General features: G+C 50.0%; 1 protein-coding gene across 2 annotated transcripts; it reads left to right on the plus strand.

The window, feature by feature from the left end:
- Positions 1 to 3,732: 3,732 nt before the first annotated feature.
- Positions 3,733 to 50,285, plus strand: IGF2BP1 (insulin like growth factor 2 mRNA binding protein 1). Of its 2 annotated transcripts, XM_047757785.1 has the most exons (15): positions 3,733 to 3,907; positions 5,100 to 5,158; positions 32,436 to 32,486; positions 32,992 to 33,043; positions 38,085 to 38,148; positions 39,496 to 39,777; positions 40,881 to 41,015; positions 42,532 to 42,654; positions 43,329 to 43,464; positions 44,763 to 44,885; positions 45,224 to 45,343; positions 46,123 to 46,197; positions 47,016 to 47,147; positions 47,369 to 47,482; positions 49,838 to 50,285. In XM_047757785.1, the coding sequence occupies exons 1-15, from the start codon at positions 3,733 to 3,735 to the stop codon at positions 49,928 to 49,930; spliced, it is 1,734 nt and encodes a 577-aa protein (XP_047613741.1). In that variant the 3' UTR covers positions 49,931 to 50,285. The 2 variants fall into 2 exon arrangements, with proteins under 2 accessions (XP_047613741.1, XP_047613742.1); XM_047757786.1 differs by lacking the exons at positions 39,496 to 39,777; positions 40,881 to 41,015 and having other exon boundaries at positions 49,838 to 49,930.
- The last annotated feature ends 19,971 nt before the right edge of the window (positions 50,286 to 70,256 follow it).

A 70,256-nucleotide genomic window follows, 5' to 3' on the forward strand; every position in this document is an offset into this window, starting at 1 on the left:
AGAATGATGATAAATTATGGCATTCCCAAGTCATCCCATTCCTACCCCTAACCTGGCAATGTAAGTTTTGACAAGAAATAAATAAAATAAATTCTCTAGATTAATTTTAGAGCTGGGCTCACTGGGGAGGGGGGGGAGATGAAGCACCCATCCACATCAGCTGGTCCCCCCAGCCTCAGCCTAAAACAGCCAGGTCATTGAGGCAAAACTGATTTGGGGGCTAAAACATGCCTGCATCTCTCCCCAGCTGTCTCCTCTGTCTTGTATTTCCTGCAGCCTCTGACCATACACAGAAGCTCTAGGTGGTGGGGTGGGGGTTGGGGGGAGGATTAGAATTCAGTGAAACAGCTGATTTTTAAAAAGGACTAATCAGTTTCAACTTATCAGTAGTTGGTAAATTTTTTTATTTAATACATTTAGATTTTTCTCCTGTCATTTTAAAACATTTAAAACCAATTTCAACTAAATATTTAGACTTTGATTATATTTTTTAATGGAAGAAGGCAACCTAAAAGTGAACTGAATTCAATTATCAATTTAAAAAAAACGTTTCCTTTTGAATTTATGATAGGAAAAGATGGTCTGCATTTTGCAGGCATTTAGAGCTCTGAATACAGATTTCTGTGGGGTGTAACTTGCTTTTGTTTTAGGAATAAAGATAGAGTAGTGGATAAGATCCCCAGGGAGAAAACCTGAGAGGTGCTCCTATTAATTCCTAAAGATTTAAATTAAATGAGGGAAATGGCACTTTAAGTTTCTAGGAACAAGAATGCCCTGCTTGGTACCTTCTTCCTCTGTCCCAGGATAACAAAACCTGATAAAGTTTTCAGGAGATTGAGACTCCTATTTAGGAAAAGCCCAAGGAATACAACAGCCTGAGACCATCTTTTAGCCCTTTTGAAAGTACACACACATCACGAAGAGTCCCCAGGCAAGAGATCCACACATTCTGGCCAAGATAAAATTTTTTTTCCCCTTGGACTCTTAATTTTCCTCTAAATTTCCTTTGCTCCACCGTTTGTATTAGGTTGCTTTTCATTAAAAAAAAAAATGTTTATTGGATGCCTACTATGTGGCAAGCAGTTTCCAGCTCGTTGGCTTGTTTAAAATTGTTTATGGTCAAGAGCTGACTAAACATTAAGAGTCAGAAAGAGGGGGGAGGGTCGGAGGAGGTGTGGGAGTGGAATACAGATATTGGCCCACCTTCTGGGATAGAAAACATTTTTTTTCCCCCTACTCAGCAACTAAAGGTTTATAGTATTTTAATTTCTCCGGACCCAAGGAAAGAAAAAAAAAAAATCACAAAAGTAAAAATCCGACAAACACGTGGCTGACAAGAACAAAACAGGGATTTGGAGGGTGGGCTGTAAAGGTGGTGGAGATGGAGAAACCGAGTTGGAAGCCCTCCCCCACCCCCACGCCCAAGCCCCATTTCTTTTTCAGCGCGCGGGGAAAGCGGGGAGGGGGACAAAGGTGCAGCGTGCCGTCCTTTAACTCCCGACTTTTGAACGGTAGAAAATCGTCTGCCAGAGGGACGGTGCGCCAAAGTCGGAGTCGGCTCAGTGACTCTGCAAACGCAAAATAATAACAAGAAAAAAAAAAATCCAAGGCATTCATATCGGTGCAGCCAACACGTGTTGCGGAGTCGGCCCGGGCCGCAGGCGACTGAGACAATGGGGTCGGGGACCAGGAAAGGGAGAGTGACCCTCTTCCTCACCTGCCCTCGCAGCACGCGTGCCCCCGACAGAATTATTTCTCCCTCTAGCAGAACCCGAAGCAAACCCCCAGCTTCCGCCCAGTTCGGGGAGATCCTGGCATTACTTGGGGTCCACCACCCTCTTTCCCCGGCTCGCTGGGTAAGGGGGCTCCAAGGTCCCCGGGCCGCGCTCTCCACCACCCGCTGGTGTCGTCCCAGACCCCGCCGCTAGAAACTCGTTGGCCTCGCTCGTCCCTCGGCCTGGGATCCCGGGTGCGCGTGGACCGCACGCAGGCTCTGAACCGCGTATGTGGGACTCCGAAACGCGCGGCCAATTGCCCCCTCCCCCACCGTCGAGACGGGGTGCGACCCGCCCACGTGTCGCCCCTTGCCCAGTCGGGTCCGTCCCTCGGGCTCCCGGGGCCAGAGGATCCGGAACGAGTTGGTCAAAGGCGAGGGAAGGGACCGGGGCGGATCCGCTTCCCCCTCCCCAGGCGGGCGGGGGAGGGGCCGCCGCCCCCTCCTCCGAGCAGAGCTCCCGCCCCTCGCTTCCCAGAGCGCCGAGCGGAAATTACCCCCTCCCCCCCGCGGGTTTGACCTGGGGACGTGGGCGGGGCTTCGCTCTCGGCCCCCAGCCCCCGGCCCCTCTCCCGCCTTCCCGCCCGGATCCAAATCCTGCACCCCAAACAAAGTTCCGAGACCCGAACCCATCGCTGGGAAAGCTGCTGTCGCTGTCGTGGGTGGGACTGGCGGAGAGGACTCCACCTGTCTGCCCCCGCGTCAGGGAGGGAGAAGGGGATCATTTGGATCTCCACCCTGTCACTCCCTCCCAGAGACCTCCCCCTTCGGTTAGCCCGGGTCTGCTCACGCGACCACTCCTCTTCCTTCTCTCCACCCCTCCCTCTCTCCCGGGGTCATCTTGGGCCGGAGCCGCGCTTTCCCCCAGGACCCCGAGACGTTATAGTTCAACTGCCGAATCCCGGGTGTGAGCCACCCTTTCTCCCGGGGGAATCCCGAGACATGATGATCCCCAGTTCCCAACCGCGATCCCCCGTATTCCTAGCTTCCCAGTCCCACGCTCGCAGGGCCCCTCGATCCACGATTCCTCGAGGCGAGGGAGTCTCTTAGCGCTGGGGCAGGGAAGGCCGAGACCCCCTTCTTAAAGATCTACGGAAAAACCGCCTTTCTTTTGAAATCACCGGCTCGCGCGACCCCCTCTTGAAGACCCCAGAGTCCTCGGCTTCTCTTTGTCTATCTCAGCCGTCCCCCGCCTGTCAGTCGCTAGCAGTGAGCTGGGGTAGGGTGGGCAAACAGCCCCCATTCCCGACCACTCGAATAAAAAAATAACCGTACATTTTTACTCATTAAGAGGTGGGAGATTCTAGGCTGGACCACCCTCCCCCAGCTAGAGCCGGGGTTGGGGGATGGGTGGGGGCGGGGCTCCTCCCTAGGGGCCAGATTCTTGCAAGGGGGAGGGGGCAAGTAGAGCTTGGGGGTAGCAGCCCCCACCCACCCAGTTTACCCCGGGGGTGAGCTGAGAGCCCCCTAACCCCCGGGGGGAGTTTGCTGGGCTGGGCCGGGTTGGAGGGCCGAAGGGCCCTGAGGCGTCGGGGGGTCTTCCCCCTGCAGGGTGGGTGGGGGCTTTCACCACGTGGCTTCGTCTTTTTTTTTTTTTTTTTTTCCGCTCCATTTTTTTTCAAGTCGATTTTATTTAGAGGCGGCGCCAGGGCGGCCGCGGAGAAACGTGACACACCAGCCCGCTCGGAGGGGTTTCGGACAGAAGGGAACGAGCTGCGCCGCGTCGTCCGCCTCCCAGCGCGCCGCGGGCACTTCTCCCGGGCCTCCCCGAACTCTCCCGCGACCTCTGCGCGCCCTCCGGCCGCCCTCCCCGCCCCGGCTCCGGACAACTTCAGGGGTGGGGTGCAAAGAAAGTTTGCGTCTGCTGCCGCCGCCTCCTGCCTCGGCCTAGGAGGCTCGCCGCCCGCGCCCGCCCGCTCGGCCTTGCCCGGGACCGCGTCCTGCCCGAGACCGCCACCATGAACAAGCTGTACATTGGCAACCTCAACGAGAGCGTGACCCCCGCGGACTTGGAGAAAGTGTTTGCGGAGCACAAGATCTCCTACAGCGGCCAGTTCTTGGTCAAATCCGGCTATGCCTTCGTGGACTGCCCCGACGAGCACTGGGCGATGAAGGCCATCGAAACTTTCTCCGGTAAGAGTGCACCCGGAAAAAGCACCGCGAAATCCCAGGACAACGGAGACCTGCTTCTCCTCTTTCCTTGCCCGCCAACTCCTCTCTGTCCCCGGCCTGCGGGGCTTGGCCTCGGTACCGACCCCCACCCACCTCCTCCGACGCCCCCTCCGTCCCCTCGCTGGCTCCTAGCGAGGAAATATTCGGCTTTCCTCGCCCCTTCCTCCAGCCCGAGGTGAGGAGCTGGAGGCTTTGGGGCGGTGATCCCCTCACCCCCCCACCGACGGGGCGGGAGCCCCCCGTTGGCAGGAGGGGGGGCGCCACCTAAGCGAACTCCGTCTGGGCGTCCTTCTAGGCCGGCCCCTAGGTGTCCAAGGCTGGACACCCCCGCCCCCGCCACCGCGTGAGCACCCCTTCCCCTTCCTCCGCCCTAGGCCTTTCCAGGCGGGGAAGGGGGTCCCCGCTCTGCTCCGGGTCTCCCGGCTTCCGTGGGGACTGTAGCCTTCGGGCCCGACCCGAGAGGAGCGGGGGTCCCGCCTCCCGCCTAGGGCCCGGGGCTTGAGCCATTTTGATTTGAAAGTGGGGCGTGAGCGGGGTGGCGCGGCGGCGGCGGCGGCGGCGGCGGGTCGCCATGCTGCTTCCCGAGACGCCCAGGCCGGGCCGAGAGGCGCGCGCCGCGGCCGCCGGGGACCCTCCCCGCGGGGCCCCGCTCCGCTCCCCCCGGCCTCGCCTCCCGGCCGGCCCCGACAGGTGACCGCCCCGCCGCCCGAAGCCTTTCTCCCGGGCTGGACAGAGAAATAAAGTTTCTTTCTGCACCCCCACCCCACCCCTCGCCATAGACTTTGGTAGAAACGGGGAGCCCTTTCTCTCTCGGCTCCTTCTCCCCACATCTGGGAGCTGAAGAGGCCGCCGGCCCACACGGACGCCTTCGCACCTCTACCAAATCCGGCTCCCGGTGCCGTCCACTACTCCACCAGCCCCAGTGAGAGAACAAAACAAAAATTCAGAAAACGATCATGGATTTATAGAGTCCACCATTCCCCGAGCGACCTTCTCGCATCCGGCTGCGGAACCCACTACCAGGATTCCTAGGACGATCTCAAATCCCAGGAACTCCTGAATTACCCAAATGTCTTTCTCCTTCCTTTCCCGCTCCCCCCCCTCCCAGCCCCTGTGCAAGCTCTCATGTTGTCTTTTTCAATTTCATCTTTAGGGAAAGTGGAACTGCAAGGAAAACGCCTAGAGATTGAACACTCCGTTCCCAAAAACAAAGGTAGGAAAGAGCTCTTCTCGGGGGGGGGGGGGGTCAGCCTGGGGGCGCAGAGAGGCAGTGTTCAGGGGTCCTTGGTGTCTCCTGTGGAAGAAACCCATTACTGGCCTTCCCACCCCCAACTCCGGATGTTGGGGGCAGGGAGGGAAGACTGGCTAAGATCTTGTTATGGGTGGTTTACAGCTTGTAAAAAAATAAGCTGGGGCTGGGGTGGGCTAGGGGGTGTTACTCGGAAAAGTAAAAGGGAGCAAAAATAGGGGAGAAGCCTTGTGGAGTTTGTTCAGGGTGTTGGGGGGCCATGTTTGTGGGGAACCTAAAAATCTTAGACTCAGACATTTTCAGCAACTTTCTAGCGGGCCTGGTTTTTCCACCCTTCCGGCACCATCATTTTTAAGAGGGTTGGGGGGTGTCCCCTTTGACTCTCTAGGGGAAGTGGAGTGAGTTCCTGCCCCAAAGAATTCTGTGCTTGTGCTTTATTTCTGCAACAGGCAAGGACATTATTATTTTCTTTAACAGCCCTCCACCTCGAGTCCCTCCCATCACGTCCTCCCCTCCCAATTGGATTTTGCAAATATGCTTTGGCTGTACTATCCTTTCCGAGCCCCCCACCCCCACTCCTTCAGTCCATTGTTACAAGGGGACCATCTGGGGTGAGAGCTTTGTGTTCAGGCTGTGAGCTGGGGCTCTTTGGAGGGTCTAGAACTCCCTGGATGAATGGGTGTGGGTGTGTGTGTGTGTGTGTGTGTGTGTGTGTGTGTGTGTGTGTAAGGGAGACAGACAGACAGAGACTGTTCCAATACTTTCCTCTTCCTATCCTCACTTTAGCAAAGTGGGGTACCTCTATCATGTTATCCCCAAAGCTGATTCATGGTTCAGATCTTTCATTGAACTCTGGCTGGGAAGTGTAAGGGCAGAGTCTGCTTTCTCAAACCTGACTTTAAACATGTTGACAGTGCAGAGTTTTTTCTCTCCTGTTGCAGCCCCCAGTAAATAATCTTTTAACCTCTCCTTCCTTTCTCCGTTCATTTCAACTGGAAACTTGCTGCATTTCAGAATAGTCCTCATCTTTTCTGGGTGGAAGGTGGAGGAGGGTGGCTATGCTTTTTTTGACGGCAGGGGTCTAGAAAGTTTACTGTGAGAGAAAAATCTGTTCAGTGGTTTAGCTTGAGATATTTAAGTAACTTGGAACTATTGTATCTATAGATGATCAATAGGGCTTGTAACCTATGTTTATAGAGCTTGTGATTTAACCTCAAGTGCTTGAAATACTCTGTTATTGGAAAGGCAATTAGAGTTAGGAGTAAAGAGGCAATAAAATCAGGAGAAAGAAAAAAACGTTCTTATTTATTTGGAAGCATTTCCTGGAGATGGGAATAAGAAATATGTATACTGACAACAGTAGATTTATTGAGATAAATTGTGGATATTTGAACTGAAAGCTGAGTATCTGAAACATGTTGATGGGAATAACCAGAATAACTGGAATTCTGAAATATGTGGATTTTTTTTTCTTTTGCTTTAAAGGATGGTTTAAACTTTAAAGGGAATGAAGTAAAAAAGCAAGAAAGTAGCAAAGTGTGACAAAATGGCACCCAAAACATTTATATTTTAAATTTCATGATGCTCTGTATTTATAGATCCTTTTCCTTAAGCCATCTGCTTGCTTTAAAGCCATTTGTAGGCTCCTTCTTTTTCCCTCCAAAATGTTTTGCTGAGGGCTTCTTTGAGCTGGGAAGGAGTGGGGTTTGTGAGGCGTGGGTACACAATCTTCCCTTCTATCCCCATATTCAATCTTTTGTGTATTCGTCCCCTTCCTGAAATGATTTTGGAGCACAAACATTGAGTCAGTTGTGTTTTATTTTTTTCTCTGGGTGGTGGTAAGGCACGTCATTTTTCTAGAATGAATCAATTTTTGCAGTTTTAGAATTTAAAAAAAAGAAAGTTTGTTTTCGTGAAGTCAGTTGGCTCTATCATTTGGTGTTCTCTGAGGAAGCATGTTGTGTATGTGTTTTTAGCCTGTCTGAAAAGTGTTTCTTCAGTTGGTTTGTTCCTGGCTTTTTCAGTCTCATGGATGTTTAGAACAGGAACTAGTTAATTAACTATGACTAATGTATTTTAAGCAAAATGAACAATGGTGCATATATATTTGTGTGTGTGCGTGTGTATAGATATATGTGTGTGTGTGTATGTATTGTTTCCACTGTTTTAAACAGAACTAACTCTTCTTGATGTACTCAGTTCCAAATGAATTGTGACTTTAAACATTTCTAAGGGATTCATAATAACTGAGCGATCTGAATGTTCCTGGGTTTTTGTGTTTGTTTGCTTGCTTTTTTAGAGGATGGATATCAAACAAACAAAAGATAATATTTTATCAATTGCCTCTGAGCAGCTCTGATTTTGAAGTATTAGTGTTTTGCTTTAACTTTATATCTATCTGATAAATATAATTTGTTCCTTTTTAACAACTCGAGACTGAGCACTATATATTTAAACTGAAAACATTAATTTTAATTTTTTAAGTGAGTGATATGAAATTTCTCGGAGATCACTTTCCCAAATCCCCTCTTAGCCAGTGTTGGAATTTTGGTCAAGAGTTTCGGCTTACTGTTGAAAATTTGTATATATTCACTGTTAAATAGTAAGACAAAGGAAGACCAAAAGCAACTTTAAAAACAGTTGTGGAAAGGGTTTGTGTGTTGTTGTTTTTTAATTTTGAGACCCGAGTAGTTAAGGTAAAGGGGTACCGTCTTAGTGAGATTTAGGTATTTGGGGAGAAAATACTTTAAATTCCTTAAAATTCCTTAAAAGGGAATTAACCTTTTGTTTCACTTGCCACTGTGAGTGCCTTTTTCTAGAGGAATGTGGCCTAAAGATAGCATACCTCCTGTCAACTGGTGTCATCACAATAAAGGTGTTGCTTTTAAGGAAGAAAATGAAGAGATTATTGCATTTCTCTAGGTGAAATGTGTTAAAGACTTTGATTTCCTTAGGCAGGCCTGTTTTCTCTGACTCAAAATGAGGTGGGCTAACACTTTCTCTTAAATTTCTAACTATCAAAAAGCACACAGAAATTGGTCTCCTAGCCTGCAATAAGTGTGAGAACTTTCAGAAGAGAGAGTGTTCAAACTTTATTCTGATTTTATGGTTTAATTTTCTAAAGTTAGTTGCTTTAAAAATCTCTGTGATGGGATGTCTTGTAAATGGCAAAAATATTTAAGTGATTTGCAAAGACTGAAGAAATAATTGGATCAATAGATGTTTTCAAAACAGACAAAAAACTTTACCTTCAGCAATGGGTTTGCCTTTAAGGAAGATTGTTTTCAGGGGCTGAAAGTGAATTATAAGGGGGTTAAGAAACAAGGGGGAATGTCTTTTAAACACAACAACAAAAGAGAAAAAGTGCTGGAGTGGGAGGATTTTCAGGCACTTTAGCTTTAGTAGTTATAGTTGAAAGATACATCTCACTAGGTATTCAACAAATAAGTTTAAAGTAGAAACAGTTTATGACACTTTGGCAAAAGGGTTTTCTTATTGCTATTACATTTTTTTGAGCTTTAATAAGTCGAAGAAGCCCAGTTCATTCTTCATGTTTCTGCACTGTTTGGAGGAAAAGCGGAAATCAATTCACTTTCTCCATTTTAATTTTCTCCTAGGAAGTAAATTTACAAATTCATAAATTAAGTTTTCTTCACTGCTGAAGAAGTACTCAGTATTTCAAGATGACTTTGCTAAGAACAGTGGTATTTGACCATCCTTTGGAAGAGTTGTAGGTTCCAGAACCATTTACTTTCTGACCTAAAGTAGAAAGATGAAATTTTACCTCAGGGGTTTCCCAGATGTTTGAGTAAAGAGGGAAAAGAATTGTAATTCCCATCATTAATTTATTCAAAGTGTAGTTACTATTCCAAATGTAAAGTTTTAATGGCACAGATTTTGCTGGAACAAGAGCAAAACATTCTTTCTTATAATTATGTTTTAGAGACAAAATACATGACATTAGCCATTGGAACAATCTTGATTCAAAGGTTCAGAGCTTCTGATCTTTTAAAATTACCTTAATATATGTTTTTTGAATCATATTTTATGTGTTGGGTACTTTTAAGGCTTATTTTTGAGTTTATTTATTCTGTGCTTTAATGTGTAACAGCCAGTTGACAAGATACCTACCATTGAGATAGGCTAGAGAGTAGAGAATTTTAAAACATTACAAAATTGTTCCAGATCTGGGTTAGTTTAAGTGAAAAGAGGGAGACCAGTAAGTGCTGTTTGTAGAAGTTTAAGGAATTTTGTGTTGAAGAGAGATGTTATACCTGTGTTGATTTTCGTGTGTGTGTGTGTGTGTGTGTGTGTGTGTGTGTGTGTGGTGTGGAGGGGGGTGGGGGGGGAGGGTGTGGGTGGTGGTGATGTTGTCATTAGAATAAAAGGCTTTTGAAGAACAGACATTTTGCCAGCTGTTAGAATTTAAATTCAGTCTTGTTCGCTCCCCATCCTCTTAAAAGATTCTCAAAATGTGGCTAATGCCTTCCAGAAAGTGCAGCTTAGATTTTGGGATGGGAGTGGTTAGGGAGAGAAAAGGGGAGGAAAAAAGCAGCAGGGGAGACTGGAAAAATCAGACGAGTTAGTCCTGGGTTGGAAATTCCAGACGGGGAAAAAAAGAGAGAGAGAGAGCGATGGGGGTTGGGGTGGATTGCCCGCTTCCCTTTTAAAGAGGAGCGGCTGAAGGCGCACAGCGACCCACGGGAGAGAGGGACGCAGACACCGGGTTTAGAAGACGGGGTGGTGGATTGAGCTCAGGGCGAGGCGATCGTTGCTTTCGAGTTGTCTGCCTTCCCTTGGCTTTTTCAAAAAGCAAAGAAAGTCGCGGCGGCGCTGGAGGCGCTTCCTGGAGAGCCCGCGCCGGCCCCGCTGCCCTAACCCTTCCCGCCCGCCGCAGCCCCAGCCCAACCCGGGCCTCGCAGGCTCTGCCCGCTCCGCGCAGGGGCCCCCCGCCTGCCTTTGAACCAGCCCCTGCCCGGGAACTGCAGGCCTGGGTCTCCGAGGAGGGCTTCCTTTCCCAGGGTCCCCGAGAAGCCGGGCTGCGGAGCGCTGGCCAGCAGCCTCGTCTTCATCCTGGGAGCCCCCAGATCCCCAACCCTCGCCGTGGCGTCCCCGGCCTTCCGCACTGGGGAGAGGTCCCAGGCCTTGGGTGCAGACCTCTCTAGCGCCGGCGCTGTCTTCAGCCCTTTACATTGGAAGGCAAAAGCTAAAGCCTGGTGGGTAAATGTGGAGTGAAGAGGCAGAGGAGCCAGGAATTGGGGTGGGTCAGGGGAAAGTGAGAGGATGAGAGAGGTGGAGAGAAAATGGAGGTGCTCAGGCCCCTTGGCCAGGGGGCAGTAGAACCTTGGGAGAGTTAAGCAGCCTTGTAATCTATAATCTTTAGAAGGTGGACTGTGTGTCCCCACATCCTGAAACATAACAAAGGGAGTAGTAGTAACCAGAGGTTCTGTGATGGGCTTTAATTCACCTTGAAAAAGATTGATAGCAGGTCTTCCAGTTGGTCACATGGCAAGGCTTTGAAGAGCTGTCTCAGAGTCTCAGCCTGTGTTCGAAGCCACCTTTATGTCAGATTTGCATACCATTTCCTCCTGTGCCCAGTGCGCACCTTTCTAAATGCCTGTCAAAACAAATAGAAAGTCTCTTCTTAAAAAAAAACTCGAAGTGGCCTCAAAGTGCGTGCTTATTTGGTTATTACTAAAAGTTTGATTTGGCTAGAAAATGGTCATCCAGAAGAGCACCTGTGATAACACAAACCATTTCAAGGGCGCGTTGCCAGCAAGGAGATGTCCAGCCCCCAGTTTATTAACTGCATTCTAGTAGAAGAACTTGGGTTTTGTACAAAGTGGGTACAGGGGTGGGGGGGTCATCCTAGTATTGAACAAGCTGAGCCAGTTTAGTAAGACCTGCTTCTCCTTCGCAGCCAGTAGGCTTGCAATAAATAGTTTGTGATAGGAGTTCCCCTCGTGGCTTAGCGGTTAATGAACCTGACTAGTATCCGTGAGGATGTGGGTTTGATCCCTGGCCTAGCTCCGTGGGTTAAGGATCCGGTGTTGCCGTGAGCTATAGTGTAGGTCATAGGTGCTGCTGGGATCCCAAGTTTCTGTGGCTGTGGCGTAGGCTGGCAGCTGCAGCTCTGATTCATCCCCTAGCCTGGGAACCTCCATATGCCTCGGGTACAGACCTAAAAAGAAAAAAAAAAAGTTTGCAATAAATAGTGGAATGAAGGAACAACAGGCTTGAACAAGCTTTCACCCTAAACTCAAAACTGCTGAAATAAAATGTGTGTTGATTATGGGTAAATCAGAGGAGAAAAATAGGACTGGACCCCGTCATTTTAATGTAGTTGGAGAAAACGTGATTTTCAAACACTGAAATGTAACTGTGTACAGAACAAACAGCACCAGTGACCAGCGATGCAGTCCCAGTGCAGAAGTCCAGGCTTTCTGGGTTTGATGCTCTGGTCTTGTGGCACAGGGCAGAGAGCGTAGTGAATCGTCAGTAAACTGCTTTTGTATGAAATACAGAGCAAACAGCTGGGTGAGCAAAAAGATTTTTGTTTGACTAGATTGTCTAGATATTTTCAAGACTCCTGAGGACAAGTCTGATTATTCGGCAGGCGATGGCATTTTGGAGGCTCAAGGCTCACAAGTGACCCGTCGGGAAGGGTGGCTATTTTGTTCGTAGTTTAGGAGGAGGGTTGTGCAGAAAATCTGTCATAGAGAAGACAGGAGAAGTGCAAGCGTTCTCTTCGTTTTCTCTTTCATTTTGCGGCATATCTGTTTTGTGGATTCTAGACAATTCGTTCAACATTTCTTTAGGAAAGTGAGTTCAGGAAGGCTTCAATTTTGATTCGAGTGAGTTTTCAGTTAAAAAACTCGTCCTTCATGTCGATGTTTTGGCCATGGAAATGTTTGAAATGGAAAATGTTAAGTCTGAGTCAAGTTGGGTTGCATAGTTTAATTTCGTTGATTGGGTATAGTTAGAATCGTTAAGAGGAGAAATCAGAGAATTTAGAAATTTAAAAAGTTGCTTTGTGTAAAGATTGCGGAGTCTGGGTTCTTTGGCGTAGGTGCAGGGAGGACAGGAGTCATTTTCAGAATTCTTGAGGCTCCAGGAGGGAGGGAGGAAGCTCTATTAGGTCAGAGTCTCATGACCTACCTGAGGTCCCTCACTCCGTCCTACAGGAGTGTGGAGGAAAGGTCCCTCCAGCAGAGCTCCGTGCAGTGACTGGGAAACTGGACAAGTTACTTCACCTCCTTAAGCCGCAGCTGCCTTTACTGTAGACCGGTGCTACTCCACGTTACTATTATTATTTGTTTTAGATACGGACCTGTGCCTCCTGTCTTTGGACTGTGTGTAGCAGCTTGGCCGTATATCTATCTAAGGCAATAGGTAGGCTATTCACGTATCCTTCTGTGTATTTCAGGTGGAGTATTGATGGATAGGCATGTTGAAGGGGATTTGTATGAGGGATGCTTTTGATAACCTGTATATGGAGAGGAAGGGCCGCCTTGTGGGAGAGCGAGTTGAGGCTCATCAGGCTCTTCCCGAAGACCCCTAGATGTGGACCCCACCACTCTGTCTCTTAACCATCGTCTTGCGGAATGGGCCATCTAGCCCCTTGCTGATGCCCTCAACCTGGGCCAGGTTCCTAGCTGAAATTTCACAGCTCGGTGCCACTGTCAAAGGTGCATGTAGGGTAGGTAAGGACATTGGTGAGAGGGGAACTGCCCTCCTTCCGCAGGTGAGGTAGGTGTTGTAAGAATTCAGGCTGATGGAGCCTCTTAGAAGTCTGAGGAAGGAAGGAACAGCAGCTTCCCTGACTTGGTAGGAGAGAGGCATGTTTGTCTTGAAGCAAAAGCAGGCATTCAGGAGTTGGGGGACCCGTGGATGCGGAGGAAAGTGACTGCATATGTGGCTGTCCCTCTGTGCCCTCTTGCATGACAAAACCATTGTGGTCTCAGTTTCTCGCCCTCGTCTGCAAACAGTCCCTCCCCAAAGGTGTGCTCCGAACCCAGCCTTGTGTCCACTCCCTTTCTTCAGCCCTCTCTACTCAAAGGGTGCAGACACGCACCCACAGACCTATAGCCCCTTGGCACATCTCAGTTCAGGGAATGAGGATTGAACCTTCTCTTGGGGTCGGGAGGGGAAGGGCTTCAGTCCGGATGTGGTTTTTGGCCACTTAACTGGCTTGTGACTTTAATCAGTTACAGTGAAGGGTTCTACAATTAGTTTATGCAGGATGATGTGTGTTGCCGCTTTTCTGGAGTGGCATTTGGGATTGCTTGGGGCTTGTCAACTTTCTATTAGGTACTCTGAGGAGGAGAAAATGAGAGGAGACAGGAACTGAAGTGGGGGCTGCTGGGTGGAGTAAACTTGGTGAGGATATCTATTCAGAGTTAGACATGTTTATGCCACTTCCTCCTCCAGGTCTCTAAGTTGCTCGGGAGGAGAAGTCCAACTGTAATAGAGAGCAGTTGCCTTGGCAGGGTTTGGAGACCGAACCCTAAATTAAAGGGCAAAGATGATCCTACAGACGTGGCTGTTGGTGGCTGCAGCCAGTATGTTCTGAGCAAGGGCTCAATGAAATAGGATGTTGGCTGGGGAGGCTGCAGAGTTCAGAAGAGTAATTTAATGGGGAAGAAGGGAAAAATCTAGCTGACTGAAGTTATTTTATCTAGAGGGTTTCCCTCCCAATGTTTATTACCATTTGATTCAACGCTGCTTCTGCAGACTGTTTTAGAAGGAAGTGGCATGCTGTCTGTCCAGAATAAGCGGTGGGGGACAAGAAGGGGGATAAAATGATCTTCACAGACCTTCCAGCCTCACAGACCTCTGAGATGATCCCTCTTTCACTTTCCTGCCCTTGCCCCCGACCACCCTGGATGAGTAGTGTCCTTTACACAGAACTAGAAGAGGAGCGATGCCTGTCTTGGCCTAAGCTTCTTTTGTGCTCCTTTTCAGAACCTCACACGGTGACCCCTTCAGCCTGCATGTGTGGAGGTCTTGTCGCTCAGTCACTAGGCGTTTTGAAGGGGGTGGAGGAGGTGTGATTTTAAAAAACATATTTTAGGGGCGTTCCCGTTGTGGTTCAGTGGGTAACACACCCGACTAGTATCCTGAGGATGTGGGGTCCATCCCTGGCCTCGCTCAGTGGGTTAAGGATCTGGTGTTGCTGTGGCTGTGGTGTAGGCCGGCAGCTGCAGCTCCAGTTCAGTCCCTAGCCTGGGAGCTTCCATATGCCACCGGTGTGGCCCTAAAAAGCAAAAGAATTTTTAAAAAGTTTAAAAATACCTATTCACAGCTGAATTCTGTGAGAAAATATTTAACATGGTATAAACAAGCTTGCATATTGCTGCAAAGCTTGGCCCCTCTAATCTTGCATTCTATTCTTGCATGAACCCCCCTTATTTTTATCTATTCGGAGTCTACTATTGACCTGCCTTCAGCCAAGTACTAAAAATACAGTGAAGAACAAGTGAAAGATTTTGGTCTTAGAGTGGAGATAGCAAGGAAATAAAATTTATCAGTTCATTTTTACTAGGAGCTTTTAGATTCCCCCCAATCCTTAGTATTTTAAAAAAATATTTAAAAATTTTTATTTTAAAATTGAAATCTAATTTTTATATTAAAAAATAAAAATAGCATGAAATAATTAAAATAATTTATAAAATGTACCTTTTTTTTTTTGGCCACACTCTCAGCATGTCGAAATTCCTAGGCCAGGGATCGAACCTGAGCCACAGTAGTGGCGATACTGTTGTCTTTAACATGCTGAGCCACCAGGGAACTCCCAAAACTTACCATTTTAACTGTACAGTTCAGTTATATTAAGAATATTCACGTTGGTGTGCAACCATTCTCTCCATTCATCTCCTACACTCTTTTTTTTTTTTTTTCCCTTTGCCTTTTAGGGCTGCACCCTCAGCATATGGGGGTTTCCAGGTGAAGGGTCAAATCAGAGCTGCGTCTGCAACCTACACCACAGCTCATGGCAAAGATGGATCCTTAACCCCCTGAACAAGGCCAGGGAGCAAACCGGTGTCCTCATGGATACTAGCTGGGTTTGTTACCGCTGAGCCACGACGGGAACTCCTCTTGGACTCTTTTCATCTTGCGAGACTGAAACTGTACCTAGTAAACAGTAACACCCCCTTCCTGCCTCCCTCTGGCCATATTTAAAGCATTGCCAGTTTTGCTTTTCCTTAAATAGTGGTTACCTCCTCATCCTATGGGATGGAGTCTTTGCCTGATCCTTCTCCTGAATTAAACATTTGACTGACTGGGTTTTATTTAGCATTATTGAGTCTTTCAGGGCAGAGAAGGGAGACAGGGAGAGGGAGCTGCACAGAAGAGGTGCAAGATAAAGTTCCTGCCCTCTAGCTTTGTCACTTTAGAGCCCGGAAAAGCTTTGGGACAGCAGAGGCCAAGAGTCTGGAGGCCAAGAGACTGGAGCCCGGAAAAGCTTTGGGGCAGCAGAGGCTGGAGACTGAGAGGCACCCAAGATCGGGAAGGAACAGAGGAGGGAGGCTTTGCGTGAGCGAAGCTGTCTTTCTGGAGGATAAGTGGAAAACAATAGGAGTGGATTCAGGAGAGTAATGTGGACAGGCAGGGAGATGTTTGTGGGAACACAACTCTTCTGGAAGAGAGGGGTGGCATCCTAGCAGAGAGAGGCCTCAAGAAAGGTATGGCAGATGTCCCTGTCTCTTTGCTTGCTGAGGCGCATCTTTGCTCCAGAGCTCTGTATGGGTCAAAAGATGAGCTCCTTCTGCAATTACAGGGAGCATTAATTGAGTATCTCCTCCAAGCTCGGCAGTGTTTCTTTCATTGAGTCCTAAAAACCCTGTAGGCATTAGTCTTCCTTCTACAGAAGTAGCTGAGCTCGAGGTTGTTACAGTAACTTAGCCAAGGTCCTATCTTGAGCAAGTGGTAGTGCTGGGGTTCAAACCTAGGCTTTCCTACTACCTTCAAGGCTGGGCTCTCTGAAAGGGTAGAAACAACTGATCCCCTAACTCTCAAGGGAAATTGAGTGTTTGGGGGAGAAGAGCATAAGGTTAGCAAATAAAAACACATCCAACATTCATTTCTCCCTGCTCTGAGGCTCTTTCCTCCGTAGGTGTTTCATAGCTGCTTCGCATTGTATTTTCCTCTCACCTTTGGTATTTTCAGGCGATCTTGAGTGATTGAAGAAAACTAAGAACATTCTTCCCTTGCTGGGCAGCCATGGTGGGAAATGTGAATTCTCCTCTTAATGAAAAACACTCAGAGGGAGCTGAACCAAGTGCAGAAGGACTTGAGTGGTTTAGGACTCAGGTGTCAGTCTCAGCTTACTCTTCCCCCAGATGTGTGTACACTGTGGGGTCTGGGGTCTTCCTGGGCCACATCTCCTCACCCCGAAACCTCCCCATTTCCATGGACCCCATAAAATAAGCAGGTAGGTATTTTGAGTTCTAAGAGCTTCATCCTTTGGCATTCTTGTAGGTACCAGGGCTGGAGTCTTCTGCTGATTCCACCCCCCCCTTCCTTTAGTTTGGGTTCAAACCTGGGGAAAATGGGAGGTTAGGGGAAAGGGGAGGGATCTAATGGCTTCCCCTGCCATCCCCCCTTCTCCTAGCAGGAAAGGACAAAGAGTTGACCTTTGTTACAAGCCTACAGAATCATAATTCAGAACTCATATGTGTTTTTGAGGAGCAAGAACACAATTACCTTTTCCTGAGAAGCAGGAGCAGGTTTCATGGTGTAGTGACACTTGCTAGCGAGTGTCAACCTGGGACTAGGCACTTAACCTCTCTGAGCCCCTTTTTGAACTGCAGAATGGAAATAAAAATATTCTCAGTCTTCTGTGGTTTAGGGGATCAAATGAACCTCTTGTGCTCTAGGTTCATAGTAGAGTGTGGACTGTACACCCTAAAGTACTGAGTAAACAGGAGTTATTAATCAGATTATCATTAACTGATGACACCTCAAGAGGGCAGACAAAGAAAGTCCTTGGCACCCCCCCCCCCACACACAAATGCCCTACGCTGCATGGAGGTGTGATTCTTCGATTATAAATTTTCTGCAACCGTTCCCAGAAAGCCCTGGGAGGAGGGTCTTTTTTCTCCAGGCCCAGAAGGCCCCTTGGTTCGACGCCCCCCCCCCCCCAGCCCACCCCACTCCCAGGCCTCAGTTCCTGCCTTCTCAGTGGGAGGCCTCCCGGCCCGGGTCCTGCCTCCTCCCACAGCCCAGCCGAGGTCTCGAAGGAATGCCGCCTCCCGGGCCATTTTCTCCCCTCCAGCTTCTGCGGCCCCACTTCCAGCCCCCTCCCGGCCCCTACCCCCAGCCGGTTCCCACTTAAATGCTTGCAGGCCTGTTTTGCAGGCGGGAAGCCCCCTCCCCCACAGGACCACCTCAGTCACAGCCCTGACCACAGGGAGGTCGGGTCTGGATTTACTAAAGGACCCCGGAGGGGGAGCCTGCCCCTCGCTGGCTGCCTGGCTCGCTGATGGGGTCGGGTTTCGGCCGGTGGCTCTGGAGAGAGAGAGAGAGAGACAAAGGGCAAAGTCCCGGTCCCCCACCCCCACCCAGCAGCCCCCGGCGCGTGTCCCCTCCCCCTTCGGGCCCCGCGCGCGCGGAGCCTAAGGGCCCCCCCGGGCCGGGTGGGACCGGCTGGGGCGAGACGGGATGCTGAGGGGTTCTGGTTCTGGCGGCAGAACGTTCTAGACCGCCGGCCCCGCAGCAGAAGAGGGGGGGCCCCGGTGCATCCTCTGTCCCGCTCCTTATGCTCTGCCAACTCGGCCCACCCAGCGGCTGGGGTGGGAGGGTGAGCGCTCGGCTTTCCCTGGGCGAGGTGAGGGGCTGGGGGAAGGGGCCGGCCCACGTGGGGCACAGGACCGGCGACGCCAGCCCGGCCGCTCAGCTGCTCGGCCCTTCTCAATTGCCCGTTCATGAGGGCGCCCCTCCTCCCCCCAGCTGCTGCCAGCCCTCCCCCATCCTCAGCTGCTGCCGCCCTTCCCAGGCACCTCTCTTTCTCAGTTGCCCTGCCCGCGCCTGCTTGCCACTGTCCTCTTGAAAGGCAGGTTTCGCCGCCCCGGGTCCCCTGGGCTGTGAGAGCCGCTCTCCCTGTTGCGGGCGAAAGATGGCTGAGAACCACCTGGGATGGCGCTCTTAGAACGCCGGGCGGAATCTTGGGGCTGGGGAGAAGCCTTCAGAGAGGGCATTTGGTGCCGGCACAAGCCAGGGCAGACGGGTATCCCTGTCAGAGGAGCGTTCTGACGAAGAACCACCCGCTAGAAAGAAACACCAGCTTCTCCCAAGTTTTCCGCCACCAACAGGTCTGTGTTGGCACTTGGAGGGGAGACAGAAATTCCTTGAGGTTGTTAACCTCCTGTTGGAGGGACTCAGCCAGGGCACCTTTCCACGCATTGGGTAAATTATTCTTTTTCGATCAATACTGGCATACATTCTCATCCTTTCGCAGGGGTGGAGAATTACACATTCCAAGAATTACCCTAACTCTACTAGAGTCTTTCTCAGTACAAATTCCGAGTTGCCCAAGACTGATTTCTCTTGAGGCCGGTCTAGTTTTCCTTTGCTCTGCTTCTGAGGGCTCTGCCTCAAAGCCCTAGCCTTGAGCTGTGTTCTCCAGCTTGCAGCTCCCTCCTGAGGAGAGACTCGGGGCCTTGCTCCATTTTCGAGGCATGTCCCATGATGCTTTCCATTGAGTGTCAGCTCCATCCTCAGCCAGGTCTCCGGGCCCCAGAGTGTCAGACCTTTTTAGCTCTTAAGCTTTCTGGAGAGATGCCGACATCTCCACTGGGGTGGGGGGTGGGGGGGAGGTGAGAGCTAAACCAACCTCTGGGGAGGCTGGGGCAGGAAATGGTCTTTCTATCCCCCATTCACCTTTCCCTCTGTCAGAGGATATTAACCTCTTTCACCCCCCAGGGAAGAGCCTGAAAACGCCTCCTGCTCCAGCAGAAGGATGGCGAGCCCTGTTAATTTCTCACCCCCTGGAGTTCCTGTCAAGACACGGCCAAAAGGAATCTGACTAGTATCCATGAGGACTTGGGGTTCCAAGGGGTTCTGGATCCCTGGCCTCCCTCAGTGGGTTAAGGATCTGGCCTTGCCGTGAGCTGTGGTGTAGATCAGACGTGGTTTGGATCCCATGTTGCCGTGGTGTAGGCCGGCGGCTACAGCTCTGATCTGATTTGACCCCTAGCCTGGGAACCTCCGTAAGCTGCGGGTGTGGCCCTAAAAAGAAAAAAAAAAAAAATCTCACCCTCACCATCGCTGCCTCTACCAGCAGGGCGGCACTGCTCACACTGGGTCACCTCTCCCATTTGTCTCCGCATGTTCGGTTTATTCTGATGGTTTCTTCCCGCCTCCCGCTTCTCTGTAGAGCTCAGGAGGCCAGCTCAGGCTGGAGGAGCCCCTCAGGTGAAAGAGCACAATTCTAGGCAGAGAGCACAGTGGGGGGAGCGAGTGGCAGTTGGCGCAGGCCCACTTGGAATTTGTCTGGAAAGAGCTCCACTGTCTCAGCTTCTGTTTTGGCTTCCTCTGGCACTGCCCAGATGGGCAAGGAAAAAAAAATGTGGGCTCCCTAGTCAAACCATTTATTTCCGAGATGAGCGAATTGAGCAAAGTCTTCCTCTTTTGCTTGCTCTCTAGTGTAGCGCCTTCCCACCCGGCCTCGCACCTTTGCGCCCCTGCCTATCCCAAACTGAGATGAAATTTTGCAAGACAGAATTTTTGGTGACTACACTTTTTCCCTGCTAACAAATCTCTCTGACAGTCATCCAGCCGTATTATAGTGTAGTTAGCTCTTCTGCAAGTTAAATCCTGTGCCCAAATTGGAGCCGCATGCAGTAAAAGCCAGTTGGCACGCACTTAGCCATACAGAATATGGGCATTTTTCCTGCTGCTGACATTGGGGCTCTACAAGCTTCTGCTGTGTTAACACTTCTTGTCAGAGAGAAAGAAGTGAGGTTGATGAGATGAACATAAAACAGCCTGGGAGGAGAGCTGAGTTCTAGTCCTACCTCAAAAATTGCCAAGTCTCTTTCCTTCTCCTGAGGCTCAGTTTCTCCATCTATAAAATGAAGATGACTCCTTGGGACCCTCTCAGACCTCAGTGTACAAACCTGATTTCCTTCCTCCGTGTAGGACTCTGATTTACTCTGATTTTCGACTGGAACTCTTCCTCTTGCCAGGTGTGCGTGCGTTTTTGGTCATGTAGGAAGCCTAATGAATCCCCCTCTTCTGCCCTGACTCTAGGGAGGCTGGGAGCCTTCCAAAGGAGAGGCTGTAGGGTTCACTCCAGAGTCTCTCCCTGAGAATTGCTTTTCCTTTCTGTCCTCAGCATTAGTTCGGGTGTCAGAGCACGTGTGGGACAGTGCATATGTGCCACCTACATTTTTAAAAGACCACGTCCACGGGACCACAGTGGTGTCCCTGCCTTCCAGTGTCCCTTTATAGAGACGTTCTCCTCAGTGGCAGCATCTGCTTTGCCTGGTCCTACACCTTCCAGTAGATGAGTGTTTTCCTTTCCAGCCTTTACCCTGCGCATCAGCCCGCCTGTCTGGCTGCCCTGCCTCTGGATCCGCCTGGCACAGAGCCCTGGGCATTGAGCCAGTTCCTCCTCCCCTCCCCGGCCCCGCCCCCTTTCTCAGCTACTACCATGCTTGGAGCGTGCCAGGTCCGCCCCCTTCAGAAGCTTTCCTAGACAATTATTTTTTTTCCACCTCTCCACCCTACAGGCACAAGGGGAGGAAGGACTAGGTCAGTGGTGATCTCGTGGAAAGGACAGAGGTTGGCACGTTAGGACATCTTTTATGTGTGATTTCCAGCTGGGAAAACCAACTGGGATGGGAGCCAGCTCTGGGGGGCGGTGCTTCTTCTCTGGTGTCAGCGGCATGGGAGTTTGGTTGAGGAGTCCACAGGCTCAGTCACTTCTGAAGGGATGTGGTGGCCAACCTACCTTCCTGACAACCTTGTCCTTTCCCTTCTCCTGTCCAAAGCCCAAACTGGGGTCCCCTGCTGGACTGTAAACTCCTGAAAACAGGGGGCTTGTCTGGCTTCTTCACCCCTCCCTGCTCTGTACTGCAGCACAGGCCCTTGCACTGTTCAATAGAAATGTGTTGCAAGCCACATATATGAGTGTAACTTTTGTAATAGCCAGAGTAAAAAAAGAAAAGAGGGGAGTTCCTGTTGTGGCACAGCGGAAACAAATCCGACTAGGAACCACGAGGTTGCAGGTTCGATCCCTGGCCTCGCTCAGTGGGTTCAGGATCTGGCATTGCCATGAGCTGTGGTATAGGTCGAAGATGCAGCCCAGATCCCATGTTGCTGTGGCTGTGGCGTAGGCCGGCAGCTGCAGCTCCGATTAGTCCCCTAGCCTGGGAACCTCCATATGCTGCGGGTGCGGCCCTAAAAATACAACAACAAAAAGAAAGTGAGATTAATGTAAAAGGTTAATTGAAACATTCTTTTAAAAGTTGATTCAAAAGATTATTAGTTCAGGGAGTTCCTGTTGTGGCTCAGCGGTAATGAACCTGACTAATATCCATGAAGATGCCGATCCCAAGTTGCTGTGGCTGTGGTGTAGGCTGGCAGCTGCAGCTCCGATTCAACCTCTAGCCAGGGGAACTTCTATATGTCGCAGGTGCGGCCACCAAAAAGCAGAACAAGCAAACGAAAAAAACCCACAAAAAGATTATTAGTGCAAGAGTTCTTTTTGTGGCTCAGCAGGTTAAGGACCCAACGTTGTTTTTGTGAGGGTATGGGTTCTATCCCTGGCCTCGCTCAGTGGGTTAAGGATCCAGCATTGGCTGCAAACTGTGTCATAGGCTGCCAATGCAGCTCCAATTCGACCCCTGGCCCAAGGACTTCTTTATGCTGCAGGTGCAGCTGCAAAAAGAAAAAGAAAAAAATTATTAGTTTGCAATTCCCTGGTGGTCGCCTGTGTTGTCATTGCTGTGCTTGGTCTCTGCTGTGGCACCAGTTCAATCCTGGGCCTGGGAACGTCTGCATGCTGCCAGCACCACCAAAAAAAGATTATTAGTTTAATATGCAGTCAGTGTATGGGAGTTCCTGATGTGGCTCAGGGGCTAACAAATCCAACTAGGAACCATGAGGTTGTGGGTTCAGTCTCTGGCCTTGCTCAGTGGCTTAAGATGATCCGGTATTGCCCTGAGCTGTGGTGTAGGCTGCAGATGCGGCTTGGATCCCAAGTTGCTGTGGCTCTGGCATAGGCTGGTGGCTACAGCTCCGATTAGACCCCTAGCCTGGGAACCTTCCTCCATATGCCTCGGGTGGGGCCCTAGAAAAAAAAAATGCAGTCAGTGTAAACAATGAGGCATAGTTTATTTTTAAGGGAGTACTAAGTCTTAGGAACCCAGTGTGTATTTTATTCTGCTGTTGAGTTGCGCCTGTCCCAATTCATATACTAGATTTTCCTTGGAAACATTTGATCTGTATTTATGGAGCTTCCGTCGTGGCGCAGTGGTTAACGAATCCGACTAGGAACCATGAACTTGCTGGTTGAATCCCTGGCCTTGCTCAGTGGATTAACGATCCAGCATTGCTGTGAGCTGTGGTGTAGGTCACAGACGTGGCTCGGATCCTGCATTGCTGTGGCTCTGGCATAGGCTGGCAGCTACAGCTCTGATTAGACCCCTAGCCTGGGAATCTCCATATGCCCTGGGAGCGGCCCTAGCAAAGGCAAATTGCCCAAAAAAAGACAAAAAAAACCCCACATTTGATCTGTATTTAGAGTTTATAAGATTTACAGGAAAAAAAAAATGGAGTTCCCGTCGTGGCGCAGTGGTTAACGAATCCGACTAGGAACCATGAGATTGCGGGTTCGATCCCTGCCCTTGCTCAGTGGGTTAGCGATCCGGCGTTGCCGTGAGCTGTGGTGTATGTAGGTCGCAGACGCGGCTCGGATCCCGCGTTGCTGTGGTTCTGGCGTAGGCCGGCAGCTACAGCTCCAATTGGACACCTAGCCTGGGAATCTCCATATGCCGTGGGAGCGGCCCAAGAAATAGCAAAAAGACCAAAAAAAAAAAGATTTACAGGAGTTCCCATCGTGGCGCAGTGGTTAGCAAATCCGACTAGGAACCATGAGGTTGCGGGTTCGGTCCCTGCCCTTGCTCAGTGGTTTGACGATCCGGCGTTGCGGTGAGCTGTAGTGTCGGTTGCAGATGCGGCTCGGATCCCACGTTGCTGTGGCTGTGGCGTAGGCCGGCGGCTATAGCTCTGATTCGACCCCTAGCCTGGGAACCTCCATATGCTGCGGAAGCGGTCCAAGAAATAGCAAAAAAAAAAAAAAATAAGATTTACAGTCGCAAAAGTTATATAAACACTTAAATAAAAAATTCAGTGGCTGTAGCCACATTTGAACTGCTCAGTAGCCACCTGTGATTAGACTAGTGGCTACTGTAGTGTGGACACACAATAGGCCCAGGGCATAGTAGGTGCCAAGAAAACGTAGAATGACTCAGGGCTGGACACCAGAAACCTTGAAGTGGTAGTGACCTTATTAACTGCTGATTAGAATTAAAAGGGCGGGTGTTAGCCGTAGAGAACAGACCTGTGGTTGACAAGGGGGGGAGGGGCGGGAGTGGGGTGGACTGGAAGTCGGGGGTAAACCAATACATTTAGAATGGATAAGCGGAGTTCCCATCATGGCTCAGTAGTTAACGAATCTGACTAGGAACCATGTGCTTTCGGGTTCAATCCCTGGCCTTACTCAGTGGGTTAAGGATCCGGCATTGCCGTGAGCTGTGGTGTGGGTCGAAGACGTGGCTCGGATCCCGCATTGCTATGGCTCTGACGTAGGCTGGTGGCTACAGCTCCGATGAGACCCTTAGCCAGGGAACCTCCATATGCCTTGGGAGCGGCCCAAGAAATAGCAAAAAGACCAATAAATAAATAAATAAATAAATAAATAAAATGGGCAAATAATAACCCCAAACTTGGTTTACTAATTGCCTTGGGCTAGTTTCTTGCCACATTTTTAGGGAGATGCTGGAGTGGACCTGGCCATGATTGGAGATAAATATTTGGATATACAGGAAGGTGTCCTAACTTTGGGCTATGGATGGATTCCAAAGCTTTAATTAACCCCTAAAATCTTGAAATTGTGTGCAAAATGTTTGCATTTTTTTCCAATGGGAAGTGTTCTTACCTTTTATCATGTTTCCTAATGGGAACCAAGTCTTTTAAAAAGAAGGGTTAGGAATTTCCATTGTGGAGCAGTGGAAACGAATCCGACTACTAACAATGAAGTTGAGGGTTCAATCCCTGGCCTTGCTCAGTGGGTTAAGGATCTGGCTTTGCCCTGAGGTGTGGTGTAGGTCACAGACGCGGCTCGGATCCCGAGTTGCTGTGGCTGTGGTGTAGGCCGGCAGCTACAGCTCTGATTGGACCCCTAGCCTGGGAGCCTCCATAATGCCGTGGGTGCGACCCTAAAAAAACAAAAGACAAAAAAAAAGTGTCACGGAGTTCCCGCCATGGCACAGCGGGTTAAGAGTCTGACTGGAAGCAGTTGAGGTTGCTGTGGAGGCATGGGTTTGATCCCAGCCCGTCTCTGGGTTAGAGGTTCTGGTATTGCCACAGCTGTGGCTTGGATTCAGTCTCTGGCCCCAGAACTTCCATATGCCGTGGTTGTGGCCACTGTAGATGGACAGGGTTGATCTCTGTCTGAGGACACAAGATCCAGTCAAATGGACTAATCCTAATAATCCTCATTTCACTGATGTGACGATCAGAGAGCCGCAGGCCTGATTTTCGCAAGACCTCTGAGCCTGCTCGGCAGAGAATCACCGCCTGGGGGAGGGGTGGAGGTGAAGGGTCTACTCTGGAGATCCTGGCTTAATCCTAGTTTTCTGGAGAGATGAAAGTCCAGGTTTGACTCTGATAGGGGCCTCTGGGAGTTGGGGCACCAAGCCTGAAAAGACTTCCAAAACCTAGTGCTGCCTCCTTCCTCCGCACCACTGGCTTGCTCCACCTGTTTTAAAGGAACTCTTTTCTCTAGGGCAGGGTGAGGCTGCCTGCATGATCGGAGATGGCGCCCTGCCCTCTGGGAATGGGGGTGGAAAGAGGAAGGAGCTGGTTTGCAAAGGGTTAGAGAAAGAATGTTCCCTGGGGCACTTTTTAGCTGTCCTCCTGAAGACCTGGAGACTGTGCCCAGAGTGCATTCTGCCCTCTTGGGAGCGGCCCCCCTCTTGACGCCAACAGCCAGATCCTTAACCTCTAGGCCACCAGGGAACTCCTGGAGAGGCCCTTTTCTGAGAAGGGTCCCATTTGTGCATCTGCTTCTCTCTCTCCTCCTGGACCTCAGTCCATCCTCCCTATGCTCAGCAGGCTGCTCACCAGGGCCTGGATTTTTGCTTATAAAAATAATAAAACAGGAAAACCTTAGACCCATTAATTTTGAACCTGAAGTGACTTTAAAATTGGGTGCATTTTAATTATCTTTTTTTCTCTCTCTCTCTTTCTATGGCCGTAACTGCAGCATATGAAAGTTCTCAGGCCAGGGATCAAACCCACACCTCTGCAGTGACCTGGGCTGTCACATTCAGATTCTTAACCCACTGATCCTTAACCCATCACCTTGCTTTAAAAATTGCTAAATCATGTCCAATCTGTATTCATTTCCCTCCTGATTACTTTTTTTATTTTGCTTTTTGCTTTTGGGGGGCCACACTTGTGGCATGTGGAATTTCTCCGGCTAGGGGTTGAATTGATACTGTAGCTGTTGGCCTGCACCACAGCCACAGCAATGCCAGATCCGAGCTGAATCTGTGACCTAGGCCACATCTCACCCACTGAGCAAGGCCAGGTGTAGAACCTGCATCCTCATGGATACTAGGCGGGTTTATAACCCAATGAGCCACAACAGGAACTCCCCTGATTACTTGAAAGCAAATCCTATATATGTCATTTTATCTGTAATTATCTCAGCATGTAGTTCTAAAAATCAGTATGGGGAGTTCTCCTCGCTGTTCAGCGGTAACAAACCTGACTGGCATTCGTGAGGATGAGGGTTTGATCCCTGGCCCCGCTCAGCAGTTAAAGGATCTGGCATTGCTGTGAGCTCTGGAGTAGGTCGCAGACATGGTTCAGAATTGGCATTGTTGTGGCTGTGGCCTTGGTCGACAGCTGTAGCTCCAATTTGATCCCTAGCCTGGGAACTTCCATATGCTGCAGGTGCAGCCCTAAAAAGACAAAAAAGGAAAATCGATATGACTTTTTTTTTGGGTCTTTTCTAGGGTCGCTCCCATGGCATGTGGAGGTTCCCAGGCTAGGGGTACAATCGGAGCTGTAGCTGCCAACCTGTGCCAGAGCCACAGCAACGTGGGATCCGAGCCGCAGCAATGTGGGATCTGAGCCGCATCTGCAACCTACACCACAGCTCATGGCAACGCTGGATCCTTAACCCACTGAGCGAGGCCAGGGATTGAACCCTCAACCTCATGGTTTCTAGTCAGATTCATTAACCACTGAGCCATGACGGGAACTCCAATATGACTTTTAAGTATTAACAATTCATGTGTGTGTGTGTGTGTGTGTGTGTGTGTAGTCTTTTGTCTTTTTAGGGCCGCGCCTGTGGCATATGGAGGTTCTCAGGTTAGGGGTCATGTTGGAGCTACAGCTGCTGACCTACACTACAGCACATGGCAATGTTGGATCCTTAACCCATGGAGTGAGGCCAGGGATCGAACCCGTAACCTCAGGGTTCCTAGTTCGGATTTGTTTCCACCGCACCATGACGGGAACTCCTTAACAACATTATTAAATATTTAATCAGTGTTCAATAACCACAGAATCACTTTTTCAGCTATGGAAACATGCATCTTAAGGAACTATAGGTGGGATGTTTTGACTCACTGGAGAGCAGCACCCAGGTGCACTGTTCACTAGGTTCTGTGAACTTTGAATATTTTAAATTTATACTCAAGACAAAAGCTTTTTTTTTTTTCTCACCACTTGTGCAAGTTTACGGACGAGGGACCAAACCTGCCCCACAGCAGCAACCTGAGCCACAGCAGTGACAACACAAAGGAACTCCCTCATGCCAAAGTTTGACTGTGTTTTGGCAAAGCTTTTGTCTCCTTTCTGCCATCAAAAAGGCAGCACATGAATTCCCGTTGTGGCTCAGTGGTTAACGAACCTGGTTAGTATCCGTGAGGATGTTGGTTTGATCGCTGGCCTTGCTCAGTGGCTTAAGGATCTGGCGTTGCCCTGAGCTGTGGTGTAGGTTGAAGATGTGACTCGGATCTGGCGTCGCTGTGGCTGTGGCGTAGGCCACCAGGTGTAGCTCTGATTTGACCCCTAGCCTGAGAGCCTCCTTATGCCTCGGGTGCGCCCCTTAAAAGGACAAAAGACTCCCCCGCCCACACACACACAAAAGGCAGCACAAGGGACAGTGCGAAGAGCCTGGAACCAGACAGACTTCAGGTTCAACTACTGGTTCTGGCTCTTAGAACCTTTGTGACTTGGTAGGTCCCAACCCCTCCCTCTCAGGGCCCTTGTTACAGCAGAGCCAAGGTTACTGTGGTCATGGGTAATGGGAGGCTTATAGGAGTGATGAATCTGAGCCTGGCATCTGGTGAGCTCTCCGCAAATGTTAGGTTCCTTTTTTTTTTTTTGTCTTTTGTCTTTGTTGTTGTTGTTGTTGTTGCTATTTCTTGGGCCGCTCCCGCGGCATATGGAGGTTCCCAGGCTAGGGGTCGAATCAGAGCTGTAGCCACCGGCCCACGCCAGAGCCACAGCAACGCGGGATCCGAGCCACGTCTGCAACCTACACCACAGCTCCCGGCAACACCAGATCATTAACCCACTGAGCAAGGCCAGGGACCGAACCCGCAACCTCATGGTTCCTAGTCGGATTCGTTAACCACTGAGCCACGACGGGAACTCCAGGTTCCTTTTTTTTTTTAAGTTTTTCCTTAATCGAACTGTTTCCTTCCCACCCAGTCTAAGTCAATGACAGTCTTTGAAAAGATGAAAAGAGTGTTCCCTGTCATGGCACAGTGGAAACGAATCTGACTAGGAACCATGAGGTTTCAGGTCTGATCCCTGGCTTCGCTCAGTGGGTTAAGGATCCGGCGTTGCTGTGAGCCGTGATGTAGGTCACAGATGTGGCTCGGATCTGGCGTTGCTGTGGCTCTGGCGTAGGCCAGCAGGTGTAGCTCTGATTTGACCCCTAGCCTGGGAACCTCCATATGCCTTGGGAGCAGCTGTAGAAAAAGCAAAAATAAAAAATAAAAGGGTGAAAAGGACGAGAGCTTCCTGTCCAGGGATAACTCCCAGCCATACTTCCGGGTGTCCAGCTCCTGTGCTTCCTGAGTCTCTTACTGTCCCACTTAACTCCTTAAGCTGTTGCTCGGATGCTGTCTCCCTGTGGTCTCTCCTGGAATCTCCCCCTGGGCCTGAAGAATGGTCACGTGGTCCCTGTGGCCCTCGTCCTCTGCTTGTCCCCAGCAACATTAGAAGGAGCATCCCTTCGGAGTTCCTGTTGTGGCTCAGTGGTTAAGGAATCCGACTAGGAACCCTGAGGTTGCGGGTTCAATCCCTGGCCTTGCTCAGTGGGTTAAGAATCCGGCGTTGCCGTGAGCTGTGGTGTAGGTCGCAGATGAGGCTCAGATCTCGAGTTGCTGTGGCTCTGGCATAGGCCGGCGGCTACAGCTCCGATTTGACCCCTAGCCTGGGAACCTCCATGTGCCAGGGGAGTGGCCCTGGAAAAAGCAAAAAGACCGGAAAAAAAAAAAAAAAAAGAGGGAGCATCCCTTTCGTTGTGTATCTGGGGCACTGCCCCAGAGCCTGGTAACTACCCTGCTGGTCAGGGCAGGCAGAGGGGGTCAGAAGCCACAGGATATTGGCATCCCAGAAAAATGGTTAGTTAGGCTGGTGCAACCATTGCCTTCATTGCCAGGGGCTGGAGGCTTCATCCTTTCCCTCAACAGGTTTATCAGCTCTGGGGTGAGGGGGAGAGATGGCTTGGGAACCTCTGGGAGTTCTCTTGCTTTTCTGAACAATGGGTATTGAAGTTTAGGGTCCTGCTTGAGTGTGGTACCTGATTACCTGCAGTGGCTCCACTCTAACCCCGTGGAAGCCAGTGGACCCAGGAGTGCTGGCGTGAGGCCCTTTGGTTATTCCTGGGAGGAGGGGATTCGGGGTGGGACTCTAGGCTGTGGTGTTTCCTACTATTTTCCTCCCAGTGCAGAAGCCTAACCATGTTTTCTCACAGGTAGTGGCTCATTGTCAGCCCTGCCTATGCTAGTCTGGACACCTACCTATATTAGGCTCCTGGGGACAGGGACTGAGCCCGTGGCATGGTGGGTATTTGCTGTGCTTCGAGTCCTCACAAAAAAGCCCTACCCATTTTCCACAGGAGGAAACTAAGGTACTGAGCAGAGAAGTCAGCAGGATCTCTTTAGCTTCCACCCGATCCCCCAAACGCTCAGCGCAAGCCCCCGGCATGCTGCCCTGGCCCAGCTGGCACTGGGCATCCGGAAATGGGTAGGGTGAATGAGTTACTCAGGGGTTCCTGGAGGGGAGTACTAGGTACAGTTCCCAACATGGCCCCATGTGCTTTGAGCCTGAAAGAAAGGAGGTAGCACCATACTTAATACAAACCAGGCCAAGGGCTTAAAAGACAAAGGTTCTCCATGGCCTCTGTGGTGTCTTTGTCAGGGTTGGGGGCTTTGCTGAAAGGTTCAGAGGCATGAAGGGGCCTGGCGTGGGTTCCCAGGATTGGGTGTGTGTGCCCTAGAGGGGTGGGGGAGGGATGCCAGGATGTCTTTCATTGGTCGGGTGTCCCTGCCCTCCTCCCCCTCCTTCTCCTGGAACATTCCAGACATTCCAGACTGCCATGGCTTTCAGGATATGGATTAACATCCCAAACTGAGATTTGATTTCACCTCCCCATCCCCTCCCAGCTCCTCCCTACCCTGCAAAGAAAGCCCCTAAAACTGGGAGTTGGGCGTTGGTAGAGGGTATTTGTGGCCTTTGACCTGAGATTGTAGGAAGGGACACCCTTGAAAGGGTGCTGAGCTTGTGCAGGGGGCTGCTTTCAGCCCTCCCTGGTGCGGACTGCCAGACAGGCCGCCACAGTGGGTGCTGTCCCTGCCATCCTTCTGGAAGAGTTTGCTTGAAGGGAGGTCCTCCCTCTGCTTGGCCGACCCTGTCACTGGCATGAAGGTAGATGGGTGTTCTCAGTTGGCCAACAGTGTTCTTCAGTTCTCCAGGAGTCTGGTTTTCTCTGTGTGAGGACCCCTGGATTTTCTTTGCCTATTTCATGACGAAGCGTGTTTGTATGGGAAATCCCACGTGCTGGGTCATGCAGACGCTTTGAGACTCCCTCTTGGCCAGTGAACTGGATCCCAGGAAGCTGGCCTAGTTTGGGACCTGAGGACCTGGAACTGGACTTGTTTTCTCACCTTTGTCCTTTTGTCCTGATCTAAGGAAGTTTTGTCTAACTTAGATCAGGTTCATGAACCAGCCAAAGCAGAGAGCCATCGACATAGATTCTCCAGCGCTTGTGCTACTTTCTCCTTAAGCTATTCCAACCTGGATAGGGATTTCATTAATGCATTTCCACCTTCAAAGCTGCAGGGCAAGAAGGGCTCTTCAAGACTCTTCCGTTTTTGAAGACACTTGGTCACAGGGATGAAGCCAAGATGGGAACATTTACAAGGAGAACTTGGCATCCCTTCCCTCGGTCCCATGTGTTCTCCGCACCCCTTCCCTCTAGCTTGGCAAGAGCCGCTGTGGACTTGACCTAGGAATATGGGGCCCGAAGTCAGAACAGCCAGTCAGGGGCAGTTTAAGGGCTAGACCTGGACTTCCTTGCCTCCCAGTTTCATTTTCCCTCATGCCGCCAGGATTTTGTTGGGCAACGTCCCTGATCTAAAGAGTTTGTGTACAAGGAATATGCAAGGATGTAAGTGATAATTGACCGATGAGAATCAAGTCAATTGAAATGTTTAAGCTCAGGGATTAGGGCATTGATTTGGGGGGTGAACAAATTAATTGCTCTGGGAATTAATTCAACCTTGAACCTTGAAAGCCTTCCTCAGGGAAAATTTTTTTAAGGGGCATTTGAAATTTGGGAAGGAGAAAGGGTAGTAAACTGGGAGGAGGGAAAGGGGTGGTCATGGTGCTGGGGGTTGGGGGGGGTGTGAACCACTCCATCTCACTATCCGCAGACCTGTCTGTTACTACTTTTTAAGTGGTTACTCCATGCCCTTTGCTAAGCTCTTGATAATATTATCTAACATCACTTTATACCTCCTGTGAATGGCTATTATCCCTGTTTTACAAACGGGAAAACTGAGCCTCAAATACGTTAAATAGCTTTTTAAAGATCAGTGCTATTGAGTGGAGCACAGGTTTAAATCCATATCTGTACCAAAAGGAAAAAAAAGGAGTTTAGCTGCTGCCTATTATCCTGCTGTAATTTGTTTGCATACATGTTTCCCCTAATAAATTGTGAGCACCTTGAGACCAGGTAGTTTGCCCTTTTTTTTTTTTTTTTTTTGTCATTTTGCCATTTCTTGGGCCGCTCCCTCGGCATATGGAGGTTCCCAGGCTAGGGGTCAAGTTGGAGCTGTAGCCACCAGTCTATGCCAGAGCCACAGCAACACGGGATCTGAGCCTAGTCTGCAACCTACACCTCAGCTCATGGCAACGCCGGATCCTTAACCCCCTGAGCAAGGCCAGGGATCGAACCCACAACCTCAGGGTTCCTAGTCGGATTCATTAACCACTGAGCCATGACGGGAACTCCAGTACTTTGCTTTGTTTATCACTATGTCCCCAGCAGGTAGAACAAAATCCGGCATGAGGTAGGTGCCGATTGAAAAGGTATCAGATAAATGATTCATGGAATAATTTGTGTAGCTAGCTTTGTATTCTTAGAGCCTGTCACACAGTGGGTTATAGACGGTTACTGAGTAAGAGAACTAGTGAGCAACTAAGAGAGATACACAAAGCAGATGGGACTGGGGAGGGGGGGCTTTGGTTTTCCTAGCCTATAGGGCCTCTGATTTGGCCTTCCCATCTGCGGTAGCACTGACAGTAAGCGAGCGCCCCCTCCCCACATCTTCACTCCCAAAGATTATCATTCTTCAACTAGGCTTTGGGGTTGAGCAGCAGAAAACAGGAAGGTAGACTGGGATAAGGATTAAAACCCACACGGTCATGGGCCCCTAAAAAGCACCCAGAGCTGTCACTGACACTGTTCTCTCTGATTTCAGGAGTCGGAAAATACAGATCCGAAATATTCCACCCCAGCTGCGATGGGAAGTAAGTGATCGGGGGATTCTCGGTGGTGTGGGGTCATCACAGAGACTGGGAAGGGAGTCTGGGTCAGCCTGCGTTGGCAGAGGTGACGGGGAGGTGTCCTGGTGGCTTGCGGCTGAGGGGAGACTGGCTGGGTCTCAGCCCTAACCTCAGGCTTCTGTGTTTGTTCTGTCCCTGTGGTGAGAGGCCTGACGGAAGTGGGAGGGGCAGTCCCTGAACCCCAAATTTAGTAATGACAGAGGGTAAGTGAGGGACCCGCGTGGCACAATCCGGCTTCCAGAAAGGCGCTTAAATGTCTTCTTGAGCTAAAGTATATTCTGCAAAGAAACCCCAACAGGTCACCACCAGCATGAGTCCCCTAGAAAGGGCAAACCAAGCAGGTAGCTGCTCCATCCCCACCAAAGGCGCCGCCTGTGCCCCAGTGCTTGGGGATGAGGGGTGTCCAGTGCTGGCTGTATGAGTTCCTGGGGTGCTCAGAGCAGCTGTGTCCCCTTCTCCCTGCTCCCAGGTACTGGACAGCCTGCTGGCTCAGTACGGAACAGTAGAGAACTGCGAGCAAGGTAAGAGTGGGCAGGGGAGGTCGGGCAGCGGTGGAGGGGTGGGTGTTGGAGGAGCGAGGGGGGGTGTCTCCCTGCTTCGATTTCTGTTGCCAAGTTTACCTCCTGGAGCACCAAGAGAAGGCAGCTAAAACGTGGTGTGGAGGGAGGCACACCGCAGTGTGAACCGGGACGTGTGGTCCCGGCCTCAGCTCTGCTGCTTCTCTCTGGAGCAGGTTTCTCCTCTGTTTCATAAGGAAAGCAACGAAGTCACTCATTCCCAGCGTGGGGTCCCCAGGCTCCTGGGGCCAACCAAGGAAGAAATAAAGGTCCCAAGAGTTTAGGAATAAAATCCACAAAGAATGGAAATGGTGGAGTTCCCCTGCAGCACAGAGGGTTAAGGATCTGGCGTTATTCCCAACTGTAGCTCGGGTCACTACTGCAGCATGGGTTCGATCCCTGGCCTTGGAACTTCTCAATGCTGCAGGTGTGCCCCCCCGCAACCCAACCAAACCAAACCAAAACAAACCCCCCAAAACAGAGAATTTATTAATACATATTGATAGGCAGGCAAAATCTTTCAAGAGTGGGCCCACTGAAAAGAGAAATACTGAAAGAATGTAGATAAAAGTTGTAGATAAAAAGTTTGCTATTTTTATCATTTCTCCACTGCTTAAGATGATAAATTTTTTTCAAAGGAAATGAACTAAAATAAAATCTGGAGTGATTTTGGTTGGACATAAAGTACAGCTTGGTCATGAAGTAGACAAACACAGCTTGAGCCTGTAGATCTTTTAAGAAACCTAGACCAGGAGTTCCCGTTGCGGTACAGCGGAAACGAAACTGACTAGTATCCATGAGGATTCAGGTTCAATCCCTGGCCTTACTCAGTGGGTCAGAGATCCAACATTGCTGTGAGCTGTGGTGTAGGTCACAGACATGGCTCGGATCCCACGTGGCTGTGGCTGTGGTGTAGGCCCGGCAGCTGTAGCTGATTAGATCCCTGGCCTGGGTGCTTCCATATGCCTCAGGTGCGGCCCCGAAAAGCAAAAAAAAAAAAAAAACAAAAAAACAAAAAAGACCAGAAAGACTCTTAGACAAGATTTAAATATTCATTTCCAAACTCTGTGTGGAATGGAGCATGATGTAAACCATTAAAAGTGATTAAAATACTTGCCTGCACGAAGGTATGAAGTGTGTAATCAATCAAACGGGTTCTCTCCTGCTTCAATCCCACCACGCCTTGCCTTTTATCACAACTGGAAGCACTGATAATCATTGTCCAGTCCTGCTCACAGCTTAGACTGGCCACTGAGTTACTCCCCCGACAGAGACTGAGCAATGGCTTGGACACACACGGAGAGCCTCAGTAGGTGGCCCGGAAGGAGTCACCACTGGTTAAAATCCTTCCTAGGCTCACCAGGGAGGGATAACACACATGTCCGCTTCCCAGATAGAACAGAATAGAAAATGTGTGGGGTGTTTTTTTGGGTTTTTTTGTTTGTTTGTTTGTTTGCTTTTGGTCTTCTTAGGGCCACACTTGAGGCATATGGAAGTTCCCAGGCTAGGGTCAAAGCAGAGCTACAGCTGCTGGCCTCCACCACAGCCACCGCCACGTGGGATTCGAGTCCCGTCTGCAACCTACACTACCGCTCACAGCAAGGCTGGGTCCTTAATCCACTGAGTAAGGCCAGGGATCCGAACCCGCGTCCTCATGGATGCCAGTTGCGCTGAGCCACCGCGGGAACTCCTCAAACGCTGCTTTCTAAGCAAAGCCCTTTCTCTCCACTGTTTATGAAATTGTACCTCTCGCCACCACCTCCTTTACCCTGCTTTGTGTTTTGCTGTAACACTCACCACCTTTTCACTTTGGGGGGGAGAGAATGACTTTTTTTTTTTTTTTTTTTGCCATTTCTTGGGCCGCTCCCGCGGCGTATGGAGGTTCCCAGGCTAGGGGTTGAATTGGAGCTGTAGCCACCGGCCTACGCCAGAGCCACAGCAACTCGGGATCCGAGCCACGTCTGCGACCTACACCACAGCTCACGGCAACTCCAGATGGTTAACCCACTGAACAAGAGCAGGGACCGAACCCGCAACCTCATGGTTCCTAGTCGGATTCGTTAACCACTGCGCCACGACGGGAACTCCCGACTTTTATTTTTTAATTGAAGTTTGATTTCTAATAGTTTCTGTTGTGCAGTAATGATTCAGTGTTTTTACAGATTACGCTCCAAAGTCATTAGAAGATAACAGCTGTAATTCCCTATGCTGTACATACAGTATATCCTTGTTGCTTGTTTTATAAATGTAGTTTTTATCTGTCAATCCCATAGTCCTAATGCCCCTTCCCCCACCCCGCTTTGGTGAGGACTAGTTGCTTTCTGTGTCTGTTTCTGTTTTGCGTTATACATTCATTTGTATTTTTATTTCATTAATTTTTACCCAAGGCGTGTGAAAGTTCCTCAGCCAGAGATCGAACCCAAGCCACAGAAGTGGCAATGCCAGATCCTTAGCTGTAGGGGAACTCCGGTATTTTTTTAGACTCCGAATATAGGGTGACATCAGACAGTCATTATCTGGGTCCATCCACATTCTTGCAAGTGGCAGGATTTCATTCTTTTTTTAATGTTTTTTGGCTTTTAAGGGCCACACTCACAGCTTATGGAGGATCTCAGGTTAGGGGTTGAATCAGAGCTGTAGCCACTGGCCTATGCCACAGCCACAGCAACGCAGGATCCAAGCGGTGTCTGTGACCTACACCACAGCTCATGGCAATGCCAGATCCTTAACCCGCTGAGCGGGGCCAGGGATTGAACCCGAGTCCTCATGGATACTAGTCCGCTTCGTTAACACTGAGCCATGACAGAAACTCCTCATTCTTTCTTTCTTTCTTTTTTTTTTTGTCTTTTTTGGCCATTTCTTGGGCCGCTCTTGTGGCATATGGAGGTTCCCAGGCTAGGGGTGGAATTGGAGCTGTAGCTGCCGGCCTACGCCACAGCCACAGCAGTGTGGGATCCGAGCTGCGTCTGCAACCTACACCACAGCTCACTGCAATGCTGGATCCTTAACCCACTGAGGAAGGCCGGGGATCGAAGCCGAAACCTCAAGGTTCTTAGTCAGATTCGTTAACCACTGAGCCACGATGGGAACTCCCTTTTTTTTTCCCTCATTCTTTTTTTTAATGGCTGTCTCACATTGCATAAAATGTGCTTATTATACTTCCTGCCGTCTCTTACTAGAATGTAAGCTCCATGAAAACAGAGGTTTCGTTGGTTTCATTCGCTACTATATTTTTCCTTAATAGATGATTCTTTTTTTCTCTCTCTCTCTCTCTTTTTTTTTTTTTCATTTTAAGGTCGCACCCACAGCACGTGGAGGTTCCCAGGACAGGGGTCAAATTGGAGCTGCAGCTGCCGGCCTTTGCCACAGCTGCAGCAGTGCCAGATCCGAGCTGCGTCTGTGACCTACACCACAGCTCATGGTCACGCCAGATTCTTAACCAGCTGAGCAAGGTCAGGGATCGAACCTGCAACCTCATGGTTCCTAGTCGGATTTGTTTCCACTGCGCCACGTTGGGGAACTCCATTGGTAGATGATTCTTGCAGAAGCTTTCTCTCCACCGATGTGGGAGAGCACTACTGATGAAGCCAGAAGAGGCTGAGAGTGATCTGCATTGAGGTTTTGCAGCCAAGTGCATTATCTTCAGTGTTGTGGGGGCAGGGGCTCGATTTCTATCCGCATCCCCCACTCCAGGGCTGAGCAGACCCAGGGGCCCTAAAATCACAAGACACTGATGCATAAGACAGAAGTCCTTTTGCTAATTTAGAGTGGGAAGCATATGTGCCCAGATCACCTGGAATTCAGATGTCCATTCCCAAAGCTGGGAAATCCTTTCCCCGCCTCTCCTGTCAGCTCATTCAGCTAGGCTGTGATCAGTGTATCCCTGAGGATACTCTAAAGTGGATTTAAGTGTTCCTTAAATCTCTTCAGCCATATCCTTACAGACCATTTCTTGGCCCGCTGTCACTCAGTGTGTAACTTAAGAAAAAAAATGTTTTATTAAAGTTTAATTGATTTACAGTGTTGTGTCAATTTCTCCTGTACAGCAAAGTGACCCAGTCACACATATTTACATTCTTTTTCTCATCGTCCATCATGTTCTAACACAGGAGATTAGATATAGTTCCCTGTGTCATACAGCAGGATCTCCTTGCTTATCCATTCTAAAGGTAATAGTTTGCATCTACTGACCCCAAACTCCAAGTCCATCCCACTCCCTCCAACTCCCCCTTGGCAACCGCAAGTCTTTACTCCATGTCTGTGAGTCTGTTTCTATTCTGTAGATAGGTTCATCTCTGCCCATTTTAGATTCCACATATAAGCAATATCATATGGTGTTTGTCTTTATTTATTTATTTATTTTGCTTTTAGGTCTGCACTCGTGGCATTTGGAGGTTCCCAGGATAGGGGTCGAATCAGAGCTACAGCTGCCGGCCTACACACCATAGCCACAGCAATGCCAGATCTGAGCTGCACCTGCAACCTATGCCATAGCTTGCGGCAACACCAGATCCTTAACCCACTGAGCAAGGCCAGGGATCAGACACCTGCATCCTCATGGATACTAGTCAGGTTCTTAACCTGCTGAGCCACAACGGAACTCCTGTTCCGTTCTTTTTTATGACTGGGTAGTATCAGTGTATTATTTTTAACTAGTTTAAATTTCTAAGAATAAATTTATCTCCGGGTTGGGATATATGTGTATGTGTGTGTGTTTTCTCCCTGCTGCATAACGGCTGATAAGTTAACTGCACCCTTTTGGATGCCTGGCTCTCTTGAGGGCTGGTAGGGAAGGAAAGCAAAGGATGGCATAAAAAAGAAAATGCTAGGCTAATTTGAATTTTCCAGGGGTTCTGGTGAAAGGGGCCTAGAGGGGAAATGTTCCACTTTGACATTCAAGTATTTCCTTCTTGACCACATAACAGGCAAAGGCGCTAAAGAAACATCATTGGTGCCATCTCCAGATCTCACTGCTCTAACCTTGACCTCTGTTTTGCTCCCCCAGTGAACACTGAGAGTGAGACGGCAGTGGTGAATGTCACCTATTCCAACCGGGAACAGACCAGGCAGTGAGTGGACCCAAAAGAGGGGCTGGTAGGGTCTTTGTGGGGGTCGGGAGCCAGGTGCCCCTGCTTGGACAGGGGTAGGGTCCAGGCAAGCAGGAGTTCCCATTTAGCCTTGGATTTGTTGTAGCCAACTCGACTCAGACTCATGTCTTTTAGTTCTGGTGGTCCCAAAAGTTCCGAACTCCCCAGGATTAATAGCAAGTACATTGAAGAGCAGGACCCTAGGACTTCCTTAGGAGAAAATGGGAAATCCTAGGTGAAAACGTTGGTTCCTTGGGTCCCTGGTTGCCAGAGAACTATAGGGTCCTTTGCTGTGTTGATTTCGCCATCTAGTGGCAATATGGAGGAACTGCGACACCTAAAGACTGTGATGGGGGGGCAGACATTTTATCACAGGGGTGGCAAGTCCACCTTATGCTTTCTTAGGATCCTTTTAGATCCCTCACACCCACAGTTTCTGGCTCATTAGCCATTTGATTGAGCAATTACACTTCTCCACTCACAGGTACTGACAGACTCGTACATTTTAGGTTCCCGTGTATATCCTGTTACAGGCCTTTTGCCACACTTTGCTTTTAATGGCTTTCTCATTCCTTCAGCACGTTGCCTCTATCCCATTTATTTCCTCCAACCTAGTGTAGAATTGCGCCACTTCCTCAAACCATTTACTTTTCTTGGAGATGCCTGTTGGGCCCAGCATTTTCTGGAGGTCCCTGTGGCCAGTTTCTGGTCTTAGCCTGGCTTTGAGTCGACACTAACTCACTTCCCACTACATATGACTGCCTTGTTAACATCTCCAACCGGCATCAGCCTTGGGAATGGATGATGCTCGTTCCCTCTGCACAGGGGTCCTCAGTCTCCTTCGCAGACACCCCAGATACACTCAAACTCCTGCTTCCAAGCAGCGAGCAAGCCATTCCGTCTCCACCACTCACTTTTCCCATGAAGTTTGCTTACACATGGAAGGTACCAGATGCAGTAGGTAGAGAGACAACAAATCTCTGTTTCTGGTCTGTTCTCTTTGTTCCTCATTTATCTTACTTACGACTCATTTATCATGACTCACATGATTCTCTGGTGAATCCTAGGTATTTGTGGCAAAAATTAACCCGCCCATCCCCAGATTCAATAGAAATGACTTATTTGTGTCCTAACACCTTATTTGAACTGGAAGCTTCCATTTAAACTGGGAGATGGAGGGTGGGAGGTGGGAGTGGTGGGAAGGTGGTCATCTCCCATTTTTTCTGGTGTGTTCCGCGTTGTGACCCCGCGGAGCGCTTTACACATGGAGGGCATTTGGTGCCATTGGCGTGGATTGGACTGACCGGCAGATTGTCCCTCTGTCTTCAGGGCCATCATGAAGCTGAATGGCCACCAGCTGGAGAACCACGCCTTGAAGGTCTCCTACATTCCCGACGAGCAGATAGCCCAGGGGCCAGAGAACGGGCGCCGAGGAGGCTTCGGCTCTCGGGGTCAGCCCCGCCAGGGCTCCCCCGTGGCGGCCGGAGCCCCGGCCAAGCAGCAGCAAGTGGACATCCCCCTGCGGCTCCTGGTGCCCACCCAGTATGTGGGTGCCATCATTGGCAAGGAGGGAGCCACCATCCGCAACATCACGAAACAGACCCAGTCCAAGTGAGTCCTGGCTGCAGGGGCAATGGAGTGGGGCCAGGAAAGGGTGTGGTTGGTACCCGGGAGGCGAGGCCACTCCTGGAAGCACACTGAGGGGCCTCCAGTCAACTTCACCTCAACTTCACCTCTCAGGAAATGTTGCCTGAAACGTATTCTCTTCTCTCTCTCTCTCTCTCTTTTACCTTTGGTCTTTTTAGGGCCGCACCCACGGCATATGGATGGTCCCAGGCTAGGGGCTGAATTGAGCTGTAGCCTCCAGCCTGCACCACAGCCGCAGCATCGCAGGATCCGAGCCGCATCTGTGACCTCCACTACAGCTCACAGCAGCGCTGTATCCTTAACCCACCGAGCGAGGCCAGGGGTAGAATCTGCATCCTCATGGATGCTAGTCAGCTTCGTTTCCACTGCGCCACGACGGGAACTCCTCTGTTGTCTTTTTAGTCAGGGGTCCCTGTTTCCCATCGCAGCCCCCTAGAGAGAGGCAGGTAGATGGGGAGGTACCAGGCTTGTGCCATTTGGTGGCAGTGGCTGGGCCACACACTGTCTTTAGTAAGAAGGGTTCTATTTCTCGTAAAAAAGACTCATCAAATGAACCTAGTCTTGCCACATCATTCCTCAGTGCTCAGTGATTTCAGCGTATTGGTGGCAACAGGACCGGCCAGTGAGGGTCCTGAGTAAGGCCGTAGTTCCGACCCGTCTCCCATTCCACCACAACCACCCTCTGCTCTTGATTTTTACAGCTGACCAGTGTGTACTTTTGGCAAAGAACAGGTTGCGCTGTGTCCTTACTCATAGTGCAAACCTTTTGTTTCCTTTTAATATGGGACAGGGTGCCTTCCCCCTTATTGTTGTTTCAAGGGCGAAATCCAGAATTCAGCAGCTTTATAGAGCTGTGGGCTGTGGATCCCCAACCTTGTGTTCCCATGGTAGAGGCCATCACTCTCAGCCACCACCTCTTGACTGAAACAGAAGCCATAGCAACAGGCTGGCCCTGTCTGTGTGCATCTCAGTTCTGCACTTGGCCCTGTTCCAAGGCGAGCGGGGCTGTCGCGTTTGCTGAGGAGTTTCCCCGGGGGACAGCTGACCACGTGTGCTCTGGTCCTCAGGATCGACGTGCACAGGAAGGAGAATGCGGGCGCTGCGGAGAAGGCCATCAGTGTCCACTCAACCCCTGAGGGCTGCTCATCTGCCTGTAAGATGATCTTGGAGATTATGCACAAGGAGGCAAAGGACACCAAAACGTAAGGCCTCAGCTTCTCCGGGAATGTGGGGACTGCCACCTTCTCTCAGCTCTGTCACAAACTTTTTTTATTTGTATTTTATTTTATTTATTTATTTTGTCTTTTTGCCTTTTCTAGGGCCGCACCCGCGGCATATGGAGGTTCCCAGGCTAGGGGTCGAATCGGAGCTGTAGCCGCCGGCCTACACCCCAGCCACAGCAATGCGGGATCCGAGCCACATCTGCGACCTACACCACAGCTCACGGCAACGCCGCATCCTTAAACCACTGAGCAAGGTCAGGGATCGAACCCTCAACCTCATGGTTCCTAGTCGGATTTGTTAACCACTGCGCCACGACGGGAACTCCTTTCACAAACTTTTTTAATGCAAGAATACAGAGATGAAGAGACACAGGTTGCACAAAAAGATTAAAAACCGAGAAGTGAATCCTCTTATTCCATAAATAGCTTGTTACACCCCAGCAGTTCTGTGCACTCGCAAGGGTGTACACTTGTGTATATGTGTGACTGTGTTTTAGCACAAGTAGGATCATAGTGAACGTACTGCTCTATCGTTTGCATTTTTCTTACCGTCGTGCACCAGTACTCATAAAATGCATAGATTTGGTCAGGTAGACTCAGCCGCTCTTTAATAGCTGCGTGGAATTCAGTAGCGTGCCTGTTTGAAAGGAGACAATTGGATGAGGTGGTTCTTTTTTTTTTCCTGGACGTGCCTGCGCCATGTTCCTGAGCTAGAGTTTGAATGTGCACAGTAGCAGCAACCCAAGCCACTGCAGGGGCAGTGCCAGGTCCTTAAGCTGCTGAGCCACACAGGAACTCCACAATTGGATGAGGTTTTTTTTTTTTTTTCCTTTTTTTGTCTTTTAGGTCTGCACCTGCAGCATATGGAAATTCCCAGGCTAGGAGTTGAATCAGAGCTGCAGCTGCTGGCTTACGCCCCAGCTATAGCAACGTGGGATCTGAGCTGCGTTTGTGACCTGCACCACAGCTCATGACAACCCTGGATCCTTAGTCCACTGAGCAGGGCCAGGGATCAAACCCTCATCCTCATGGATCCTAGTTGGACTCAAGTTACCACTGAGCCACGACGGGGAGGTCCTGGGTGAGTTTTAATGTGATGTACTTGTAAGACTTGCCACAGTTAAGAAAGGAACCTATCCATTGCCTTTATTTTTGAAATTACTTTTGGTTGCCCCTGCAGCATCTGGAGTTCCCGGGCCAGGGATCAGGTCCGAGCTGAAGCTGCAGCAACGCCAGACAGGCGGGGGATCAAACCTGCGTCCCAGTACTCCAGAGATGCCCCTGATCCCCTTGGGCCACAGCGGAAACTCCATCACCTTTATTGACCTGGTGCCCTTGGGCATCTGTCCCCGTTCCCCATTTCTCTGTCCCTAAACAAACCTCTGAGCTGCCAGTTTTCTTTGCAAGCCTGACTTTGTCCTCCGAAGTGTCCAGGAAGCCCCTGTCGGCCGAGGCCCACCCCTTAAGGGACTCTTGTCTCTCACTTCTTCCCCAGGGCTGACGAGGTTCCCCTCAAGATCCTGGCCCATAATAATTTTGTGGGGCGTCTCATTGGCAAGGAGGGACGCAACCTGAAGAAGGTGGAGCAGGACACAGAGACGAAAATCACCATCTCCTCGTAAGGCGCTCTCCCTCGTCTCCCTGCGCAAGTGGGAGGCCTGGCCGCCTGGGGCGGGGGGCGGTATCTCCTTTTGGACCCTTAACACTTGCCCCTAAAGTCGGAGGCCGTTTCTGCTTATCAAAGAACAGCAATTACAGGAGCGGTAAAGGGCATTCTAAGGCCCGGAGGGCTGTCGCTAGGGTGCTGCCGCTTCAGGCTTCTGCTCCCGCGTCTGGTCTCTCTTGTTCTGCTTCTGGAAGGGAGAACCCGCAGCCAGGAGCCAGGGTTTTGGGGTTGGGGGCGTGTCTGCCGGGCCACGGAAAGGGACAGGCCCAGATCCTTTCCTGAGCCTTGAGCACGTGCTCTGTGGGATGGCCTGAGCAGGTAGACTGGCCTACCTGTGTGTGCTGGGCCTCTTGATTTTGTCAGAGCCACTGTGTGGTTCCCAAAGGGCACAGGGAGTGGATGGCCTGGCACTGCCAGGGAAGCTTCCAGTCATGAGCATGCTCTTTGCTTGACCAGTCCGTGCTGAGTCCCCTCATGCCCTGCAGGGAATCCCTGGCCTTTGGTTTGTCAGAGACAGAGGGCTGTTTAATTGCCCAGAATGCAGGCAGCCTGCAGACATGGTGCTGCTGTGACAGGGCCTTTTCCTGGTCCTGGAAGGTTGACCGCTGCTCTGCTCCCTGCCCCAGGCTGCAGGACCTCACCCTCTACAACCCCGAGAGGACCATCACTGTGAAGGGGGCCATCGAGAACTGCTGCAGGGCCGAGCAGGAGATCATGAAGAAAGTTCGGGAAGCTTACGAGAACGACGTGGCTGCCATGAGTGTGAGTGTTGGGCATCTCTGCTTGGCCTTTTCTGAGCCTGAACTGTGGCAGAAGTAGGTCTCCACATGGGGTGGGCGGTCACATGCAGTGTGGCCTTGGGGATTGACTTTGCTTTTGGCCCTCGATTCATCAGAATCCTTTTTAAATTAAATTAATAGGGAGTTCCCTTCGTGGTGCAGTGGTTAATGAATCCAACTAGGAACCATGAGGTTGCGGGTTCGATCCCTGCTGTTGCTCAGTGGGTTAACGATCCAGCGTTGCTGTGAGCTGTGGTGTAGGTTGCAGACGCGGCTCGGATCCCGAGTTGCTGTGGCTCTGGCATAGGCCAGTGGCTACAGCTCCGATTCAACCCCTAACCTGGGAACCTCCATATGCCGTGGGAGCGGCCCAAGAAATAGCAAAAAGGTGAAATTAATTAATTAATTAATTAATTAAATTAATAGGGATTCTTCACTTGATTTCTGGGGTGCGGGGCGGAGGGGGTGGTGTCCAGTCTCAGACTTTGAGGTCTGTGATCCTTCTGTAAAATTTGTGTTAATGTGCACTTTAGTGGGGATGAAGTCCATCGTTTTCATCTGGTTCTTATATTCATTAATTAATTTGTCTTTTTAGGGTCGCACCCGCAGCCTATGGAGGTTCCCAGGCCAGGGGTTGAATTAGAGCTGTAGCTGCCAGCTGACACCACAGCCACAGCAGCACAGGATCTGAGCCATGTTGGCGACCAGCTTATAGCAACACTGGATCCTTAACCCACTGAGCCAGGGATGGAACCCCACGTCCTCATGGATAGTAGTTGGGTTTGTTAATCACTGAGCCAAGACTGGAACTCCTGGTTTTTATTTATTTTAATTAATTTATAATGAAAATTGCTTGGTTTTTATTTTTTTGGATACACCCATAACATGCAGAAATTCCTGGGCCGGGGATCTAACCCATGCCGTAGTAGTGACCCAAACCACAGCAGTGACAATGCCAGATCCTTAACTACTAGGCCAGTGAGGATCTCCTCCATCTGGTTCTTAAAGGGGAGTGAAGTCAGGGTCTGTCTTTGTCTCAACAGAGTAAACAGCTAGAGAGGAAAGACTGTGAGGGTCTGCACTGCTGGTTCTTAGTCCATTGTGAACCCTCAGTGTACATGTGTGTGTGAAAACCAGAAGGCCAGGCAGGTTTGGGCCAAAGGCATGTAATTCTCCTGTTTTGACCCATTTTTCCCTGGTGGCACTCACCTTCTGTTGAGCCAGGGCCACCAGACCCCGTCGGAATGAGCTAACCTCTTTCTCCTCACCTTCCTCCTCCAGCTGCAGTCTCATCTCATCCCCGGCTTGAACTTGGCTGCTGTAGGTCTCTTTCCAGCCTCCTCCAGTGCAGTCCCACCGCCTCCCAGCAGTGTCACCGGAGCTGCTCCCTATAGTTCCTTTATGGTAGGTGCAGGCTCTTATTACAGGGGACCCCGAACTGTCTGTGGCTTCTCCTAAAATCCAGCTCCTTGTGGGAGCTCGATGCTTGGGGATTTGCAGGGAGAGGGAAGGGCTCCCGGCCACTGGCGTCAACCATTTAGAGCGTCAGCCCTGTGAACAGCAGCCTCTTTGGCCGTCTTGCCTGACTTCTTCATTTATAGAGAGAGCCAAAGAGCTTGTAGCCCAGGGTGGCCGCCGCGTGCCTGCACCCGTTCCTCCTTGAGGGATGCAGGGCAGGGCCGCAGAGGGGCTATGGGGCTGTTCCCCTTGACCCGCGTTAATAACGTGCCCTGTCTTGGCAGCAGGCTCCAGAGCAGGAGATGGTGCAGGTGTTCATTCCTGCCCAGGCAGTGGGCGCCATCATCGGCAAGAAGGGGCAGCACATCAAACAGCTTTCACGTTTCGCCAGCGCCTCCATCAAGGTGACCTGCTCCGTCTCCTTCCAGCTCCCTCCTTGGCCAGTGTGCAGGCTTCCCCTGTGAGGGTCTGGTCCCCTTTGCACTTGACCTCCCTTGGTCCTCTGTGGCTAGAAGGTCTTCCAGGGCTTTCAGGCTAAGAGAGGAGGTAATGTTGCAGCATAAAAAGCTGAAGTTCATTCAAGACTGACTTGGGTTCACATCTTAGCTTCCAAGCTCTAGGACCTGAGCCTTAGTTTCTTCATTAGCACAGTAGCCTTGCTGCTACTGAAATAGCGCGGCCAGAGCCCTCGGCACAGTGGTTGCTCAGTAAATGTTAGCTGTCTTTCCACCTTCCCGGGCCAGGGAGGACCTGTCACAGTGAACAGATGCTTTGTTAAATTTCGCACGTGTCAGCTCCTGGGTTTTCAGTGTCAGAAAGGTTTTAGTCAAAGGCAGTGCATGTTCTCTGGTGAAGACGGGCTCTGGGAGGTCACTACCCTCCGCCCCCAGCCGGGTCCTAGGTTTGTGCCCCCTCGACAGGATGCCACTGAAACCTCCTGGGGGCTGGAGGGAGGTGGGGTCTGGACGGGGAGGCCCTACCTAGAAAATGTCAGGAGAGGAAGGCAGCTGTGCCCTCAGGAGTGCGGGCGTGTGGGCGGTCACCTTGGGCTTCAGGGTCTGTTCTCCACTGCCCGCACCCTCAGATGGGGGACGTGGAGGCAGTCGTGGGGGCCGGGGGTGGGGGGAGGGGTCTGGAGGAGGCGGGACGGAGGGCGCCTCTTTGACCCGTGTTGGCTTTGCAGATTGCTCCTCCCGAAACGCCCGACTCCAAAGTGCGTATGGTCATCATCACTGGACCCCCAGAGGCCCAATTCAAGGTTCTGATCTCTATTGTTTTTTCATGTAGGATCCAGGGGACTCGAGTTTGGATGGGAGCACAAGTCTGCCTCACATTTTAAAGCTTCCCTTCAAAATACAGGGCTGCAGGGCTGCTCTCCCCTGGGGATCAAACTTACATTCCCTGCCACCGGCCGCACGACGTAGGGAAGTTCCCAGGCTGGGGATTGAACTGGAGCCACAGCTGCGACCTGTGCCACAGCTGTGGCAATGCCGGGTCCTTGACCCTCCGTGACTTTGCCTTCCCTGGTCATTTCCTGAGAGTCGAGGAGGCCCAAGGGCAAACAGGCGGTCCGAGAGCGTCTTCCTTACACTCTGCCATAGTTAGTGATGAAGGAAAGCCACTCTCTCCTCTGTGTGTGTCTGCATGCCGAGGTTCTTGAACTTCTGGGCAGACAGCCAAGGAGCTAAGAGATAGCTAATTTTGACCTAGGCAGAGATGGAGAACGGGGACAGCTGTCTAGGCGGTGTGGAGTGACCAACAGCCTGCCCTCTGAGTGACTCCACCAGCTGCCACTCCAGGCTGCTGCCTGTCCACGGCCATGCAAGCAGCACAGACCCTGTGGGTCTGGTTTGTAGCTTAGGTACCATATTCCTCTGAGGAGTTCCGTATTCAGTTACTTTGCCCAGGCCCCCCCAGTGTTGTAAGGGAGCAGGAGTGTTGCCAGGTCAGTCCTGTGGACCTGGCCCGGATGGTGATCCCCCCAACCCAGGGGAGGGGGGAAGAAGGAGCGGGGCTTGGGGGGCTCCCCCTTTGGTACCCATATGGCACACTGATGCAACCATGCTCTCTTCTCAGGCTCAGGGAAGAATTTATGGAAAACTCAAGGAGGAGAACTTCTTTGGTCCCAAGGAGGAAGTGAAACTGGAGACCCACATCCGGGTGCCAGCATCGGCAGCCGGCCGGGTCATTGGCAAAGGTGGCAAAACGGTGAGCCGTGAGGGCCCGGTCGAAAGCTCTGCACATGAGTCCCCCAACCCAGCAGCTGGCCTTCTGCTCCCCACCCCGTCCAGCCTGAGTACTTCCAATCTGCCCAGCTCCCAACTCCTCCAGCTTCTACCCGCTCATGACCAACCTCTCGCTCGTCCAGTCTCATCCACGCCCTTGACAGCACCGTGAGTTCCTCTCTGACCTGTCCTCCCTGCCCCCAGGTGAATGAGCTGCAAAATTTGACAGCGGCTGAGGTGGTAGTGCCAAGAGACCAGACCCCTGATGAGAACGACCAGGTCATCGTCAAGATCATTGGGCATTTTTATGCCAGCCAGGTACCTATGGCACTTCCCCACCACGGGGCGGGCTGGGGGTAGTGGCAGGAACCCAGGGATCTGAGAAAGAAGCAGGACTCCAGAAGTGGCTTCCGGGCTGGGTTATTCTCTTTCAGGTGTGGGGTGTGATGGGTAGATATCTTGCTCCCTCTGAAGACTGGGGAAAGTGGCTTGACAGCTTTCACATATGGTATCATACTGTGCACAGTAACTTATAAACTGTATGTTGTACGCCTTCCGTGTGGTCTAACTAACCTTAGTCCTTTCTTTTTGCATTGGGTCAGAAGAAAAATATGTATTCGCCACCCAGTCTTCTTGATGAAATAAGAACAGCAGCCTGGGCTGCGCTTTGCCAGTGCACACCCTCGCCTTTCCCACAAAGCCTGCCCCACCCTTGCTTCCATTTCTCCCGCCCTCAGCACTGCCCAGAGAAGAGGGCAGAGCTCAGGTGCAAGTTGTAGGATGACTGGAGTTCCCATTGTGACACACTGGAAATGAATCCCACTAGGAGCCATGAGGTTGCAGGTTCAATCCCTGGCCTTGCTCCGTGGGTTAAGGATCTGGCGTTGCTGTGGCTGTGGCATAGGTCCCAGATGTGGCCTGAATCTGGTGTTGCTGTGGCTCAGGCCATCAGCTGTAGCTCTGATTTGACCCCTAGCCTGGGAACTTCCATGTGCGGCTGGCGCAGCCCTAAAAAGAAGAAACACCTGAAGGTACCAAGTGGGAACATTGTTCATTGATTGGAATGAGAACTATGGAGTTCCCATCGTGGTGCAGTGGAAAATGAACTGAACTGACATTGCCAGTTCGTTCCCTGACCTTGCTCAAAGGAGTTAAGGATCCAGCGTTGCCGTGAACTGTGGTGTAGGCTGCAGACGCAGCTTGGATCCTGTGTTGCTGTGGCTGTGGTGTAGGCCGGTGGCTACAGCTCCAATTCGACCCCTAGCCTGGGAACCTCCACATGCCGAGGGAGCGGCCCAAGAAATGGCAAAAAGACAAAAACAAAACAAAACAAAACTTTGTTCATGAAGGAGACACTTTGAGATGTGAAGAGTGTTTTGTCCATTTTCACAGTGGAGCTTATTTCACCACCTTTTGATTTTCCCAACTCAGCCCCCTTTCCAGGATATTTACGTACCTAGTACAACTGTGACTGGTAATCAGGTCCAGGTCCTCTAATATTTGCTCTTCTGACAACACATACTCCTGGAAACTGGAAGTGTGTCAACTTGGTTGATTTATTTATTTTTATAATTTTTATTTTTTCCATTATAGCTCATTTACAGTGTTCTGTCAGTTTTCTACTACACAGCAGGGTGATCCAGTCACACATAGTTTTTAATTTTTATTTTTTTATTTATTTTATGTTTTGCTTTTTTTTTTTTTTTTTTTTTGCCATTTCTTGGGCTGCTTCTGTGGCATATGGAGGTTCCCAGGCTAGGGGTCGACTTGGAGCTGTAGCCACCGGCCTACGCCAGAGCCACAGCAACATAGGATCCGAGCCGCGTCTGCAACCTACACCACAGCTCATGGCAATGCTGGATTGTTAACCCACTGAGCAAGGCCAGGGATCGAACCCTCAACCTCATGGTTCCTAGTTAGATTTGTTAACCACTGAGCCACGACAGAAACTCCATGTTTTGCTTCTTAAGGCTGAAATTGCGGCATATGGAAGTCCCCAGGCTAGCGGTCAAATCAGAGCTACAGCTGCCTGCCAATGCCACAGCTCACAGCCAGGACTGAGCGAGGCCAGGGATTAAACCCACGTCTTCATGGATACTAGTCTGGTTTATAACCTGCTGAGTTAACGAAAACTCCAACTTCGTCTGTTTTTAAGCTTTGTCATATTTTAAATTCTATTTTCTTTTTAGGGCCACACCTACCTCCTATGGACGTTCCCAGGCTAGGGGTCAAATTGAAGCTGCAGCTGCCGGCCTATACCACAGCCACAGCAATGCGGGACCTGAGCCCCATCTGCAACCTCTACCACAGCTCACAGCAATGCTGGATCCCTTACCCACTGAGCGAGGCCAGGGATCGAACCTGTGTCCTCATGGATGCTAGTTGCATTTGTTTCTCCTGCCTCACAACGGGAACTCCACGTTTTCAGTTCTGATGCATGAACTGATGCTGTTGTTTCTCCTCCCTTCCCCTGTAGGAATCCAGTGGGAGCTTGGGGTCTCCATGGAGGCAAAGAAACTAAGGTCACTCTAATCTGCAGTCTTCTCTTAACCTTTCTTCCGAGTCCCGTATGACCAATGTGTCGCCAGTGCCCAGATCCTGATGGCCCCTCTCCACTTGTAGGAGTCCTCACCTTTGGAGAGCCTCACTCTCGGTTACCTGTTCTCTCTGCAGATGGCTCAGCGGAAGATACGTGACATCTTGGCCCAAGTCAAACAGCTGCACCAAAAGGGACAGAGTAACCAGGCCCAGGCGCGGAGGAAGTGACCAGCCCCTTCCCATCACGTCGACCCAAGGACAACAGGCTGAGATCGAGAGCGTGTTCTCCCCGGCAGGCCTGAGAATGAGTGGGAATCAGGGGCACTTGGGCTGGGATGTAGATCAGGTTTGCCCACTTGCTTGAAAAAGATGTTCCAGTGAGGAACCCTGATCTCAGTCCCAAACACCCAACCGATTGGCCCAACACTGCCCACCCCTGAGGGTGTCACCATGCAAATTCTATCTAGCTCAGGGTGCTTTTAAACGTGGATTTTTTTTTTTTTAAGTTCTCCAGGTCCCACCAAGAGGGTGGGTCTGACCCCAGTGGGAAGAGAAATAAAATTTCCTTCAGGTTTTTAAGACATGCAGAGGGGTGTTTTAATCAGCCTCAAAGGATGGTTTGCTTCTTGACCCTACAATCCCTCCAGCCTTCTCCTGCTTGGTTTATTGATTCCAGTACCTCTGTCCTCATGCCCTGACGCAGCCTCTTCCTTACGGTTACACTAATGAGCTTTCTGCTCCTGGCAAAAGGGGGAACGCGTGCATTGCTTTGCTAACGTTACTGGCTCAAAGGGAGAAGACACATCGGCATCTGTGGGTTCGTCCCAGTCCCTTCTAACCAACCCATAGGAACAGCGAGGAATAAAGGATGGGGGAGAAACGGGGAGAAAGATGTTTAAAATACACAGTAATCCACGTTTAAAAGGAGTGCCCTTGTGGCTGATCGGGTCCAGATCACCACCTTGAAAAATTGGCCTAGTAAAAATGTCTCGCTCTGTTGGGGCTTCCCTACCAGGATTCCCCGCCCCATTTGTGTCCCCCTAACCATCTGAGTCCCACGTCCTGTCCAGATGCGCGTGGTGGTACTGAATGCTCAGCGGGATGGGGACTGACCACTGTACTGCCCCTGATTCCTATCATTCTCAGGCAGATTTTATATTTTTTTAAAGTCTATTTTAATGATTGGATATGAGCACTGGGAAGGGGACACTAACTCCCCTTGATAAAGTCTCAGTTCCATGGAGGACTTGAGTGGCCCCAAAGGCTGCCACTGCGCCCTCACCCCCAGCCCATGGTGCTCCCCGAAGGGCTGGTTCCCAGAAGCAGGGGTTGCGGGGCACTCCCCCCCCACGGCACTGTTCCCTTGGTGGTGGTGGGACGTGGAACCCGACCCCGAGCTCCTGATAAAGGTGACGTCCATCATTTGGCATCTATGACGAATATTCAGTAAATCGGAGAGTATTTGCTTCTGTTTCTATCTTAGAGGCGTATTTAACTGATGGCTTCTGCCTCCACGAGTCATTGGCATGATGTTTCGTGTGCCGAAGAAAACAGAATTCACAATGCCAGCAACATGGTGCACAAAGGGGTGAACGAGCTTCATGTATGAATTTTCCAGGCTCAGTAAGATCCCGTTTGTCAGCCCTCGTGGAAGGCATCAGCCATCAGTTCACTGAGCTTAGGCCTCCCCTCCTGACGTGCTGACGGTCAGCGCGTGGTAGCCAGGTGGCGGTGCACGCTCTCTGCCCCCCTGGACAGTGCTAGCAAGTGTGCTGGGGAGGGAGGAAGGCCTCTGCGTGTGGAAAAGCCCATGCTCGGACTCCCCTCCTTCCGACATTGCAACGACAACGGTGACAACCAGACACCCATGACACGTGGGCGGAGTCAGTCAGGTAATGCTGTGCGCGAAGTAAACTACCTCAAGGTATGAAGTTACCTCAGCAATTACTTTCCTTTTTGTTCCCCCCACCTCTTTTTTTTTTTTTAATTTTTTTTTTCTTTGCGGCTTGCTGATATTTTATATAAAAGAGAAAAAAAGCAAAGCAAAAGAGAAGCTGATAGTCTTGAATATTTTATTTTTTTAATGAAAAGAAAAAAAAAACGAGAAAGTTATGTTTCATAATTTCTTACATCATGAGCCAGTTTAATAACCCTTTAGGAACTCTCAATGGAGAACAGGCCCTGTGGGAAAGGCTGCCAGGGCTGCTCCTGGGGAGGGGGCCGGGCTGAGTGGGAAGCCCTGGGAGCCAGGCGCGCCTAGAAAATTCTGCCTGATGGGGGTCAATAGCCCCGCAGAGCTGTGGCCCCAAGGGCCGAGCAACAGCCCCCAAACAGCCGGCCCGTGGTCCTCCTCCCTCCTTGTGGTGAAAGGGCACCCCAGTCAGTTTTTCCCACCAGTGGTGCTGTTGAGATATTTTAGAATATTGCCTCCGTTTTATCGAGGAGAGAAATAATAACATACCCTTTTGAAAAAAATCTATACTTCTCAGTCTAAAAATATGGGAGCCAAGATTCCATTCGTGGAAGAGACAAAGCCACCCTCTCACCCTCAGAGAGGTCCACCTGGTTTGTCGTTAACCGTGCTTTTCCCTTTTTTTGTTACTGTGGTTTCATTTCAGTCCCATCTTGCTATTCTTGGTCTTCATCCATAGACCAAGGGGCTCACTGCTCCCTCTGCCTCCCCATCTTCTTGAGGTTGATCTGATGGGTTCTAGCAGTGGACCCAAACTTGCGTTAGGGTGGTGGGTGGCGAGGAGGGGTGTCGGGATCTGGGAATGTGACTGGGGACAGACAGGTTCCTGCTTCGTTTGTGTCTTGTCATGTTCTCCCCATGACATTCCTTCATAGCCCCCAGAACTGTCGACTCCCAAGAGGAGGAAGCAGGAAAGCATTTAGGGTTGGTATCAGGCCAGTGTAATTAAGCTTCCCACCTGTCCAAACCACAAAAAAAAAAAAAGAAAAAGAAAAAAAGAAAAGGGTCTCCCAGCTTCTATTTCTGGCTCTCTATGCTTTATTCCAAAATGAAGCAGGCAACGTTCAGACATCGGCCATTTAGTGATTGAAGGTGAATTGCCAGCAGCAAGCATGCTTTGATAATCTGGTTCAAACTACCATCAGAAGAAACCCCCCACAGTACCTGAAATGTGATTGTTGCAGTGTTCAGTTTCCTTGGGATCCTGCTCCCTTCACACCTTAAGCCCACGTCCTTCGCTTTGGCTGATTCAGCTCCCAGAAGAGACCAGGCGTGTGGCACGGGACTGTCCAACTTTACTTGGACTAGGCATGGCTGATAGTTGGCCCCAGCAGCAAAATTGTGAAAGTGACACTCCCTGAAAGCAAAGGAATATGGTTTGGTGGTTAAGGTTTAGCAGGAGAAGAGGGCCTGTCTTGGTGGGTCTGCCTTGACCTGCAGGCTGGGTCTTGGGGCAGCTCGTGCCCCACCCCCACCCCACCCCCACATCACCTCCATTTCCCCATCCCTGGCGAGATAACGAGTTAATGTGAAACGCACTTGGGAGATTGGGATGATCTGAGAAAAGCGACTTTTCAGAAACAGCCTCTGTGCTCCAAGATACACATGTGAGCTACATATATATATATTTTTAAGAGAGGACCATCGCTTTAGGATATAGTTTTTAATTCTGTGGAACACGTGAAAAACCAAAATGGTTTGATTCCCTGACTTTGCAGCTGCATCTGACAGTGACACCCAGTGGCTTGCCCCCCTCGAGGGTCTGGTTGCCGTGTGCCATTTGGGTTGTGGACTTGGCTCCTAGGAGGGGCCTGGGGCGGGGAGAGCCGTTTTTGAGGGACAGGGAGTTTCATCACCTTCTACTCTTTCCTCCCCTTCTCCCGGTCCTTCCTTCGCACTCTTTTTTTCCTTTGCCCTGAGCGCTCCACATCTGGGGGCCGTTGGGGCTATTATTGTCTGTTAGTGATGGCTCACGATTGGCAGAGAAGACCCTGTGTAAAGCTCAGAGAACACTGGAGGGAGCCACTCCAGTTGGTTCTGTGTGTCCGTTTTCCTCTGTGCCAAAGACAGACAGACGGAGGCTGAGAGATGCCATTTCCAAATCAAAGCAACAACTATACACCTGGGCTGTCTGAGAAGGGGAGATCCCGGAAGCAGTGGGGGCTGAAGACACGTCCCTTCCCTTCTGAGGCTCCTGGGGGATGTGGGGGCGGTACGTGCCAAGGGGTAGGGAGCTGAGAAGGGGGTCCGATGGCTCCTGGTTGCACTTTGGGGAAGGAGGGCCGGTTTGGGGCTCCTCCGCGTGGGACTGCACTCCGTCCCTTGCCCCCACTGCAGACAGCACCGCGCGTTCTCTTCAGGCCTGGCAGACGGGCGACGAGGAGGGGCCTCAGTTAGCTCTCAAGGGTGCCTTCCCCTCCTCCCACCCCAGACATACCCTCTGCCAAACTGGGAACAGCAGTGCTACGTAACTACCTCACAGAGCCCCAGAGGGACTGCCGGAGCTCCTGCCTCTCGTCAACCCTCCCTTCCTCTCACCCAGGGGGAAGGGAATCGCTTTTTCCCCTGACGTGTTGACGGGGAGATCCTAGTGGCTTTGACATTCACTCCACGCCAACTTTTTTGCCTATTTGTTGAAAACTGGTAGGAGGAAGACAGCACAGCCTGCCACCGTAAGGGCAGGAAGATGGAAGGAGAATCCTCAGTGCCAGGGGACAGAAAGCCATTTCCCTTCCAGACTCTCGATGATATGAGATGCAGGACTTTTGTACTCAGACTTAGGGCAACACCAGCTGAAAACTTCAGTTTCTGATCCTTTGGATACATAAGGCTTCTCTATTAGGATCCGGGACAGGGAGGAGGCCTCATGACCGAAGGTGGGTTTAGAGGGCGCGGGCCAGAGCCCCAGCCCTGACCCTCGGCCCTGTGCACCTCCTCGGGGGCACAGTCTGATAGCACCGTTACTGGTGCCCGTAGTGTGGTTGAATCTGGATGGACAAGACAAGCGAAAGATTTTTTTTTTTTTTCCTTCTTAAATGAAATAGCAGGAAGCTCCTCGGGGGCTTGGGTTTTGAGTAACCCCAGGTGACGGATGCTACAAATGGATTAACTACCTCAATCCTCACCGTGAGATTAGAACCAAGGGCTGGGACTAGCGTCAGGGGATGAATCCCGGCCAGGAGGAGTGAGCTGAGGCTTGTGCCGCCGAAGGTTTGTCCTCGAGGACTAGGCACGCCTGCTGGATACTCATCGGTTGGGTTGGGGGGGACTGGCCGCCAATCCCCCCCTCCTCCTGCCTTGCTTGCCCTGGGGTCCCGAGCTTCCCCTCTTCCCTTCAGCTCGTCCCCCTCCCACCCGGTCACTCTCGCGGGACCAGAGGGGTGAGGAGAGGACACGCCTCCTCCCTCCGCCCCCGAGGGGCGCCGCCTGCAGGTGTGAGAGGTGGGCTTCGGCCTGGAACCCACGCGTCCGCCCCAAAGCCAGGAAGCCCGAGCTGAGACCTCCTCAGCTGGGTTTCTTCGAGCTGCTCCACCTCCTCTGTACCCCTTTCCCAGTCTTCACGGGGACAGCCGGCTCTAGGAGAAGAGGTGGAGCAGGATCCTTTGTCCTGATTGTCCGAGGGCCTGGTCCTCGGGGCTCAGGAGTTTTTGTAGTCGGGGAGTTTCCACTGGGCGGTCCCAGCCCCTCCCCACCCTCTAATGGACCTCCTCATAGAAGCCCCGTTTCACTTTTGTTTTATCTACCTCTTAGCAAGACAATAGAGAGAAATTAGGTAGTGGCAATTCCACTTGCTTAGATTAGGGGGGGAAAAAGATTTCTTTTTCCAAAGGAAAAAAAAAATATTACCTTAAAAATACTTTCCAAAAAATGAAAAAAAAAAAAAACCAAAAAAATTTTCTTTCTTTTTTTTTTTTTTAACGAGGGAGACATTTTCCAGTGACCGCTGGATTGTTCTAATTTCCCCAACTTTTCTTTTTTTCCCCCACAAATAAGTTTCACTCTTGGGCGATTTTCTCCACTTGTTTAAGATAATGTACTATTCTCACAGGTCCAGCTTTCACAACCTGCCCCCTGGCTCGCCTCACCCCGCACCCCATTCCTGCCAGTGAGTCCCTACCTGTGTCCGGCCAGGTGGTTCCCCGCGTCCCCACCAAGAACGCAAAGGCTGTGCATTGGGGCGTTTAAGTCTGGACTCACCACTTCAACCTGCGGGGGTTGGGGGGGGCACTTGGAACGCTTCTGTGTAAATTTGATAGAACCTACTGCAACATAAAGGTGTTCAGAATGAATTTCGATAGGTAATGAATTGCCGTTAAGGAATAAACACCCTCTATCACCATGTGAGTTCTCCCCCTTCCTCCAGCATCTTGATCCTGGTCTCAGAAACCAGAATAAAAACCGCCCCCTCCCTTGAGACGGAGGGAACTGGTGTCCGGTCCTGACGTCACTCCTGGTGAAAAATGTATTTTCTATGAATGGAAGACGTGGGTGGGGGCCGGAGGAGGGGCGGACTCTGTGATTGTGAGACCCTTTTCTGTAACTGCGGCCACTTTGAAAATTGTATTCTGCTGGGACTCTGCCAGCCGTCACCACCCGGGTTTAATTGTACTCTTTCTCCCATCCTTTGGTCCGCTTTGTGCTTTGTCTGGGGAAGGTGGGGCGGGCTGGCTCAGACTTGGGGAGTTTGTTCTTTTGCGGGACGGGCACTCCAGTTTTCTTTCCCGTGAAGGTTGTTTCAGCTGCCAATCACTTCATTCCGCGGTTGTTGCGATTTCAAAATAAAAGGAAGCATATTGAAAGCTGTGAGTGCGTCTGTGTCTCATGGAGGGAGGGTTTGGGGGATCGGCTCAGATCTTCCTTCCGGGGGTGAGCCCTGGTCTTAGGGGACCCCAGCCACTCCAGTGTTTCTTCCAAGTCCAGGATGGGGCCTTGCTCCTTATTTCCTTTGCAGGTTGGAATAAGACCTCCACTGGTAAGGAACATGCTGCAGGATGACTGCGGAGGAGTGGCAGTTGCTCTTCCTGACACCTGCCCTAAGGAAAACTATGCCAGTGGCTTTTGGGGAGGGAGCTCGGTCACCATCCACTGTGACCCTGACCTCCTATTTTTTTCCTTTTTTTAAAAAAACTTTTTTTTTCTTTTCACGGCTGCGCCTGTAGCATATGGAAATTCCCAGGCTGAGGGTCCAATTGGTGCTGCAGCTGCCGGCCTACACCATGGCCATGGCAATGCCAGATCCTTAACCCACTCACTGAGTGAGGCCAGGGATTGAACTCACATTCTCATGGGCACTATGTTGGGTTCTTAACCCACTGAGCCACAGTGGGAACACCTGTTTTTTCCTTTTTGAAGCCCAGATTCATGGAAGGGCAGCCTCACGTGACACAACCTGGACTTCAACTTGGATCTTCCAATTCTTGGTTGGTCCAGCCTTTTCCACGATAACACCCATCCTTAAAAGATGACAGTACAGGGCAATACCACCAGAGGATGGTACTGAGCAACACTACACTTTTTTTCCTTTTTACAGAGGCACATGGAGGTTCCTAGGCTAGGAGTTAAATCGGAGCTCCAGCTGCAGGCCTACACAGCCACAGCAACGCTGGATCCCAGCTGGGGAGCCGCACCTGCTGCCTACACTGTAGCTTAAGACAAGGCTGGATCCTTAACCCCACTGAGCGAGGCCGGGGATTGAACCCATATTCTCGTGGAGTCCTTGATGCATTGAGCCATGATGAGAACTCCCAAAACTTTTTGTTTCCTGGTCACCCCGCAGATGAAGCAACTGAAGTTCAGAGAGGTTATGTCATTAGAGTCACACAGATATTTGATTCTAGAAACTGCCTTTCACAACATGGCTAACCAGCATCTCTGCAAGAGGACTCCTTATTGGTGCAAGTGAGACAGGAGGAAGGGTTTACTGAAATACCTTGCTCTTTTCACATTTCATGTAAGTAATAAACTAAATCTCTTTGCGTCTTGGCTGGTCAGCTCAGTCAGACCTTGGCCTTGATCTTGCCATCTGTGCATGAGCTTGACAAATTTGGTGCCCAGTAGTTAGGGGGCTCATAAAATTCAAGTGCCTTTAAAAGAAGACAAGAGGGGAGTTCTTGTTGTGGCACAGTGGAAGCAAATCCAACTAAGAACCATGAGGTTGCAGGTTCGATCCCTGGCCTCGCCCAGTGGGTTGTGGATCCGGCTTTGCTATGAGCTGTGGTATAGGTCGCAGATGTGGCTCGGACCTGGTGTGGCTGTGTCTGTGGCATAGGCCGGCAGCAACAGCTCCAACTGGACCCCTAGCCTGGGAACCTCCATATGCCATGGGTGCAGCCCTAAAAAGACAAAAACATAAATAAATGAAGACAAGAGGCAGAGTTCCCCTTGTGGCTCAGTGGGTTAAGAACCCGACTAGTATCCATGAGGATCTGGGTTCAATCCCTAGTCTCGCTCCGTGGGTTAAGGATCCAGTGTTGCTGTGAGCTGTGGTATAGGTTGAAGACACGGCTCGGATCTGATGTTGCTGTGCCTGTGGTGTAGGCTGGCAGCTGCAGCTCTGATTCAACCCCTAGCCTGAGAATTTCCATATGACACAGGTGCAGCTGTAAAATAAATAAATAAATAAATAAAAAGAAGAAATAAAAGAAGACAAGAGGCTGCATGGCCAGGTTAGGGAATAATACACATGCCCTGGGATCCAGTGACTAGCTTAGTCCTTACAGTGGTGGGTGAGAGGGGAGGTATCCCATTCAGGGGTTGTGAGCTTCATGGTTCAGGTGAGAGGACAAGACCTCCTGGGATGTGATAGCCAGTGCCAATCAATAAACCTTGGAGGTCAAGCGGCTAGAGGTAGGGATTGGTGGCCTCAGGTGTTAAAAGTGAGTTTGGAGTTTGAGGCTTCATTCTTACCACTTAAAACCCAAAGTGCAGAGCTGTGCTTGTTGGTACAAGTTGTTCCCTCAGCTACTCCTACAGTTCCTATATTAAAGTGTGTTTCTGTGAAAAAGCACCTAATAGAGTTTGGGGGGGGGGATTTTCTGCAGTGAAAAGGGGGGAAAATGGACAAAGTAACTTTGCAAGTGCAGGGTCCACCCCAGTCATTGTATGAACTATTGTATCAATGTGTAATTGGTATTGAAATGTGTCACCTGTTTGGATTGTGCCTGTGCATGAAGTGTTAGAAACTTCCTCCGTGGCCAAAATTTCCCCTCTATGGTGATGTCTTGTTTGGCAAGTTACAGGTCTCATTCTTAGTGGCCTTGGATGCCTGCCAGTGGGAGCGACTGCAACTCATAAGCCTTAGGCTCAGGCCTGCCAAGTAAAATGTCTTGAAACAATGAATTTCTCTGACAGTCAAGAGAAAATTGCTATTTTCTACCAAGTAACAAACTCTGTTCCTATTTTGAAACTTTTTAATGCTTGGCAAAAGTTGGTCAAAGCTGAGCTATTTGTCTGGCTGTTAAAGAGGTTGTAATAGGAGTTCCCTGTCGGCACAGTAGTTGAAGGATCCACTATTGCCACTGCAGTGACTCAGATCACTGCTGTGGTGTTGGTTCGAGCCCTGGCTTGGGAACTTCCACATGCTACAGTCATGGGCAAAAAAAAAAAAAAAAAAAGTCATATTAATTTCCTTGGGCCACTATAACAAATTACCCCAAAACTGGTGGCTTAAAACAAGTAGGATCGGAGTTCCTGTCGTAGCTCGGAAGAAACGAATCCAACTAGGAACCCTGAGGTTGCGGGTTCAATTCCTGGCCTTGCTCAGTGGGTTAAGGATCCGGCGTTGCCGTGAGCTGTGGTGTAGGTTGCAGACGCGGCTTGGATCCCGCACTGCTGTGGCTCTGGCATAGGTTGGCGGCTACAGCTCGCATTAGATCCCTAGCTTGGGAACCTCCATATGTCGTGGGTGCAGTCCTAGAAAAGACCAAAATAATAATAATAATAATAATAATAATAATAATAATAATAATAATAAAGACAGTCATCACTGGAATTAGGGCCTGCCCTCATCCAGGATGATCTGTCTGCAGATCCTTTTAACATCTGCAAAGACCTTAGAATGTGACAATTCAGGTCACGTTCTATGGTCTGGGGTGGCCAGATCTTTGAGGGGGGACATCGTACACCTCACTACAGAGGCTATATCACATGGGCCTTGGGCCCATCTGTCCCTGATGTGCTGGCTACAATGGATTTTTTTGGGCGGGGGGCACACCTATGACATACAGAAGTTTCTGGGCCAGGGATCCAACCTGCACCACAGCAGTGGCAACGGCTGGGTTCTTATCCTGCTGAACCACGAGGGAACTCCTACACTGGATTTTTATTCCTCATGTTCCTGGAGGTTGCTAAGGACCACCATGCCCTTTTGGGAAAAGACAGGTGAGACCCTACCAGCTATGGACCAGGATACTCGGATGGTAGCAACCCTGGGTACTAAAGCATTTGGTGATAAGGGGGATAAGTGGCCTTAACTGTTGCTCCAGGAGTTCCCATTGTGGCGCAGTGGTTAATGAATCCGACTAGGAACCATGAGGTTGCGGGTTCGATCCGTGCCCTTGCTCAGTGGGTTAAGGACCCGGCGTTGCCGTGAGCCGTGGTGTAGGTTGCAGGCACGGCTCAGATCCTGCATTGCTGTGGCTGTGGTGTAGGCTGGCAGCTACGGCTCCGATGGGACCCCTAGCCTGGGAACCTCCATATGCCACAGGAGCATCCCAAGAAATGGCAAAAGACAAAAACAAACAAACAAACAAAACAAAACAAAACAAAACAAAACTGTTGCTCCAAGAACCTTAATGGTTTGGGTTCATGGTTAGAGTCAGAGGACCCCCCAACACTAAGAAAAACATAGCAGGGTTCTTACTCATCCTTTTGCACTATTGAGAAAGCAACCATGCTTTCCTCCTGCCTGTGGAGGGAACCAAAGAGGAAATGTTGCCTGGTGGTCAAGTGCGGTCTGTTGCGCAGAGCTGTCCTAAGCCTACCTGCTCTTACGGTGAGGGAGAAAAGAGGAACATTAGGTTTGGACAAAAGCCCAAGGTCTCAGCTGCGGTTGCTATAAGAGAATCCCATAGATTGCGTGCCCTGTAAACCACAGAAGGTTTTTTTTTTCCTCTCTCTCTTTTTAGGGCCGCCCCCATGGCACATGGAGGTTCCCAGGCTAGGGGTCCAATCAGAGCTGTAGCTGCCGGATTAAGCCAGAGCCATGGCAATGCAGGACCTGAGCCAGCCAAGTCTGTGACCTACACCACAGCTCACGGCAATGCCAGATCCTTAACCCACTGAAGGAGGCCAGGGATCGAACCCATGTCCTCATGGATGCTAGTTGGGTTTGTTAACCCCTAAGTCATGACAGGAACTCCCTAAACTGCAGTTTTTTTACTCACAGTTCTAGAGGCTGAGTCCAGGATCAAGTTGTGCATGGATTTTGTGTCTGGTGAGGCCCTGCTTTCTGGTTCATAGGTGGTTGTCTTCCAGCTGTGACCTCACATGGCAGAAGGGATGAGGAGATCTCTTTATAGTGACCCTTATTCTATTCGTGAGGGCTCTTTTCCATGACCTAAACACCTTCCAGAGATCCCTCCTCCAAATATATCACACCAGGCAGTAGGTTTCAACATACACATTTTTTTTTCTTTTGTCTTTTTGCTATTTCTTGGGCTGCTCCCGTGGCATATGGAGGTTCCCAGGCTAGGGGTCGAATCGGAGCTGGAGCTGGCAGCCTACACCACAGCCACAGCAATGCCAGATCTGAGCCATGTCTGCAACCTACACCACAGCTCACGGCAACGCTGGATCGTTAACCCACTGAGCAAGGGCAGGGATCGAACCCGCAACCTCATGGTTCCTAGTGGGATTCGTTAACCACTGCGCCACAACGGGAACTCCTCAACATTCAAATTTTTAATTTCTTTTTTCTTTTTTTTTTTTTTTTTGCTTTTTAGGGCCACATCCAAGGTATATGTTGATTCCCAGGCTAGGGGTTGAATTGGAGCTGCAGCTGCCGGCCTATACCACAGCTTACGGCAACTCAGGATCGGAGCCGAATCTGCAACCCACACCACAGCTGGATTCGTTAACTCACTGAGTGACACCAGGGATCAAACCCACACCCTCATGGATACTAGTTGGATTTGTTTCCGCTGCACTACAGTGGGAACTCCCTTAATTACAATTTTAAAATATTGTTTATTGGACTAGAGAGAGGAGAGGGTAGGAAATGTTCTCAGTTCTATAGATAATTCCTCTGTTTTATGAAGTGTTATCTTGTCATTTATTCTTTTTTTTTTTCCCCACCCCAAGGCATGTGGAGTCCACAGGCCAGGCTTCAGATCCAAGCTGCCACTGCTACCTATACCAGATCCTCAACCCACTGAACCAGGCCAGGGATAGAACCTGTGCCCCATCGCTCTGGAGAGGCCACAGATCCCATTGTGCTACAGCGGGAACTCCTTTGCCATGTATTCTTTTTGTTTGTTTGTTTGTTTGTTTTGTCTTTTTGCCTTTTCTAGGGCCGCTCCTGCGGCATATGGAGGTTCCCAGGCTAGGGGTCTAATCGGAGCTATAGCTGCCAGCCTACACCACAGCCACAGCAACAAGGGATCTGAGCCACGTCTGCAACCTACACCACAGCTCATGGCAACACCGGATCCTTAACCCACTGAGCAAGGGCAGGGATCGAACCCGCAACCTCATGGTTCCTAGTCGGATTCATTAACCACTGAGCCACAACGGGAACTCTGCCATGTATTCTTGATGTATCTTTCCATATTATAGTCACTGAACTGGGTGAATCCAAGATTTAAAACATATAAAATTTGTTTTAATATATGAAAATTTGTAATTTATTATATTTATTTATATTTACTTTTTTATATATTTATAAATATTATATATTTAATTTAATATATAAAACATATAAAATGTGTTTTAATATATGAAAATTTTTTTGGCTGCACCCATGGCCTGTGGAAGTACTTGGTCCAGGCGTCAAACCTATGCCACAGCAATGACCCAGGGCACTGTAGTGACAACACTGGCTCTTAACCTGCTGCACTACAAGGGAACTCCTCAATATATGAATCCCAGGGGGGACACAAAAATTGTCTATAGCCCCCAGTGACACTGGAGGGATTGGCCCCTTGGCTGTAGAGAGGGAAGCCGCACCAGTTATGTTGGGCTTGAAAGAGTGGAAAACATTTGGTTGTCTCGTGACTGACGTGGCAGCTTTGCTGATGACACGAGCGTGGAGTGGAGGAAGAACTCGTGAAGACGGCTCAGCGCTGACTGCACGAAGGCTTTACCCCCACAGTGAAACGGCGGCCTTGCCTACAGAAGTTTCCTTTGTCTGATAAGCATCACAGGTGATAGAAGAGGGCCTGTCAGTTCCCTTGGGGTCAGTGGAAAAGATGAGTGCCCAGGTGATATTCATGTAGGGTCAGACTGACTGGTTTATTCAGTTGCCATCAACTGTCAGGTACAATTAAGTCCAGAAATCGATGCAGCTATGAGGCAACCAGCTCCCCAGCATAGAGGCCTAACACAGGTCAAGGTAAATGCCCTGGAGGCGAAAGAGGAGAAATACAGATGGAAGATCCGGGCTATAGGACAAGGTGGGTCTAGCATTTACACCAGGGAGCCCCACCCAGCAGACTGATGGCTTAACCATGAGGGAAATTCTCACTCTCAGGCCGTTAGTGGGCCACAAAACTTACAGATCTGGGCTGTAGCAGGTGAAGATGCCTGGCCAGCTGTGGCATGTGCTGTGGACAAATAGGACCACGAGGGCTGAGAGGCCCTGCTGGGGTCTGAGCTGTTCACCCTGTGCCTTCACACCACCAGCCATGAAGTTCTCATTGTGGCACAACAGAAATGAAACCGACGAGGAACCATGAGGTGGTGGGTTCGATCCCTGGCCTCACTCAGTGGGTTAAGGATCTGGTGTTGCAGTGAGCTGTGGTGTAGGTCACAGATGCAGCTCGGATCCTGCATTGCTGTGGCTGTGATGTAGGCTGGCAGCTGTAGCTCCAACTGAATCTCTAGCTTGGGAACCTCCATATGTCGAGGGGGCGGCCCTAAAAACCAAACCCCCCTCAAAAAAAAAAAACCCATACAGAACTAGAGCAAAAGCCAAGGTCCCCACTTCCCTAAGGAGAGCTGGAGACTCTATGCTTTAGGGACTTGATGGCAGCCAAAGTTGCCAAACCTTTTCAGTCCTTTTGGACACTGAGCTACTAGTCTGATGTCAGGAAACACCCAGGGACATGGCTGGAAAAATCACTGCCACTGGCTTTGGGAATAACTCTCAGATTGGACATGGGGTTTCCGTAACTCAACGAGTAGCCTTTTGGGCCAATACACCCTTGAGTGGTTGTCGTTGACTCTGCTTTTGATTACAAGGGATGTCCCCAATGGGGAAATGCCACAATTAGAACAGTGATCCTGGGACAGTTCCACAGCCAGGGAGGCCAGCAGGCTTCCCCAGCCTGCTTTAATTACTGTGAGCCAATCCAGGACGCTGTGAGGTGGGGCAGGGAGGGAACAGAGGTCACTATCCTGACCACGAGGCTAATGAGGCAGAGATGTTTAAGGTGTTATCACCTTGGGAGTTCTCATTGTGGCTCTGCCATAACAAACCTGACTAGCTTCCATGAGGACGCAGGTTCGATCCCTGGCTTCCCTCAGGAGGCTAAGGATCCGGCGTTGCTCTGAGCTGCCATGTAGGTCGCAGATGCAGCTTGGTTCTCCTGTTGCTGTGGCTGTGGGGTAGGCAGGCAGCTATAGCTCCAATTCGACCCCTAGCCTGGGAACTTCTATATGCCAAGGGTGCGGCCCTAAAAAAAAGACCCCACCCCCCAAAAAAAAGTGTTATCTCCTTATAATCACCCTGTGTGGCTGGTAAAAAAGCCTGGCATCCCCGGTGGACCCCTACAAGCTCAATGCTCCAGAGCGCCCCTTACACCTGCAGTTCCAGGCACACATAACAGTCTCATCGCCCACTGCGCAGGCTGAAGCAGCCTCTTAGGTGTGGGGACGGTCACTAATGCCAACCCCAGCATCCCACTGCTTCCAGAGGACCAGAGTTGATTTGCCTTCACATGCCTTCACATGGATTACAGTGGTGACACTGTGCTGCTGCAAGGGGCTTAATCTCCCCCACGATGTGTCACCAGTGGATAGGTTGACACCTAGAAAAGGCTGAAAGCTAGCAGAGCCTTCATTAGCCCAGTTGGTAGAGCAGAGGAGTGTAGAAAAAGCTGAAATCTCATCAGGACAGTTCTGGTTCCATAACATGGAGACATGATTGTAACTGGGAGGGCTAAGGGCAGCATACTGACTGCCTTAGATAAAGTGGTTCAGTTTTGGAGTGAACAGGGCTGGAAGACTAACTCCAGCATGAAGCAGGGCCCAGTAACCTAGTGAAAGTTCTTGGGAACTGCTTCCATCTGAATTGTACCCCTTTAAAGTTCTGTGTTGAAGCCCTAACCCCCAGCACTGCAGAATTGGATTGTATTTGGAGATGGAGGCTGGAAAGGGCCAGTTGAGTTAGAATGAGGCTGTCAGAGCGGATCCTAATCCATCTGAGTGATGTCTTTTATTTATTTTTTTATTTTTTTGGCTTTTTAGGGCTGCACCCACGGCATATGGAGGTTCCCAGGCTAGGGGTCGGATTGGAGCTATAGCTGCCAGCCTACACCACAGCCACAGCAATGAAAGATCCAAGCTGCGTCTGTGACCTACACCAGAGCTCACAGCAACGCCGGATCCTTAACCCACTGAGTAAGGCCAGGAATCAAACCTGCGTCCTCGTGAATGCTAGTCGGATTTGTTTCCACAGAGCCACAAGGAGAACTCCTGGTGTCTTTTAAGAAGAGAAAATTTGGGAGTTCCCATTGTGGCACAGCAGAAACGAATCTGACTAGGAACCATGAGGTTGTGGGTTCGATCCCTGGCCTTGCTCAATGGGTAAAGGATCTGGCGTTGCTGTGAGCTGTGGCATAGTTCGCAGACGTGGCTCGGATCTGGTGTAGGCCAGCACCAACAGCTCCGATTAGACCCCTAGCCTGGGAGCCTCCATATGCTGCAGGTTCGGCCCTAAAAAAGACAAAAAAAAAAAATTGGACACCAAGAGAAACCAGGAGGAGTTCCCGTCGTGGTGCAGTGGTTAATGAATCTGACTAGGAACCACGAGGTTGCAGGTTCAATCCCTAGTCTTGCTCAGTGGGTTAAGGATCTGGTATTGCCATGAGCTGTGGTGTAGGTTGCAGACACAGCTCAGATCCTGTGTTGCTGTGGCTTTGGTGTAGGCCGGCGGCTACAGCTCCGATTCGACCCCTAGCCTGGGAACCTCCATATGCGTGGCCCAAGAAATGGCAAAAAAAAAAGAATAGTACTCTTGGAGTTCCTGTCGTGGTGCAGTGGTAATGAATCTGACTAGAAACCATGAGGTTGCAGGTTCGATTCCTGGCTGCCCTCAGTGGATTGAGGATCCGGTGTTGCTGTGAGCTGTGGTGTAGGTCGCAGACTCTGCTTGACCCCTAGCTTGAGAACTTCCATATGCCACTGGTGCAACCCTAAAGAGCAAAAAAAAAAAAAAAAAAAAAAACAAAAAAACAAAAAAAGTCTAGAAGGCCCAGTTGAAGGCAGCAAATTTCCCATAAAAATCTAATTTTATTCTTAGGCTTCTCAGATATGGTTTCTTGTGGTCAGCCCAGATTTCCCCATCCTGAATGAAAAGAGCTTGGCAAACAATCTGAGCTGTCTGAGAACAATCTGAGATCCCAGACAGATTATGTCCTAATAGTAAAACTACACATACTAGGAATAAAGTCAAAACTGAAATCGACTCGCTGTAACAAAGCCTAAAATCAAACATCAACCAGACAGGGATACCTATTACTAATTTAACTGCCTGCCAGAACCAAATGTAGTATTCTTTATGGGAAGATAAAATAATCTAGAACCTCTAGGAGTTCCTAGGTAGCACAATGGGTTAAGGATCCAGTGTCATCAGTGATGCGGCTCAGGTTTGCTGCTGTGGTGTGGGTTCGATCCCTGGCCCCAGAAATTACATATGGCCAAAAAAAAAAAAAAAATTACTGGACACGAGAAGAAGAAAAAAAGTAACTGGTAACCTGTAGCTAAAATAATCAGTACGGAGTTCCCATCGTGACTCAGTGGTTAACGAATCCGACTGGAAACCATGAGGTTTCGGCTTCAGTCCCTGCCCTTGCTCAGTGGGTTAACGATCCGACGTTGCCGTGAGCTGTGGTGTAGGTTGCAGACGCGGCTCGGATCCCGCGTTGCTGTGGTTCTGGCGTAGGCCAGTGGCTACAGCTCCGATTAGGCCCCTAGCCTGGGAACCTCCATATGCAGCGGGAGCGGCCCAAGAAATGACAAAAATAAATAAAATAAATAAATAAATAAATAAAATAATCAGTAGAAGCAATTTCTTCATTTTATTCGTAGCTACGTCAGATAACTCCTCACTCCATGAAACTAGAATTCTTTTGACACTGGCTTACTTCCTTACAAATTGACACCTAGTCTTTAATTACACAATGAATTTTACTACATTTCTCATGGCACAATGATCATCACGACCCGCTTTTATAGCATTTCTATCCCAAACACCCACAACTTGATACATCGTTAATCATTCTTTTCTTTTCCATTGTCCAAGTATAATTGACATATTAGTTTCACATGTGCAAGGTAATGATTCAGTATTTGTATGTATTGTAAAATGATCACCCAATAAGTCTAATCATCTGTCACCATACACAGTTACATTTTTTTCTTGTGATGAGAACCTTTAAGATTTACTCTCCTAGGAGGTCCTGTCATAGCGCAGCGGAAATGAATCTGACTAGGAACCATGAGGTTGCGGGTTCGATCCCTGGCCTCGCTCACTAGGTGAAGGATCCGGCGTTGCCATGAGCTATGGTGTAGGTCCCAGATGTGGCTCGAATCTGTGACGTAGGCCCGCAGCAACAGCTCCGATTGGACCCCTAGCCTGGGAACCTCCATATGCCTTGGATGTGGCCCTAAAAAAGACAAAAAAAAAAATTTACTCTCTTAGCGAACTTTCCAATATGCAACACATTTTTTAAACACAATATTATTATTATTATTATTTTGTCTTTTGTCTTTTTTTGTTGTTGTTGTTGTTGCTATTTCTTGGGCCGCTCCCGAGGCATATGGAGGTTCCCAGGCTAGGGGTCGAATCGGAGCTGTAGCCACCGGCCTACGCCAGAGCCACAGCAACGCGGGATCCGAGCCGTGTCTGCAACCTACACCACAGCTCACGGCAACGCCGGATCGTTAACCCACTGAGCAAGGGCAGGGACCGAACCCGCAAACTCATGGTTCCCAGTCGGATTCGTTAACCACTGAGCCACGACGGGAACTCCCAACACAATATTATTAACTCTAGAAACTATGCTGTACATTACATCCCCATAACTTATTTATTTTCTCACTGGAAGTTTGACCTTTTGACTCCCTTCACCTGTTTGGAGCACCACCCACACCCTCTACCTCTGGCAACCACTGGTCTGTCCTCCGAATCTATGAATTTGGTTTTCTGGTTCTTCGTTTTGTGAGTTTTTTAAGAGTCTACGTATAAATGAGATGATATGATATTTGTCTTTATTTGACTTTTTTCCTTTTTTTTTGTTGTTAATTGTACCTTTTCAAATAACTGATATGATTTTTGTCACCTCACTGGACCAGCCACAAAAAGAATAACAACAGCCATAATTCTCATCGTGGCTCAGCGGAAATGAATCTGACTAGGGTCCAGGAGAACAGAAGTTCGATCCCTGGCCTCGCTCAGTGGGTTAAGGATCTGGCGTCGCCATGATCTGTGGTGTAGGTCAAAGATGTGGTTCGGATCTGGTGTTGCTGTGGCTGTGGTATAGGCTGGCGGCTGCAGCTCCGATTGGACCCCTAGCCTGGGAGCCTCCATATGCCACAGGTGCAACCCTAAAAAGATAAAAAAATTTAAAAAAAGGAAGAAAAGAATAACAACAGCAATTGATTGAAACACATCACTTATGCAGTCATAATACTTTTAAAACATTTTTGAAATTCCCTGGTGGTCTTGCAGTTAGAACTGATGCTCTCACCACTGTGACCCAGGTTCAATCTCTGGTCTGGGAACTGAGATCCCACATCAAGCCACTGCACATCTTGGCTAAAAATAAATAAATAGAAAGATTGGACTTTCAGAGTTCTCTTTGTGGCTCAAGGGGTTACAAACTTGACTAGTATCCACGAGGTTCGATCCCTGGCCTCGATCAGGAGTTAAGGATCTGGCATTGCTGTGAGCTGTGGCATAGGTCACAGAAGTGGCTCCAATTTGGCATTGCTGTGGTTGTGGTATATAAACTGGAAGCTGTAGCTCCTATTGGACCCCTAGCCTGGGAACTTCTATACGCTGCAGGGGTGGCCCTAAAAAGAAAAAAAAAATGGCTTTGGTTTAAAAATCAAATTTGTTTAGAAAACAGGTAAATAAAGTGAAAATTTCAAGCATTTATTCTGTCTTTTTTTTTTTTTTCTTTTTAGAGCTGTACCCTTGGCACATGGAAGTTCCCAGGCTAGGGGTTGAATTGAAGCTGTAGCTGCTGGCCTACACCACAGCCACAGCAACGTTAGATCCTAGCAGAGTCTAGGACCTACACCACAGCCCATGGCAATGCTGGATCCTTAACCCACTGAGCAACGGCAGGGATTGAACCTACAACCTAGTTGGATTCATTTCCACTGTGCCATGATGGGAACTCCTGAAAAGCTGCATATTTTTTCACTCTCATGTGTACGTATTGGTAATATAATTTAAAGAGTCTAAGTCATCTTTTTGGGGGGGGTCTTTTATCTTTTTTTAGGGCTGCACCCGAGGCATATGGAAGTTCCCAGGTTACAGGTTGAATCGGAACTGTAGCTGCCTACCTACACCACAGCTGCAGCAACTCGAGATCCGAGTTGTGATCGCAACCTACACCACAGCCCACGGTAGTGCCAGCTCCTTAACCCACTGAGCGAGGCCAGGGGTCGAACCTACATCCTCACGGATACTAGTCGGGTTTGCTACTGCTGAGCCACAACAGGACCTTTCTTCCGTTTTTTTTTTTTGCTGCTCCCACAGCATATGGAAGTTCCCGGGCCAGGGATCCAACCTGAGCCACAGCAGTAACCATGAGCCACAACACAATGATGACAATGCTGAATCCTTAACCACTAGGCTACCAGGGAACTCTTATTTTTCACCCTTTTAATCTGGGTTGGGCCAGATGGCTTGCTCTGTGAAGTGGTCCATTAGTAAAAGTGATTTCCATGAAATCAGGGACTTGGAAAGGGTTTGCCCTCTCACTGAATTTAGGAACCCTCTGCCTCGCATGAAGAAGACTGATGGGAACTGTGAGCCGAGATCAGCAGTTGCAGCTCAGGTTTCCTTAGACCACTCAGTCTGTCAACAACCATGGAGTTCTCCTGTGGCTCAGCAGGTTAAGGACCCGACGCAGTGTCTGTGAGGATGCAGGTTTGATCTCTGGCCTCATCAGTGGGTTAAGGATCCAGCATTGC

The sequence above is a fragment of the Phacochoerus africanus genome, chromosome 14, assembly GCF_016906955.1.
Source record: "Phacochoerus africanus isolate WHEZ1 chromosome 14, ROS_Pafr_v1, whole genome shotgun sequence".
NCBI lineage: Eukaryota > Metazoa > Chordata > Mammalia > Artiodactyla > Suidae > Phacochoerus > Phacochoerus africanus.

Excerpts from the sequence above, each read along its gene's own strand:
- IGF2BP1 (XM_047757785.1), top strand. The coding sequence starts at position 3,733 with ATGAACAAGCTGTACATTGGCAACCTCAACGAGAGCGTGACCCCCGCG. Across the intron at positions 5,159-32,435 it reads ACTCCGTTCCCAAAAACAAA|AGGAGTCGGAAAATACAGAT; the intron begins GGTAGGAAAGAG and ends CTCTCTGATTTC. Across the intron at positions 38,149-39,495 it reads AACCGGGAACAGACCAGGCA|GGCCATCATGAAGCTGAATG; the intron begins GTGAGTGGACCC and ends CTCTGTCTTCAG.